At 45.1% G+C, this 67,905-nt stretch overlaps 2 protein-coding genes across 5 annotated transcripts; both read left to right on the top strand.

Annotated features, from left to right (window-relative positions):
- The first annotated feature begins 3,556 nt into the window (after positions 1-3,556).
- On the top strand, positions 3,557-20,641 carry DDX3X (DEAD-box helicase 3 X-linked). The gene is made up of 17 exons (XM_021546157.3): positions 3,557-3,723; positions 5,729-5,786; positions 6,755-6,805; positions 11,396-11,519; positions 12,689-12,829; positions 12,917-13,016; positions 13,562-13,697; positions 14,045-14,130; positions 14,750-14,848; positions 14,924-15,084; positions 15,264-15,408; positions 15,501-15,645; positions 15,959-16,140; positions 16,231-16,348; positions 16,699-16,855; positions 17,690-17,817; positions 18,120-20,641. The coding sequence occupies exons 1-17, from the start codon at positions 3,679-3,681 to the stop codon at positions 18,200-18,202; spliced, it is 1,959 nt and encodes a 652-aa protein (XP_021401832.1). The 5' UTR covers positions 3,557-3,678; the 3' UTR covers positions 18,203-20,641.
- A 23,729-nt stretch (positions 20,642-44,370) lies between these two features.
- On the top strand, positions 44,371-54,693 carry NYX (nyctalopin). 4 transcript variants are annotated; one of them, XM_085560298.1, is made up of 4 exons: positions 47,872-48,009; positions 48,153-48,304; positions 48,427-48,477; positions 51,996-54,621. In XM_085560298.1, the coding sequence occupies exons 2-4, from the start codon at positions 48,175-48,177 to the stop codon at positions 53,393-53,395; spliced, it is 1,581 nt and encodes a 526-aa protein (XP_085416424.1). In that variant the 5' UTR covers positions 47,872-48,009; positions 48,153-48,174; the 3' UTR covers positions 53,396-54,621. The 4 variants fall into 4 exon arrangements, with proteins under 4 accessions (XP_085416406.1, XP_085416424.1, XP_085416411.1 ...); XM_085560280.1 differs by lacking the exons at positions 47,872-48,009; positions 48,153-48,304 and adding an exon at positions 44,371-44,506 and having other exon boundaries at positions 48,427-48,502; positions 51,996-54,693; XM_085560285.1 differs by lacking the exon at positions 47,872-48,009 and having other exon boundaries at positions 48,108-48,245; positions 48,427-48,502; positions 51,996-54,693.
- Positions 54,694-67,905: the final 13,212 nt, after the last annotated feature.

Consider the following 67,905-nt stretch of genomic DNA (forward strand, 5'->3'; position numbering starts at 1 on the left):
AGTCCACATTTATGCCCTCACTTTCCCCTGTGTCTGATCTTCATGTAACAAGAAATATGAAAAAAACTGTGTTTGTACTTCCTCAGTTCCCACAGAAGCCTGTGACTTGTCACTAAACCATTACAGAAAATAAAAACTTCAGTAAAGGACTTTACATTCAGGACTTCAGTAAAGAAAAAAAGAAAAAAAAAAAGAGTAAAGAGAGAGAGAGAAGCCTTGAGTGCTGCCTCAGATAAGGACTAGTTTATGTTTGAAGTGACTAAACCTTTTGTGTGTACCCCTGTTCTAGAGTCATAAGTTATAAAACTTCCTGAGTCTGTCTCTCCTTTCAGCTAAGAGTCCTTGCTTTCTGTAAAGTCTTTTGTGGTTTTTCAGGACAAGATGAAAATTTCTTTGAAGCTTGAAAACAAACTCCAGGTATCTCTTTGGAGAATAATCATGAAGCTGCTGTTCATTAAGCTCTCTCCAATCAATTGTGTGCATTCCACCTACCAGTCTGGAACATGGAGAGACAAGGGAAGGGGAGCCAGCAAGGCTTGGGTGGCAGCACACTGGCCAAAGGACAGAGCAGCTCTTAATCAGATTGCCTTTAATTCTTCACGTCAGTTAAAGGCATTATGTGCTAGGATTGAGGATAGAGATGTACTCAGCAAAGGCAGTGACAGAACAAAGTGTTTCAGCATAGGGGAGTATTTTGTAAGAATTCTGTCAAATGCTGTCCAGGCACAGCTTAGTAATCCCTGGCAATGCCAGTGAGAGGAACCATTGGCCCCACACACTGAATAAGACTCTGCCTTTTGACGCCGAAAATGTCCACAGAAATTTGGGAATTAATCAGATGGAGCATGTGGAAGTTATGCTGCTAAAGACAGATCTCTGATATTAATGAGAGATATTCACTGTTGTCCAAATCCCTTTGTTAATTTGTGGCTGGACAATGTTAAATTTATATTTTGATTACCCTGCCATCTTACAGTATGAAAGACTCACAAAAATATCATATGGGGTAAGCCTCATAGACAGCTGTATAGAATAAGATACAAGTTTTCACTACTGCAGCTTGAGAATTGCATCCATAGTAGGATCATTTTTTATCACACTCTGGATGTCTGAGCTGCTTTACCATTAGTAAAATACCTCCTTTCCTTAGAAGTGAGTCCATAGTTGTGTACAATGAGAAATCTGCTTGTTAAGATGGTCAGTAATGTAGGATCTGTTGATAGTTTCAATACAGAAAAGGAAACTTGTGTACACAAGGTCAGTGTCTGTCAGCACTGGGTAAAAACACTCTAAAAGTCAGGTATAACTTCATAAACACTCTGACCACACAGCACACATACATGGCTTGGTGGCAGCGGGTGATATTGGCTTCCTTAAGGCAAGCTCCTCAAGGCTCCAAAAGTTGCATTTCTGGCAGTTTGGGGGCTTTCCCTGGTGTCTTTCAGAACACCTGCCAGATGGGGCTCTGCAGGTGAAGCAATACCAGATTGGGGAATTTGCTGGGATTTAAGAACTGAGTGTCCAAGTGCCCGGCAGTGTCAGCTTTTGAGGAGTTTTGGTTGAGCCCATTGGCAAAAACTTGCCGAGTTTAACATGAGCAGAGCTTGTGAGGACTTTGGTGTTGACTCAAGTGCTCATGAGCTGCTCAGCTTCCTCCAGGGAATTGTGGCTGAGTCAGCTGTGGGAGAATTAAAAGTGAAACTGAGAATAGTCCTGCCTAGTGCAGATGGCAATTTGGAGGGAAAACCGACTTTCCCAAGAACTGTCTTCCCTGACTGCAGGATCAGGGTTTAAATTGCTGTGATACTTCTAAAATAGCAAAGGATTGATTAATGCCATTTTCTAGTGCATATGAATGAAGGGAACTGCAGAATTGCTTAGATTTTAGAATTGTCTGCAAAGTTGTAAGAAGAAAAGGAATTCAAAGTATTACTTGAAACTTGCTTTCAAAAAAACACCAAATTTGGGCCAACATCCAGTAATAGCTTCTTAAAAATACAGAAACCTTTTTCTTTTAACTGTCAGGAAGAACTGTCATTCTTCCTCAATGAAGAAACCTGTGAGCTTTTAGATTGTATAAATAGAGGCAGCTGGGGAAGAAATACAGGAATAAATCTTTAACTCTGGAGCTGTAGCTGGCTATAGAAGTGTTATGGAGGGTGAAAGCAGAGGACTGGTAAATGTTTTGTTTAAGACCAGATCATCACAGAATTGAGTGGTTTGTCTGTGAGGAGCACGTGTTGCTCATTCAAGGACTTGTTTGTGGATGTTTAAATCTTCTAAGTCTTGTTTAAACCTTGTCCCATAGAGCTTAATTTCTGCATCAGGAAGACTATGGTTCTAGAGCTCAAATTTTATGGGCAGGAAAAACCTAGGCAGAGATGGGCTGTTTAATGTGTGAGTACTGTGGAAAAGTTGTCTTTGTTTTTACATCCCATGGTGAATCATCCTTCTGGAGAATGCATCTTCCCTGCGGTTCTTCTTGGAAGAGGCAGGAGCCTGAGGAGGAGGGAAATGGAGGGATAATTGCTGTGTGTGGATCAAGGACAATAAACCCCGTGTCCTCTTCCCTGTGACTCCAGAGCCCCGGCAGTGCTCCGATCCCCCGAGCATGTTCATCAGTATTTTTACTGACCCAAATTCAAGGGAGCAGCTTTACCAGTCCCTGTGTCAGCAGGCTGTGAGAAAAAGGAATGGGGTTATTTTTATTTCTTCTCCTAATGGTAGTTCAATGCTTATTATTTGACTGATGCTTTCAGTCTAAAAATCCTGATCCAAGGTGGGGCTATTTGTGGATGTAGAGATAGCTGGCAAAACTGATGCTACAGGGAAAATAAGAGCAGTCCTTTGGCACGTCAGTACGTTTGATGGCTAGGGGGCTTGGAGAAAGAGCTGATGAAGATGTGCAATGACTACTGGAACCCACCAGTAGACTGCTGGGGGGAGCATCTCACAGGGCAGCAAGCACAGGGGATGGTCTGAGCCCTACAAAGCAGCAGGCTGGCGTGTCCAGGCCTGCTCTGGGGGCAGACGGGGAGGGAGGCCGGTGTGCTCTGGGCGCCGCCGCCCCTCCTCCCGCCGCGCCGCCATTACGCGCTGCGCCACTGCCCCTGAGGGGGGAGCGACAAGATGGCGGCGCCGCCCGCCCACGTGACCCAGGGCCCCGCCTCCTCCTAGCGGCGTCTCGCGCGCGGGGGACGCTCTCGCGAGAGCGGCGAACAAAAGGACGGCGCGGCGCAGGCTGTGTGTTGGGGGGGGGGGGGTCGTGATCTCGCGAGAATTCGCCGCCGCTCTCCTCCTGAGCAGAGCCGGGCGGGAGTGGGGGGAGGGGAAACCTCGCGGTACCGCCGGAGACTCCACACGGGCCCGGCGCCCCGAAGTCTCGCGACATCTGCGGGAGCGCGTCCATCACCGGCCACTGGGCTGCGCGGAGTTCTCGCGAGAGTACCGGGAAGAGAGGGCGGGGGGGAGGCGGTCGCCGTGCGCGCTGAGGTCAGCGCGCGCGGCAGGGCGCGCGGGGGGCGGGGTATATATAAAGGCCGGGCCCGCGGCGGGGGGGGCTCAGTCAGGGCAGCGATTCGTGGCGGAGCCAGCGACACCCACGGCAGCGACCTCCCGGCCCAGCGGATCCCCATTTCTCGAGGCGGAGCGGGACGAGCCCGAGACCGATCTCTCGTTATGAGTCATGTGGCGGTGGAAAATGCCCTCAGTCTAGACCAGCAGGTGAGGGACGAGAAGCGGAAAGGCCGCTCCGTTACCCGGAGGAGGCGCGCGGCGGAGGCTCTCGGGGCAGGGAGGGCGGCAGGGACAGCCGGGAGTCTTCACGTGGGGCTCCGTTCCTCGCTTCCCGGCGGTCATGTCGCAAGGAGCCCCGCGGTAACCCCCACCTCCCCCCGCGCGGCCTGTTGTGGCGCACTCGGTCGTTGCGCAGTTAACGCCGTGCGGCGGCCCCGCGCCGCGCCGGGCCGCCCCGCGCGGCCGCGCTGTCCCCGCGGCCGGGGCGGCGTAGCGGGGCCGCCGGTGCCGCCCGGCCCGGCCCCGCTCCCGCTCGGGCCCCGCGGCCCCCGCGCCGCGCTCGGACCCGCTTTGTGTGGGAGCGCCGGGAGCGGCGGCGGCCCCCGGCGGCCGCGGCGGGAACTGCAGCGGGGAGGAGGAGGAGGAGGAGGAGGAAGGGGCGGTCAATGGCCGCCATTGTGCGGGGCGGGGGAAGGGGGAACACACACACGACACGGCGCTTTGTGCGACGCCCCTTCCCCGGGGAGGCGGCGCTGCCGGCCGCCTTTGTTCGAGCTCCGGTGCTGCCGGGCCCCGGTGACGCAGTTGGGCCTGGACTTGCGTTGGTCCCGCACCATTTTGTATTAATTTCTTCCATTTCATTCCTACACCCCCCCCCCGCGCTGGTTGGGATCGATGGTCATCTAACCCTCGGGCGAGGCGGCAGGGGCAGGAAGAGCCCCACGAGCTGCGGCCGCTCCCGCGAAGTAGGTCACGGAGAGGCCCTTCCCTCCCTCCGCCTCGGCCCCCGCGCTCCCCCCGCGCCGCACGTGACGGCGCCGGCAGCCGGATTAGCTCCGCTGCGCCGGGAGCCCGGCCGCAGTGCCGCACTGAGATGGCGCCCGGGCTGCGCCACCGCCGGCGGAGCGATGCCCCCACCGCGAAGATGCAGGGCGAGAAGATTGATCCCTCTCTTCTCGTTGATTGTGGAGAGCCGCCTTGACCTCGTAGCGAGCTTTAAAATGCTGTTGACAATAAGCCCTGCGTTGATGCTGCAATCGGCTAGAAAGATGGCGTTTTAAGTGGTAGCTTTAAAGAGGATGTTACGAGGTCAGCCGTGGGAGAATTCTTAAAGAATTGAACGTCTTTGGGCGGCAGCTTATGCAGCTGAACGCCAGAAAGGACAGTGCATTGGAGTCTGCTTTGGATTAATTCGGCTCGTATTGGAAAATCCTTCCGTGCAATATAAAATTTATTTGTATTTAAACGTGCCTTATTTTTCTGGTATGCAGGCAAACAACTGTAATAAGTTGGTTCGTAAGCTTTGCCAGTTTCCCACTGCTTTCTGCTGAAATTAGTCCATACTGTGTTTGACTCCAAGTGGCACACCAGCACTGCGTGAACTGAACATCTTATGGAAAACTTTCCTGCGAGATCGAAGGCTGTAAAGGCTGAGATTTTTTTGGAAAAAACAACCCAAAAATTGTGTTTGTTGAAGATGTCAGCAGACATCACCTAATGTTTTGGGAACAGTAGTTGCCTTAAGCTTGAAGACTGTAATGTCGCAGTAGTATTAATGCAGCTAAAAATACCTTGCGTCTGTACAAGTAAAGTGCCCGAATAAATTGGCATTACTTGTGCTGAAGTTTCTGTAGAAAAAACAAAACAAAAACTATCACTGACCCAAATCCAAATGCATTTGACTGAAATAGACTGAAATTCAGTCTATCTAAAATGGCTCTTCAGAGCCTGCATGTAGTGTGAAGCAGAAGTCTGTGGTAGTGATTTGGTGGGTGTGAGATACTCTGCTGACCTGCTGCCCGTGTGGGTGTCTGTTTATTGGTGGGTACAAAAACATTAAAGGTTGTACAACCTGAGTAATAATAGGAGGCCTAATTTGGCACGATATAAAAAAAGATTTTGCAGTAGCTTGTTTCTGATAAATGAAAAGGTTTTTTGTATCTTAGCCTAAATTCATGGTAAAACATGTTGATACTTGTCTTATTTCTTCTAGTTTTCTGGTCTAGACTTGAATTCCTCAGACTCTCAGACTGAAGGAAGCTCTACAAGCAGTAAGTATATGCAAATTCTCAAGCTTACAAACACTTTTAGAAATTGGGGGCTTGCAGCTGTGAAAAGCAGTTTCTAAAGCCAGAGTATACAGAGGCTGATGAGGAAATAGGAGGTTACCAGTTAAGATTCCTTTGAAAACATTGTGTGTTTTAGATAGAACCACTTAATTTTCTAGTGGTACAGTATGTGTGCACACTTCTGAAGCACTTAATTAGCTTGAGAGAACTCAGTGTTCCAGTTCTGTCCCAGATTTTCAGTTGTCTCTCATCTGAGGCAGACTGTAGTAATGTGGTGATTTGTCTTAAAATACCAGGTAGAGTAGGAATGTCAACTGTAAGTGATTTCAATTCACTGAATAGAAAGTGATATTGATATACAAGGCTATAGGATGTTAAGAGGGGAGAATCTTATGAGGAATTATCATTGAGCTTGTGGCTGGTATTTTCTCATGTTGCTTTAGCAGACAAATGATTCTGGATTGTAAATGAGGAATAATATTCAGAGGCCGTTGGTTGTGGCCTCTGGTTTGATCTGAGCTGAATGGAGGGGATGGTTGAATTTGAGGGGAAGGAAAAATACTGGTAGTAATACTGTGAGTGCCAGTATTTGAATGTCAGAGTAAATGTCTTGAGCTGCTCAAGTATCTGGCACCAGTGTAAGCCTGAGTGGGTTCTAGGAAGGCAGGCTTTTGTCATAGTGCAACACCCATAAATGGGTGTGTGATTCCGTCAGAGGAGCACAAGACATCTGTGCCTTAAAACAGCTGCCTAAATGGGTATGCAAGACCTTTAAACTTCAACTGAGAGCATGCTACCGAGTGCTGTATGAAAGGATTGTTGTTTAAACTGCTGTAAGAGGCCTTAAGGGCAGATGCTTTTACTAAGCAGAAGCTGTTGTTGACAAGATGAGCATTTCAAGATGTGCTGACGCCACGGGCCTGTAACACTGCCTTTCTTTTGTCCTTTAGAAGGCCGATACATTCCTCCTCACTTGCGGAACAGGGAAGCCTCAAAACAGGGTATGTATCAGAAACACTGTGGCAACACCTAACTGGCTCTTGCATCTCAAGGAGCAGACTGTAGAGGTTCTGACATACTGCTGAAGGCAATTACACAGACTGCTTGACTGTCTTGTGCAAAACATGGCACCTTTATCTTCCGCTTTTAGCGTGCTCTTCTAGATCCCTTCACCAGCTTAGATCCTAAGCTCAAGTTCAGTATCTGACTGATAAAATACCTTCTGTGTCTGTGTAACAATTAGCTGTGACTGAAGCAAGATGGAGTCTCCCATCTTAACTTGCTGTGTAATCTTGAGTGTTGGTGGGTACTAGTTTTTCTGCTAGTGACTGTGTTGTAGAACTCACACCTATCAATTGCTTATTATGAACATACAGCACAGTTTCACTTAGTAAGTGCATATCTTTACACAAAGAGATGTTGTTCCTGTTCAACTTCCTGCAGTTTTTATGGAAGCCCCTGGGAATACTTCAAGAAGGAAATGCAGGCTGTTGGTGAAGCAGACAAAAAGTACATAATTTGTCTTGGTTATATGTTTACATAGGGGTTTATGCTGAGAATTGGCACTTCCATCTTCCATTTGAATCTCTAAACGGAACATAATACAGAAGCACAGTTTCTTGGAACACCTCAGTGAAGTAAATCACGGTCTTTCTGTGGAAGATCCCAAGGGGGCACGTGCTGCAGCACACATTGTCATGTCTGGTGACTTGGGTGGATATGAGAGAAACATTTCCTCTAACACCTATTAAAATATACCTGAGTGCAGCAGCTAAAATGCTTCCTGCAGTGCTACAACGTAAAGAATTGAGGTTTTGTAGCATGGGAGGACTTGGATCTCATCTGTTTCTAAAGCTGTAAACTTCAACAGATTCTTTTAAATACTGCAGGAGGATGGCTTCCATTATGAGTGGGTGGGAGGGCAATAATTATATTATAATATATCTCAGTGCTTTTGGAGCTATGTCACTTTAACTCTGACCAGATGAAAATGCTCCATTCTACCTTCAAACCATTTGAAGAAAGACCGGTTTGTTTCTGTCTTGCCTTCTTATGTGTCCAAGCTACTAGTGGGTTTTCTGGGTGTTCAGGGGCTTGTTTGGGGTTTTCACTTTTTTTTTTTTTTTTTTTTTTCCATTTTGTTTTCTGTTTTTCTGGGGTTGTTTGGGATTTTCTTTTGTTTGGGTTTGTTTTTTTTTTGTTATGTGAGAGAAGTATGGCCTGAAGCAGCAAGTGATGAGCAGCATGTTACCAGAAAAAGAAAAGGAGAAGGACTGGTTGGCAGCCAGTTCAGTGCTCTTGTTCCCAGTCACAGTGACCTCAAATATGAGCAGTCTTGCAAGAAACTGACTTGCCAAATCTGAAGAATGTGCAGGTTTCTCAAAAGCAGGGAACAGCTTTAAGGTGGTTGTGAACATTTGCTGTTCGTAGATTTCTTCTTCTTGTATGATGTTGGCTACCTATGTTTTGTGGGTAAAAGATGCAGTAACCTTGAGTTCTTCCATGACCTATCATGTGTAGGACTGGCATTGTACTTTATTATTTGCAAGACCAGAGTTCAGACATGGCAGTGTGGGTTCTGATTGCATGAGGCTTTTCTGGGGACTTCAACTTCACCTTGCAAAAAGGTAAATAGGTCATGAGTTCCAAAGCTGACCTGTGGCTTGTCCAGTTAATAGAATTCTGGCTGCCAACTTGCCTTGGTAGACCCAGTGTTTGAAAATTGCCTTTAACCCTGTCTGGGTGCTGTGCCACTGGCATCTTCCTGGTTCCCCGTGACAAGGTTTGTAATTGCTGCATAGAAAAGTTACAATTCAGCACCTTGTTGGAAGCATCATGAGTTTGGGCTTGTAAAGCTGAGCTATCTTGTAGGATGATTTGAAGTCTGTTCTGCAGTTGTACTTCCATTAATGAGATGTTTGCTTCTGTTTACATAACTCAGTGATTTCTTCAGCTGCGTTGGAACTTCTGCATTTTGGCTGCTCCTTGGAATTTTTAATGACAGATTTTTCAAAGCTTAGACATGAGGCAGTAACCTTGCATCATAGTAGTGTTTAACCACACAACAAACTCTTGAAGCAGCCTTACAAGTGTGGTAACCTGATTGGAAAAAACTCTTCCATTTAGCTCCAGATCTGTCCCACTAATACTAATCTCTTAGCTTAGTAAGTGGGGAGTAGGGCAGTACAGAACTGCAGGAGTTAGCAGCCTGCATAAAAATAATGTCCTTACGTTACTTAATTAATGGCAGTTCTGTTTCTCAGCAGTGGGAGCTCAGTATGCAGGGCTGCCTGGCCTGAAGTGTCTTGCTCCATGAGTTCACTTAATAATACTAAAGCTTGTTGTCATGTAAGTTTCTTCTTAAACTTCCTAGAAGCAGCTTCTGGATATTTTAAACTGTAATCTGATCTATAGTAGATGAAAAAGTAAATGTTAAGAACTCATCTTAAAAGTCACCCTCCCTAAAGGAATCTATCATTCTATTTCTACCATATTAAAAAAAAAAAGTATTACTGCTGTATGTGGCAGGTTTTCAAGTGAACTGGCAGTGATTTGTGTTAGTGTTAGAAAATGTGAATTGAAATGCTGGTTGGGGGAGACACATGGACAATTGTAATGCTGTTCATAGGTGCAAGGAGTACAGAACTGCTCTGGAGGTTGATTAACTTAGTGAGTTCTTATCCCTGCAATGAGGAAGATGTGCTTGGAATCTCTACAGGTTTTTAATTTAAAAAACCAAAAACATTGACATTTTAAGGAATTTCCTGGTAGTCTTTGCACAGCATTGTGGTCATTCTCTAAAGTGAAATTGATCTCTGATATGTTACAGGTTTTCTCAGGGCATTTACTTCCAGTTTTAATTTACCATTTGGTGTCTGAAATTCTGACTATTATGCCTGTAATTTACTTAGAATTGACTTGTATGGCCTGGTCCTGTGTTGTGTGCTGATCCACAGGTAAAGTCAGAGTAGAAATGCCAGACTGAAAGAAAGTCCTGGAATTGGAGGATGTGCACACCTGTCTTCAGTGTAGAAATTACCTTAAAATTATGGCAAGGTACCAGCTTCAGAAATGAATGCTATAATAAGATAGGGGAATGAGGTTGCTTTGTGAGCTATTTGGAGTATAAAATTTTGACTCTTTGAGCTTCTCAGGCTTGATAGAAAAGCTACATCTGTCTGTGTCCCTGAGGATGGCTCTGTTAGTACCACTGCTCTTAGATGCCTTGGCAGGATGACATATCCAAATAGTTGAAGTGGCCTGAAAGTTACTCGTAATAAAAACTGTATTTAGCTGTCTTTTAAACAAACCAAAATAACTTGCTTGAAGTTAATATCTTGAAGGACTAATACTGCTTCTAAAGCATTTTGGAGGTCTTGGAAGTGTGTTCCATGATCTTGTGTGCTAAAACTTCATGGATGGATTATTTTTGCTGTCTGTTTCAGTTATCCAGACAAAAGAGTTAGTTATCACAGTAGTTTTAAAGTTCCCTTGTGACTAGTACATTCCTGAATCCTGGATACTAGAATTTCTTAATTCCAAAAAAGAGAGGCAAGGTGAATGGCACTTCAGAGAACATAAAAAAAGGCAGGGTAATTCTGGTAACAAAACCTTTTCAGAGAGACTGGGCCTAGAACAACCCCTTTCTTTGGAATGAATTTGTTGTGTGTTTGCTGTTATTGTCTCATGAATAGGTCTGGACCGGTTTTGTGCTGTGGAGCTGGCAAAGCATGCTTACAAGAGTGACATTATTTGTTTATCTGTTCTGTTATTTAACTTACTCTCTGCTGGAATCCCATAGCTGAGATAAAATATTCTACACAAAGTTGGGGAGGTAGGACGTCTGAAAGAGAATTTACAATTTCTTAGTCCAGTACCAGAGCAATGTTTAAAGCTTTGTCTTTCTGCTACCTCACAGGCCCTGGTAAGCAGAATAAAAGTGAGGGTTTTTTACTCTGATATTGGCAAGCTCTGAGGCACTTTGTATTCTTTTGAGTTAACATCCATAAGTAGGTACCTACTGTAGGCAAAGGTGAAAGTGCTGTAGAAAAATTCAGTGTGGTTAATTTGTTGTGAAGAGCTCCATATACCTTCTCTTCTCTGAGTATGGTGCTGTTAGTTATAGTCTGTGCAGATCACATTGCTTTGTGTACTTGCAGTATGTTGTCTGGGCTCTGTTTGCATTTGTGATACCATTTATTGATCGCTGAGAGGCCTTGTTAACCTCCAAAAATTAAATGTGTAGTCAAGGATTTGTGTTGGAGAGATGACATAGATGAGGCTTGGCAAGACTTGGCATCTTAAAGTTTCTTCTGATACTCGGCTTTCCAGGGTAGGCTTCTGAAATACTTGTATTAAGGCAAATGTGTGTTTTTTGAAAAAACCCAATGTGTTTGTACATGCAGGGAGAAATTTCAGTTCTGATGGGTGGTTAGAAATGCTCAGTTCCTTGTTGAGCTGGTTTTAACATATATGGATATTCTGTTTGTGAAGGAATTCAGTCCCACAGACCTTTCAGTGAAGGCTTCCTGGACAGATCTTGCAAAAGCCTGGACTGTGCCATGTTTGGCTGAAATGCGTTTCTCTGCCAGGTTTCGATAGCGGCGGCTGGAGCTCCAGACGAGACAAGGATGCCTACAGCAGCTTCGGTGCGCGCTCCGACCGCGACGCCAAATCCAGCTTCTTCGACCGCGGGACCGGATCCAGAGGAGGGAGGCAAGTGCTTGTTTGTCTGGGTGGTGCACACGAAGTCTGCCTCGGCTCTAGCACTGCACTTGTAATCTTGATGTCAAAATCAGAGTTCCAGGTGTGAGCAGCATGAGGTGGGAGGGAGGACAGAGGGAGAGAGAGCCTTGCTTTTAAAGCTACATGATTTCAAGGATGGGCAACTTGCATGTTGAAAAATGTGCCCTGTAGTCTGCCACCAGCCACTCACTGCAGCTGTAGTGTCTGGCTGACTTCAGTGTTCACCAAAGAAGTGCTAGGTGGGTGGCTGCTTCCAGGAGAACCATGAAGAGCTGTTGGGAGCACACACAATGCATCACTATGGATTTTTTTTTTTAAATTTCAATTTTTTTTTCTTGTCTGAAAAGTGTAGTTAATAAAACTGGGTGAGACTCTTGCAGGTTCTCTGCCTTACTTGAGCAGTCTTACACACATCATGCGTTGTATGCACAAGTGTGGTGAGAGTGACCTTTACCGACTACTTAGTAAAGCTGACCTAGTCCTGTATCCAGACTTTTCTCAAACATGATTTACCAGGCCAAAAACTAAACAGTTGAGGTAAGGACTTCTTCCACCTTCTTTCCAAGTCAGTAATACAGGTGAGCTCCCTCTTTATGAAATAATTGTATGACATAATGGAGGTATTTGGTCACATGATGTGCGGTGGGGAAGGAACAAATTGCAGCCCTGAAGGGTTTTGTCTGGACATGGGAAACCTGTGTAGAATGAGGCAGAGGAAAGGATGGGGGGATTACAAATTAATGGTGCTTAGGCAGTTTAAACAGAGCACCCTACAAAGAAATTGCAAAGACTGAGCAACTTGGATTGCAGCTCCACTGGCAGACAGCTGTTTACATTCATTATGCTTAATCAAATAAAACTGGTGATAAAGAGTTCACTGTGTTAGGCCAAACTGAGCTCTGAAATCATGACAAACTCTCTGTTCTGACACAGAAAAATGTGACCTGGTCTGATGGCCAGGGCTAATTTCTGTGCTTAGGTCAAGAAGCAAGTGTAGATAACCTGATGATTTTGAACTGTTCCACAGCTGTGTGTGTAATACACAGAGCATACAGTGCTGCATTGTTATGGCTTTGATTCTGCACGTCAGTACCCCCTGTTGCCTGGGAAGGGTGGTCTGATTCTCGTGCTGTGTTTAGATACGAGGAGCGTGGCAGAGGCGGGGACTATGACCGGAGCGGCTTCGGCAGATTTGACCGCGGCGGGAACAGCCGCTGGTGTGACAAATCAGATGAGGATGACTGGTCCAAGCCTCTCCCCCCAAGTGAACGCCTAGAACAGTAAGTCATGGAATACTGCTGATGAATGGGAGGGAGAGGGTCTCTTGATAATTCCAGCAAGTAAAAACTTTTCTCTTCTGTTTTTAGGGAACTCTTTTCAGGAAGCAATACTGGCATTAACTTTGAGAAATATGATGATATTCCTGTTGAAGCAACAGGCAGCAACTGTCCTCCACATATTGAAAGTGTAAGTTGTTTTTTTAAGTCTGTTTTGCTAATATATGCAATAGTGACTATTTTGCCATGGGTAGCTTTGATGTCTTGATGTCTGGAGTTTAGGGAGGAAAGGAAACACTGTTTTCCCTTCCTACAGCTAAGCTGTTTTGCTGAAGAGGGTTGCATATGATGAACTAAGGGAAGAAATTGTGTAAGCTCTTTCAGTTAACACTCAATAGCTTACTTTTTAACTGTAATTTGTCCTTAAACAGTGAACCTGTGAAAAAGTGGAAGTGATTGGAGGTGCTGATTGGGGAGCAGCTGCTAAGGCATGGACAGTGTTAGGCTAAGCACAGTGTGTGTGCTAGTTCAGTCTGCAATTCAGGCTTGGCTGGCTTTTTAAGAATTGCTTAGAAAACTGGACTAAGCATCTATGTGACTGTAACTTCATAGGCAATTTCTACATGAAGGGCTGAAACTAGAGCTACCTTATAAATGACTTGTTAAACTGAATGTTGTGTTATATGGTGGTTGAAGAGAAGTATTCTGATTATACTGCTTTTAAATATCTTGCAGTTCAGTGATGTTGACATGGGAGAAATTATCATGGGAAACATTGAACTCACACGCTACACCCGTCCTACTCCAGTCCAGAAACATGCAATACCTATTATTAAAGAAAAGAGAGACTTAATGGCCTGTGCTCAGACAGGTAAGTCAATAACTCTGCTTCTTTGTCACAGTAGAAGTGGGGTCCTGTATTACTGCAGGCAAAAGGCAGAACCTCCTGTGCAGTGTAGAAATAGTTGTGTGTTGGAAGCTAATTTTAGTTTTAGTCTTGAATCTGCTTTAGATGTGACTTGACTAGATTTACTGTGTTCATCCTGAGATGTGATCATGTCTTAAACCACATTTGCTTCAGGGTTTTGGGCTGCTGAGGGTGTTCCACCACAAGTAGCAGCCACAGTCCAGTGCAGGTGTAACTGGGAATGTGCTGCTGATACAGGGTTAGTGCTGTAGTTGATAGTAACTTAATAATACTGGCTTGTATTTTACTAGGGTCTGGGAAAACAGCTGCATTTCTTCTACCAATACTGAGCCAGATATATGCAGATGGCCCTGGTGATGCCTTGAGAGCAATGAAGGCAAGTATTCAAATACCCAGTCTGGGAAAGCAATGACCAATGTCATAGATTTGGGGGTTTTTTTCCTCCCCATGTGAGCTGATGTGTGCTGCGGTCTTGAATGTTGTCGTTATTTTGGGTATGATAGCCAAGCATCTCAACTTCTAGAAGACTTTAGGTGTTTCTGTTAAAAAATCCAGGCTGTGGATTACTTTTTATTCTACCTGAAGAGCTGGATGCATAACTATCCAATTTTTTTCTTTAATGAATGGTTTTGTTATTGCATAAGTTTAAAAGACACTTCCTTGCTACAAAAAGCTGCTTGGTCACACATCTATGTCAGTCATTTCAGAATAGGAAGTAACTGGTTCTGTGGCTATTACTTCTCTCTCTGCTTCTGAAGTTTGGGTTTGCAGTGCTCTTTGTAGAGACCAGGATTGTGCAGCTGTTGCCATAATAACCCACAGCTGAATCTTGGGCAGTGTAATAGGGCTGTCTTGAGGGCTAGTACTCAAATTTGCTCTCAGCCATGCTTTATCTTTCTTAAACTTGGTCATTTTTCTTAAATACTGCTTATAGTAGCTTTTTTTCTTTCTCTTTGTGTTCTGGATGCTCATGCCAAGGTTGTTTTTCTCTTCAGGAGAATGGGAGATATGGGCGCCGTAAGCAATATCCAATCTCACTGGTCTTGGCTCCCACTAGAGAATTGGCTGTGCAGATCTATGAGGAAGCCAGAAAGGTATATCTGACAGTTTATTATTATAACATAGCTCAAGCAGAATTTTTCTTGGTGCTAACTTACTCTGCTTTACAGTTTGCATACCGCTCCAGAGTTCGCCCCTGTGTTGTATATGGTGGTGCAGACATTGGCCAGCAGATCCGTGACTTAGAACGTGGATGTCACTTGCTTGTAGCAACTCCAGGACGACTGGTTGATATGATGGAGAGAGGAAAGATTGGGCTGGATTTCTGCAAGTAAGCAAACTGTTACTTGTCCATGTACAAATGACTTGAAGCAGGATACAGTTAAGGACCTCAGATTGTAGCTTTTGGACTGTCTAAATATCTAGTTTAGGATTTGTAACTCAGTGCAGACACCAGAGCACAACTTACAGAAAAATGTTCTGAAGATGTTTTTTTTTACTGCTGCTTAGGTACCTAGTGCTTGATGAAGCTGACAGAATGCTTGATATGGGGTTTGAACCTCAAATTCGTCGAATTGTTGAACAAGATACTATGCCACCAAAGGGGGTTCGTCACACCATGATGTTCAGTGCTACTTTCCCCAAGGAAATCCAGGTACTTGAAAAGCTTGTAAGGCCAAATAAATTTTGCCTTTGGAAGGAGGGAATAACTTGATACTGATATTTTTTTATCCTCCTGCTTTTTAGATGCTTGCTCGTGACTTCCTTGATGAATACATCTTTCTGGCTGTTGGCAGAGTAGGTTCTACATCTGAGAACATCACACAGAAAGTAGTATGGGTGGAAGAACCAGACAAACGATCGTTCCTGCTTGACCTGCTAAATGCCACAGGTAAAGAATAGCAGCAGATAAGCAAATGAGGCAAATTTTAGAATAGGCAAATGTAATGACTCGAACAGTAAGAATTTCTATTGATTGGGTAAATTAAAGGATAGTTTGTTGACATGCAGTGAATGTATTGCACTGGTTAAATGGCAGTATCGAGTTATGTAAGCATGTCTTTCAATGAAAAAAGGGAACAGCAGTCCCCAGTGATGTTACTTTAAAATAAATGGGCAGAGAATTGGAGCTGCCTCCAGGTTGTGGAGCCTGTGTTTGTCTGTGCAGCTTTTCTTCTGCTAACCTGGGCTTTAATTTTTGTTAGGTAAAGATTCCTTGACTCTGGTGTTTGTGGAAACTAAAAAGGGGGCAGATGCTCTTGAGGACTTCCTGTACCACGAGGGCTATGCCTGTACAAGTATCCATGGAGATCGCTCCCAGAGGGACAGAGAGGAAGCGTTGCACCAGTTCCGCTCTGGCAAGAGCCCCATTCTTGTTGCCACAGCAGTAAGTGAAATCTGTACAACTTGACCATGTGAACCTATTTCTTGGCCTGTGGAATCATACTAAGATTTGATTGAATCATTTAACCACTAGGTAGCAGCAAGAGGACTGGATATCTCAAATGTAAAGCATGTAATCAACTTCGACTTGCCAAGTGACATTGAGGAGTACGTACATCGTATTGGCCGTACGGGCCGTGTAGGAAACCTTGGTAAGTATCACCTGGGCTTTTCACAGACAGCACTTCATATCTAAGTTGACAAGTGCAGTCCTATGGGCTGAATAATAAATTTCAAATAAGTACTTGAGAAAAGTTTACCAGTTCTTTTGGGTAAGTGCCATCAAAAGGCTCTCTTGCTACATGTAAGCCTGGTGTCTTCTGTGTCTGTTAGTAAACATGATTTTGTGGCTAGCTGTGGTGCAGTAATGATCTCAAACAGCTTTCTCCTTAAGTAATTCTAGTGTTTTCAGGCTTGGCTATAAGGAACTGGAATGTGGAATGGGTGTAAGTGCTGTGGTGTACTTGAATTGCATGTTGCCAAAACTGAGCATCTCTTTCAGGTCTTGCCACTTCATTCTTCAATGAGAGGAACATAAACATTACAAAGGACTTGCTTGATCTCCTTGTGGAGGCTAAGCAAGAAGTACCATCTTGGCTGGAGAACATGGCCTATGAGCAGCATCACAAAGGGGGAGGCAGCCGTGGGCGATCTAAGAGGTAAGAGGCACTGCTTTGGCTAGAGATGTATGTTCAGTCTGTTAAGAGACAGTTCTGTTACTTGTTCTCAGTCTGAAAATACACTTAGAGGATGCTAAGTGCAGTATAAGCTGAACTTTGTGTGTGCAAAGGTGACAGTGTCTGTCTGATTTTGTTCTATCCATGAGGCAGTTTAACACATAAAATGTCTTTCCCCTTAAGTGAGCAGCTAGATACAGCTGATAGAGAATGATGTTATCAAAAACAGTTTTAGAACTGTAAAAGCAGCTATAAAATACAGAAATGCATACCCCCCTGTGCCAGGCATGTACCTTAAGCAGCTGTTCTGTTGTTTGGGAGAAGGCAATGCAGTGCCTCCTGACAAAACAAGGAGAAAGAATAAAGGTGTGAGGCCACTTGTAAAATAGTTTTGCTGTGGAGACCTGAAACTGTAATACAAACCTTTGTTTAATGGCTTACAGGGGTAGGATGAGAGAACAGTTTTCCTTAATGTTGTTAACATGACCCAAACACATTGGGTTTGGTGTGAGCTTTTTGTTTTCCATTTTGCAGTATGTTTGTAAAGTACTTAGCGTGTACGTAATGAGAGATAGTCATAAATGCATCTCTTAAACACTAAGATAGGGTTGAAAATCTTGTGGAAGCAGAGACTTCACCAAATCAAACCTTTCAAGGTAGCTCAAGGTAGCCTTGGGATGCTTGTGAAGTGTGCTCAGCTCAGCAGTGGCTGTTGGCCAGCTGTGGTTGGTACCCAGAGTCAGTGTGTCAGCCTCAGTGTGTGCAGTGCTCAGAATGCCCCGTTTGACTCCAGCCTTTGTCTCTTGCCCTCTGCAGCAGTCGGTTCAGCGGAGGCTTCGGAGCCAGGGACTACCGGACGAGCAGCGGCTTCGGCAGCAGCAGCTCCAGCAGCAGCCGGTCAACCAGCAGCCGCAGCGGCGGGAGCGGCAGCAGGGGCTTCGGAGGTGAGAGGGGCAGCTGCACCCGAAGTGCTGGCTGGGGTAAAGCTGGATGTAATGTTTGAGTAAGAGATCATCTGGTGCTCGTCATGCAGTCTCAGCATCCTGCTTGGATCTAGGCCAGTGCAGGTTACCTGACTGATGGTTTGACGCTGCCTGCCTTTTCCAGTGTCAGTTTAATGTTGTGCATTTGACAGTACTGCTGGGTGGGGTTCTTTAACAGACAGCAGATACCTGGGTTGTTTTCTTGTTGTAAAGGTGCAAATCTTTAGAGTTAATTAAGCATCACTTTCTCTTGCCTTTCATAGGTGGTGGTTATGGAGGCTTCTACAACAGTGATGGATATGGAGGAAACTATAACTCCCAGGGGGTGGACTGGTGGGGCAACTGATCTGCTTGCAGCAGATAGCCCACCAAACAAGCTAATATGGAAACCACATGTAACTTAGCCAGACTATACCTTGTGTAGCTTCAAGAACTCGCAGTACATTACCAGCTGTGATTCTCCACTGAAATTTTTTTTAAGGGAGCTCAAGGTCACAAGATGGAAATAAAGGAACAAGTAGCCCTATCTCGAAGGTGGTTTTGAAGACTCTTATTGCTGTAGTCAGGATTAACTCCCCTCCCACCCATCCCCACCCAGAAACTGCATTTATAATTTTGTGACTGAGGATCATTTGTTTGTTAATGTACTGTGCCTTTAACTTTAGACAACTTTTATTTTGATGTCCTGTTGGCTCAGTAATGCTCAAGATATCAATTGTTTTGACAAAATAAAAATTACTGAACTTGGGCTAAAATCAAACCTTGGCACACAGGTGTGATACAACTTAAACAGGAATCACTGATTCATCCATAATATTACAAAGAAAAACTTATGCGGTAGCCTGCATTAGGGCTTTTGGTATCTGCAGATTTGAAAAATAAAACATCTTGAAGCATATCAATGCAATTAGTTTCTAATGTGGCAAAACTGTACTAAGTTAAAGTTCTGATTTGCTCACTCTATCCTGGATAGGTACTTAGAACCTGATAGCCTTTAATAAGCCATTCCAGTCATGATGAGATGATGTATGGATACATGCATACATTAAAAGCACTGTTTTTGAAGTTAATGCAAGTAAATACAGCAATTCCTTTTTCAATATTTAGGCAGATCATTAATGTGAGCTAGCCAAATGTGGGCAGAACATTACAGGGAACGTTTAAAGGTCTGATAACTTGAAATAGTTTTTAGGAGAATTCATCTATTTAGACTTTTTAAAAATGCCTGCCATATGAAATTGAAATGGTAGAATGGCTGACCATGGCAGTGATTGGTCCTCCGTAAGGGCCTGACTGAATTTTTGGTCTAATAACGCATGCTAGTGTTGATGTTTTTTGGTCAAGAGGGTATGAACAGGAAGAATTATGCAGCAGGCTTTATTTTAATGCAGATTCACATTACTCTGTTCAAGCTGCGTGGAGATGTTAAACTGGCTTACTGTAGACTTTGTAAAATGGCTCCAGAAGAGTAACAAACAAACCTGAGATCACAGAGGTTGGAAATGTACATAAACTGCACAAGGTTTCAATTCTGCTATTAAAGTGCAGTTTTAGTCAGTTTTAGTTGCATAGGTTTCCATTGTATTTATAGTCTGTTATGCTAAATCTGGCCAAAGATAAGTATTGTCCACCAGAAAAATGCCTCTGCCACTTGGAATTTCTGTGCTAACTTTGCGGCCAGAGCATTTAACAACTAATCTACAGTGGCATAGGAAAATGGCAAAAATCTCCTAAAGTGCAATAGATTTTTTCAAGTGTATTGTGCCTTGTTCTAAAACTTTTATTAAGTAGGTGCACTTGACAGTATTGAGGTCATTTGTTATGGTGCTATTTCAAGTCTAGGTTTAGGCCCTTGTACATTTTGCCCATAACTTTTTACAAAATACTTCTTTTATTGCACATTCAGAGAATTTTATATATGTCTTGTGTGCGTGTCCTTAACTTCCAATCTTATTTTGTCTCTTGGAGATTGAACGCAGCTTGTTTAAGGAGAAGGAAATAGATTCTAAAACTTATTTGGGACCATGGGAATGATAGCTGGGAAGAAAACTATTTGCACACGACAGATTTCTAGATACTTTTTGCTGCTAGTTTTGTGTAATATTTATTGAACATTTTTGACAAATATTTATTTTTGTAAGCCTAAAAGTGATTCTTTGAAAGTTTAAAGAAACTTGACCAAAAGACAGTACAAAAACACTGGCACTTGAATGTTGAATGTCACCGTATGCGTGAAATTATATATTTCGGGGTAGTGTGAGCTTTTAATGTTTAAGTCATATTAAACTCTTAAGTCAAATTAAGCAGACCCGGCATTGGCAGTATAGCCATAACTTTCTGATAGTAAAACAAAAATTGGCAACTTAAAATTAAACATGCCAAGGTTTTGATACACTTGTCTTAAGATATTTATGAAACACTTCTAAACACTGATGTGAAGTGTCCAGATTCTCAGATGTTTGTTGCGTGAGTTTTGTTTAGTTGTGTGTTTTTTTTTTTCAGTGAATGTCTGGCACATTGCAATCCTCAAACATGTGGTTATCTTTGTTGTATTGGCATAATCAGTGACTTGTGCATTTTAGCAAGTTTTATCAGCCAGCAATATTTTCAGTTCAGATACAAGGATTCAAACCAATATGCAAGAATGGATTTAAACTTGCTGAATGTGAAAATTGAACTTCAAGTCACTGTAGGTTTAGAATTGCTTATTGTATTAGTTTAGATGCTAGCACTGCATGTGCTGTGCATATTCTTGATTTTATTAAAATAAAAAAGTTGAACTGCACAGTCTATTCATTTGTGAAGCGTCACTCCTGGTTTCTGAGCTCTGTAGCCCCAGCAGTCTCATTCACGTGCAGCTCTGGAAGCAGGTGACTCTAGTGTGGCACATGTCAGTGGTGATGGATGGCAGCCAGGCTCGGGGCTGTAGCTGAGACAACCTAAAATGGCCTGTGCCCCACAGTGCAGGGTTACTGTCAAGTGTCAGAGGTGGGACAGACAAAAACCACCTCAGTTTGTTCATTAGGGGAGCCAAGTTTGCCTGCAACAACCTAATTAAACCTTGAGGAGTTTGGTTTGGTTCCTCAGCCCCTTGCTGCTCAGGACTTCATCTCACAGTTGTCCCTCTGAATTTCACAGGAGTGCCTTGTAGAGAGCTTTAAGTTTTGATGTCATGCCTATTCATTGTTCCTAGGTATTGAGAACCCAAAATGAGGTGAAATATTGGCATATCCAAGGGAGTACAGTGGAAGGAATAGATTCAGGTGTTTCCAGTTTCTTTAAAGTGAAATAAATTTGCCTCATTTGAAAGTGATTTAGAAACAGCCTAGGTTTTGAGTTTGGTGCTGAAATGACAGTAGAAACTTGTGATTTTCTGGTGAATAAAGAAGAGGGTGGGAAGGGAAAAAGTAATGCCTGGGGCCTCTGATCCATAAAAGTGTGATGCAGGTGAATGGCATGGGGTAAGGACTGGTAAAGGTGTGAAATGCCCCTGCAATCCTGGATCCATGCAGGTAATGAAATCCACCCCACCAATCCTGTACTGTGTATGGGCCTTGGAGAATAATGGAGTATGGAGATGGCTGATTCCCAGGATAGCTTGCTGGAAGAGCTGCCTTGAGCACACTGACTGGACCACACTAAATTTACCTGCTTTAGACTTGCATTAGTTATTAACCTCATCATGCAGGGCTTTGTGTTGTCATGCGATGTCCCTGGATGTGCAACGTGCACTTAAATACCTTCCAAAGGCGGTTTTTCTTCCCCTGTGCATCTGCAGCAATACTAGAAACCACACTTAGGAGATGGATACGCCAAGGGAAAATGTGGAGGTGACCCATGGGATCTGGAACTCCAGCTTTGAGTGTAAAGATTTGCACTTGGTGCTTTAGCTTAGGTTTGTCCCTGGCAGAGGAGTCATTTGGCAGCCAAATCCCCAGGAGCACAGGGCTGTGAGCAATGCTTTGTACCGTGGCTTGCAGAGGTTGTGGAAGGCCTAATGTAAGGCAGTAGTGGGCACAGTGGGTGAAAACCAAAGGAGGAAATCTGGTCCTCAGGAAGTTGTTCCTACAGGCTAGAGGAAATCACCTCTGGAGATGGAAGTTTGGGAAAATGACAGAGATTAGGAGCCTTGAGACACCAAAGCTACTGGGGGTAAGAGAAGCACAGGGCATGTTCCCACAGAGGTGGAAGTTTGTATTTCAGTAGTTCTTGGCATACTGGGCAGCAACATTTTTCCCACAGTAAATGAGAAGATTTGGGAAGAGGTAGGCAAGGCATCCTAAATTGTAAAGTAAAAGGCTGTGAAATTAAATGGTAAGAATGCTTACTGATTTGTCTTTGTGAAGCTTTGTTCTGTGAGGCCTTCAAAATGTGCAGTAAAGCTGGTCTTTGGGCAATAAACGTGCCTGTGCCAACAGTGGCAGAGGTTATGGCAGAAAGGTTGTAGTAAATTCTGCTCTTTGTTTGCCAGTGAGTCACTGTGACCTGTGCAGATAAGGAGAGGTCTTGAAGCTATTTGACTTGTGGTGACAGGGGTGGGGCTTGGATTGATGTCCTGGTGTGGAGTTCACAGAAGTGGAGAGAGCAATGGTGTTGCCGGGGAGACTTGGTTACTCTGTGTTTGGTGTGAGGATTGAGCACAGGAAAGATAGCTTGTACAAACGGAATGCTGCTGGGGCTGTGGCAGCAAAAATTAACCTATAAACCTCGTTAAAGCTGTGTGTCTGTAGCCTGCCAAGTCTGTGAATCCTCATCCAGTGCAGTGTTTGCTGTTGCTCGTATTAATCAATGTGTTTATGGAAATAGCCTGCAGTCAGTTATGACAGGTCACACTGAGTTACAAATCCCAGGTGTTAGTGCTCATTCTTGGGTGGAGGGGAGCAAAGGATGGCTCTGGAGTTTCACTCCTGCTGTGCTGTGAGCTCTGTGAACTTCAGTGAACCTGGCTGGAGCTGTTCAGCACCCAAACAACCTCACATCTTGTAAGTGGATTGTTTCTGAGGGGTAGATTGCCAAGGCTGTTGAGGTGACAGTTTCATGCTGTGTTTTCTCTTGGTTACCACTTTGTGTCAGAAAACAGCAGTACAGATCTGTCTGGTTCTGTCAGCCCCTTGGCTGCTGCTTCATGACATCAGTGGCCTTGTGCATAACATGGGTAGCAGTTGTGTAAGTAGTCCCAGGAAGTGGGAAGTGGTTTGTGTAATTATCCTGTGCTCACAGAAGGATGACACTTAACAAGCTGAAGTCACCTGCTGGTGGTTAATGAGGCAGGCCTGGAGAGCCAAGACCAGGAAAGTGTAAGTGATTAAGTGATAGGAGGGCTTTTGCTGATGTACCATGATGAGCTCCTCTACTGCTGTCCTTAGCTCTTTCCTGGCATTATTTAGGGAAGGTCTGGAAAGGCTGTCAGTGCTATGGATCTGTAAGTCTGGCCTGTCCATTTAGGATAACCAAATTCTGCTGTATATTTAATCATTTAAGGGCACTGCATCTGCTCAGAGAGTTTTTATAAATAATTGAAATTCTGCTCTAAACTTGCATCCTAGCAAGAGTAGGGTTTGTTCTTTGTCCTGCCGCTTCAGGGGAAATTCACCTTCATCTAATTTGTTAGCAAAAAATTTTGCTGCTGAAGGAATTGCATGGTTCAAATAAACATTCAGTGTGTTCAGAGCACAGCTAACACTTTTCTGGGCCTGATTAATGTGCAAGTTTCAGTAAGTGATGCCATAAATTATGTATTTGGTGTGAAGAAAGCTTTGTTTCCACTGGACTTTAATGCAAACTAGAGTTTGAGGGTCATAGGGACTACAGGCTTTGCAGGGAAGGCTGAAGTACAGCCTGGAGTGAGTGTTGGCATTACGTGCTGAGATATTCAGTGCAGAAAATGAAACTGTTGCTTCAGTTCAGGTGGGACCTGATTACCAGGGTTTTTTTCAGAGGCTAAAGACTTGTCTAATCTCCTTCAGTTGATGATTCACTAGGAAAGAAGGAGTAGTGATAAATTTGAAAAGGAAGCAGAATAAAAGGTTTGGCAAAGGCACAAAATATCTGCTCCCAGCTGTTCTGCTGCTCTGGGTTACCTGGGGTCAATCACATCATCATGCTGCAGCTGTTCTTTTTGTCTCTTGTTCATCCTGTCAGTGTACAAACATCAACTTTTTCAATCAGCATTTGCAGCACCAATATCCAGTCTCATCTGTCATCTCACCTGAGACTTCTAGATTCTACTTGAAACCAGTAATTTGCAGGTACATTCAGTTTAAAAAAATGACAGCCCAGTAAGAGCATGGAACACCCTGGCATATTGATTATTCTACTCTAACAAGTGAGAAAAAGGAGATTTCTGATAGCATTTCTCGAATATTTACCCTTGTTCTTTCTAACCCAACTTCCGTTGTTTACTTTTATTTTTTTTTCTACATACTTGTTTCTTCTTGCAGTCAAAACAAACATTGCTTCTGATGGCACTTGAGATCTCAGAGGCTCATGTGATGGAAAGCATTTCTTGTGCAGCAAGGGAAGCAATTGCTGAGGGTTATTTACAAAGAAGGAACAGCCAGAAATTAAGTGGACTGGGACTCTTAATGGAAGCAGTTTGTTAAATACCACTTGTGTGCTGAGCTTAGTCAGAGATTAGATGCAGGTTAAGGGAAATGTTCTCTGAAGAAGTATAAAAACACTGGAGAGCTGAGAACTGGCTTATGGAAACAAGAGTACCACTTTGCTGATCTTTTCCAGCTCTCCATTTATGCATGAAGAAATATGCCTAAGACTCTCTGGGTGAAAAGACTGTACTTAATTATGTTGAATTGTGTGAGTCTACAAACATAGCAGGATCATGTACTTGAAAGCTTGCCTGAATTTTCTAACTGTATCAGCTGGTTGAGGAAGGATGCATCCTCTTCTCACGGCTCCTTAAACAGCTGAGGAATCTGGTAATTAGGCTACTGTCAAATCACAGCGTGCTTTAAGAAAGTTCCTCAAGTACTTGCCTGTTTCATGTGGATAAATTAAAATTATGGGCTCATTGCAACCACTGGTGCTTCTGCAGAACTTCTCAGGAGTAAATCTCAGCAAAATTTTAAGGAGGTCAGCCTTGCCAGGAAATGAGGAGGCAGAGCAGCCAAGCAAGAGGCCAGTGGCCGAGTTAGTGTGGAAACTCAGCTCTCCTCTGAGTGAGTGACCCCGTGTTGCTCTGACAGCACAAACATCAGCTTCCTCTCACGATGACCTGGGGATCTGGGAGCAGCCCAGGCTCCTGGTCATAGCATGGGAACTTCACTCAGCCTGCAGCCACTGCCCTTGCCTTGGGACTCGTTGTCCTTCAGGAATAATTCCCTTGGAATCAGAGTTCCCCATTCAGGATGAGCCTTGTGGTGGTCACCAGGGTTTTAGGAGGTTTTCTGCTACTGCTCTTTGGTCTTTGGTGTTGGTCACCAGGGTTTTAGGAGGTTTTCTGCTACTGCTCTTTGGTCTTTGGTGTAGCACCAGAGTGATTTACTTTTGCTTTACCTGCTATGAAACTCTGAGGACTTAACACGGAGGTTTTTAAAGGAGTTAATTGTGACTTTGAAATGCCCTTGACAGGAGCCTTGCACAGCCTGGTGGCAGCTTTCAGTGCTGCAGCCCATGACAGCATCCCCAAAACGTGCAGCAAATAGAGCTGAACCTTGCAGTGCCCTGCTGAATTTTCTGGCCTGGGCTGTGCTGTAGGATTATGAATGTCTTAACAAGCTGGAAACATCAGAACATCTCTGGTTGTTGATGTGTGCTCAAAGGATATCTGATAACAGCAATCACTTCTCTAGGGCCTTGTTAACTCAGTGCAGACTCTGGGATGCACCAGAGGTCAAACCATGCTTTTTGGTTTGGATACTGGAGTCTCCTTCCCATGTCAGGAAAGGACTTTTAATATTATTGACCAGAACTTTTAATATTATTGGCACAGCTTTTGGTTTAGAAGTCTGATCATCTTTCTTAACTGAAGTCCATGAGGACAGGCTGTAGACACCACATACAGGTTCATCCCTACCTCACTTTCAGTTCTTGTGCTGAAGGCATTGGATTGGAGATGGAACTTGCAGCAATGGAAACATCTAAAAGCAGTTTAAGTCAAGACTTCTCAAGAATTATGTGAATTAATTATAAAATAGGTTTAGGGATAAGGAATGTGTTTCCACATGGATGGTTCAGTTGGAAACCCAAATTCTTTTTCGTGGTGCACTCAACCTTCTCTGTTGGAGTGGTTTTCTATTTGCAGTCACCAGATTCTCTATGATTATGCTATGCCGTGCTTGGTTTTATATCCATCAGTGTGTAGGTAGGGTGTTAAATTGCCAGCCATGGACTTGGGGACCACCAGTCATTTACTGTTGATTTGTCCCACTGGCCTGAAACCATTTTGTTTTCCTTCTGTCTTCCCTGACTCTGTCTGCTAAGCCCAGGAACTTACACTTTCCTCTGAGTGCCAAATACCTGCCCTCATCCTTCTGAACCAGGTAACCCTTCCTTTTTTCCCAAACTCTGTCCACCATCTGCAACCTCTGCTTAGTTTGGGCAATTTCAGAGATTTGCCTGCCTTCTCAGGAGTCAGAAATTTTCCATGCTGTTGTTTCCCTCGATGTTCCTGCTCCCACAGGCCTGCTGCTAGAGGAATAGTTTGCAGGGCTGCTCAGGCAGCATCTGATACGTAATAGCTGCAGGAATATGACTGTGCAAGGCTTTTCTCTGCAGATTTGTTACTGTAGGTTATTTAAACATAGCTCTGCTGGGTCATTGAATTCTTTTAGCCCAGAGCAGTAGCTGGCAGAACTGTAACTGGATATGGCTGTCAAATTTTCATGTAGTCCTTAAAAACTGCTTTATTAACTACTTGGTATTTGTATTCTCATCAGTTCAGGAGAAGACACAGCTGCCTAGGGTTTTTTACTATTATTTCACCAATAGCATAAAAATAACAAGAATGCAATGACTGATAAACTTCCAAAATGAGGAAGAGGCTGTTTTTTATTTACATTTAATATTTAATTTTGTTTACTAGATCATGCTGTGTTATTAAAATTAGTCCTGGATGAAATTTTTTTTTTGAAAGATTTCCATGGAATCTTTCAACTTTAAAATTTTTTCTCCTTGCCAATACAGATCAAAATAGCATGTCTTTGATGTAACAGAAAGTCTGGGTTGTGTGATAGCTTCGGGCTTTGTTCTACTGCTTCCTTTATTAAAAACTGCAGTAAAATGGTTTTAGTTTCTAAGTCCAATTCTCAAAACACACCCTTTTAATGAAGGGTAACATTTTCACAATTCAAAACCTATTTTCAAAATGGCCCCACCTTACAAATGTTTTTCCAAGTATCAGCATTTTCTAACACCCACAGAACAGTTTTGTTGAACAGCTGCTCTCCAGCTCTGTGGTCACTTCATTTCAGTGTGTGACACCATTTTCTTTGTCACAGTGTGACTCAACATCTGTAGTGCCTTGGGTGCTGTAGGTTCAGGGCTCCTGTGTGGGTGACACCTGGCAAGAAAAACCTTATTTTAGCTCCAGTGAGCAGCAGGGTTCCTGTTTTGCTTTGCTACTCACTGTGCTGTTTTATATTTTCATTTTACAAAGTTAGCACCAATTTACAAACATACAGCCTCAGCAGCCTATGTGTTCAGTATGTGGATTGTAAAACATATCTGATTTGTAGCCTCATCCTGGTGTCAGAAATGTGGAGAAACTGTCTTGGATTTTTGAGAGCAAAAGTGGTCCTTTAAGCTCCAGGTTAATTTGTCTCCTTCTGTGCAAGGCTGATTCTGCTGAGGCCAGCACTAGTGTTACATCATCTCTATGAATGCTCTTGCAAAGCACTTTTCCAAGCTCAGAAGAGACAGTTGAGGCAGTATTTCCAAAGCATCCTGGCTCTTGCTGTGCCTTCAGCACCATTTTCTTGAAAGGATTTCCCTGCAGATGCTGAGTGGGAAGAAATCTCAGCAGCACAACTCTGCTGACACCCTGCCCCACAACCCAGCATGGACAGAAAGGGATGAGAAGAGCACCAAAATTGGGCAAAAAGGGAGACTTTCCTTAGGGACACTGGGCCAGGAGAGGTGTTCAGTGGCCTGCCAAAGACATCAGTGTCAAATTCAGAATTTTTGTTGGTTTTCATACAACATCACCCTTCCCTCAGTGTTACTGAGTGATGCTGTTTGCACACTAAGCAACAACTACAGAGTTATGTGAACAGCCCCTCACATCTTTTCACTCAGTAAAGAACCCTGCTAATGTCACCTGTGGGCACTGGGCTTTGGCTGCCAATGGGCCTGGCTTTCTCCCCCCAGAAAGAAAGATCACAGAATCTTTGTATCCAGGAGGCTGAGGTCTACTCATCTGGCTTGTGGCAGAATTAAAAATTCCAGTGAATAAAATTGCAGTTCTACCCCTCAGTACCCAACAACTGCATGAAGACACCCCTTAATGGGACCCATGGGGGTCTGGCATCAGCCTTCACATCCCTGTGGGAACAGCTACAGGGATCACGAGACCTTTTTGCCCTCCCCCTCTTCTATTAAAGGGTTGCCCCTTTTATTCCTGGTATCTCCTCTCCTGAGGATGTCAAAGTAACCAGAAGGAGGGAAAATGCCATTCTGTGTTTCATTGTCTGCAGCCTGCACCATCCATTCAAACCAAGTACTTTCTGAAAACCATGCTGGATGATTCTTGTTTTCAGGAGGAGGTTTGTGATCAAGGGAGGAAATTGTATTTGGATAGTAAATAAAAGTTTCAGAATCCTTGATGTTTGTCCCCTTCTTTTCAGTAAATTCCACTTTGGTTTTCAGAGTGGCATCATTGCAGCTTAGTGTTCTTTGTGTCCTCCTTTCTCTCCTGCCTTCTTTTGCCTGCTCTGTTTCTTTCCTGGTGTCCATCTGTACCTGTGGCACCTCAGCCAGAGTCTCACCACATCATTTTTCCCAGTCCATGTGCTAAACCAGCCCTGGATTAAGTTATCAAGGCTGCCAGTGAGATGTCATTGTAGGATCTTGCTGCATTTGGGTTTCAGCCCTTTCAGAGCTTTGCCTCAGAGAGCAGGAACATCTTTTCTTGCTGGAAACTGGAATTCCAGACCATTGCAGTGTGTGCCATGGATCACAGAGGGGAATTTCAGGGCAGTCCCCAAGACCTGGATTCATCCTTGCTCTTACTGTACCTTCACCACCATTTTCTTGAAAGTTTCCTGCTGATGCTGAGTGGGAAGAAATTTCAGCAGCTCTCACCACTCCTGATGGGGACTTCCTGGTGGGCAGCTGAGGATGACCCTTCCTCTGCTGTGCCAAGGGGTTTGTCTGAAGGAGGGATTTTCTCAAGCCTCAAAGGCAGCAGTCATGGGGTTGCTTCTGGCTGCTCCAAGTGAGGTCTGCAGTGGGTCTGACACCTGGGGGGAGGCAGCTCAGCCTTGCTGTGGAAATTGCAGCGTAGGGTGACGTCAAAAGCAGAGTGGGAATGAGATAAAAGCTTTGGATCTTCCTGCTTTTAGTCACGGGACAGATCCCAGTCTGTGTCCCCATCCGTGCACTGCGGGGGCTGGCTGGAAGCAGCGGGGACACTCAGGGGGAGGGAGAAGGATGGCAGCTGTGTGTGCTGGCACTGGTGCAGGCTGGCTGCTGACACTTGCAGGCTGGCAGGAGGATGTGCTTGATCAGCTCTGTGGGTAGAGAAAATGTCCTGGATCAGTTTGTGCTGGCAAGAGATGAAGTGAGAAAAATACTGAGACTGAAGTGGTGGAAGTGAGTCCTTCCCTGGCTTTCCATGCAGAGCCTTCCACAGTCCCTCTGCTCACAAGGTACATACCACATTTTTCTTTTGAACATGACTAAACTGATCCTTTCCATACAGAAATTTTCTGTTTCCTTCTTATAGTGGGGGTTATTCAGTCATTTAACTTGTGAGTGGCTGGTGTTACCTTTATTCCCCTTATCCCCCTTAAAGTTCAAATTTGTGTTTCCTCGGGTTGGGAGGTGAAGAAAACCTTGTGGCTCTGGGGTGACAGCTCCCACCCAGCCTGATTTAACCTGTGGTGCTGCCCTCAGAATTAGTCTGGGGTGGGTTGTACTTCTCCTTTTCTCCCAGCAGAAAGTTCCCACTATGGTTCTGCTGGAATCACTAAGGGTTCCTCGGAGTTCTGGCCTGGAATAGTGCTGGGCATGGGAGAGTAAGCAAAGCAGCAGCTAAAATGAATGTGTTGATGGGTTTGATTTCTGTTGTTCTTGTTCATTGTGTCACCAGTGACTTTCAGAGCACCTTTTCAAGTATGCTGAGCAGCTTACGTGCAGGCTAACATGACAGTGTTAATAAAGGAGCAGTCAGGAAAGAAACATGTTCAGGTTCTTGGAGATCAAACTGGAAAAGAAGCAGCTAGGGAGTGAGGGAACAGTGATTTCAGTGCAATAGAGAAGGATGTCAGGCTTGGCTGGGTGACTGCTGATGGGCAGGAATGGAGTGCATCAGTGTCAGAACATTCCTTCCCATGTCGCCTCAAGTTTCCACGGCCCAGCTGGTGCAGGATGCATATTTGCATTGTGAAGTGCCAGTAAAACCAGGCTAGAGAGGAGCCAGGCTTCTCCTAGCTGACTGAAATAATGTAAAACTACTGTCCTTTAGCTGGAGACACTAAAAATCCCAGGGATAGTGCTCAAGACCCTTTCATGTGATGAGAAATTAATTCCATTTCAAATTCAACACCGTGTAGCAAATAGTGAGCTTAATTTATGCTTCAAAATTTATGCTTCAATTTTTTACATTAATCTTTAGTTTAGCCCAGTGCCTCTTCATCTATCTGAGAGCTCAGCTTTTGATTAAAGGTGCTGCTTTTCAAGGGCTGTAGCCTCTCACACTCTACAGTCCCACACAGCAGATGGTTACCCAGGGGAGCAGAGACAGACCTGTCTGCTCAGATTGCTCAGTCTGTTCAAAATTGACAACTTGTGAATTGGAAACTGGATGTTCTATTAGTTTTGGAGCTGGGCTCTTAAACAGTGCAAGAGTCCTTCCTTTTTAACTGAGGATAATTCAATTTGAACAGAACAAGGATTTTGCACGTTCAACTTTTCATTCTTCCCTTCCAGCTTTCCTGTTTTGGTGTACACTCATGTGTCACGTGTGTTACAGCTGTTCATGTGTTCTGATGGACAGAAGCAATTTCAGGGGAAATCTGAGGCTCCAGACCACACAGGGGTGTAAGACAGAGAACTGCCCAGGTCCCAGGCTCCAAACTTCTTCCATGTGTTTCATTGTCTCTCACCTTGTTGCCAGGTGCTTTGGTTTTAACACCACAGAATTCTGGCATAAATTCTTTCTTGGACCATCTTTTTACACCTCATCTCACTTTGTCAGCTGTGGAATATGTCTCCTTTTCATTATTAACTTCCTTTGCCCAAATGGGATCATAGAAAGGTTAGGGTTAGGTAGGACCCTAAAGATCACTTAGTTCCAACCTCACTGCCATGGGCTGGGAACTTTCTCCTAGACCACTTTGCTCAGAGCCCCATCCATCCTGGCCTTGAACACTTCCAGGAACAGGAAGTGCACCTCTCTGAGCAAACCTCTCTGGGGTCATCTCTCTGGAGGGTGGCAGTGTACATGCCACAACTTGTGGGGTAACAGGAAACCTGGGGAAACTCGTAGGAAAGCAGGAGCACAGTCCCAGGACATCTGTGATGTCCTGCAGCCTTTTGCTCCATGTTTGTACAGCATCCAGGAAAAGTAGCATCTTATCTGAATTGCCATGCAAATCCATAGGATTAGTCATGGGAGCAGAGAGGTTTAACTCTGTAATTCAGAGTGATGCTAATGAGAGCTTCTTAGAGAGGTTGTTTCATAGCGGTCTCTTAGGTCTTCTTCTCTTCTGGTCTCACCTGTGAGCTGTGAGAGTGTGGCTGACAAACTGTAACCAGATGTTACAGACCTGAGCAGAAATTCCTGTCTGGGGAATAAACAAGCAGTGTTTTACACTTTGCTGTAGGAAATTCAGGGATTAGCTAAGGCTGTGTTTTAAACCTCCTCCATAAACAGACTCCAGCTGTGGCAGCCCTGGGATCTGAACCCTCTTGCTCCAAGCTGCTGTGCCAAATTAGAAACAGGCTTTTTCCCGGGCAGGCTTTGTCCTGACACGATCTCTTGGTTTGTGAATGTGTTCTGACTTGGCAAAACCCCAGTTGTTTGAAACATTCATCGAGCCAGCTGAACCTGCACACGCCCACGGCGCGATGAGTGACCGCAGGAGCCACCAGTGACTCTGCAGAGTCACAGCCAGTGCTGGTGTCAGGGCTCCCAGCTCCAGCCCAGGCCATTTATGAACCCCTCATCACCCCTCACCTGTCACAGCTGCCAGATGGAGGTTCAGCTTCTTCTAGGAGATGAAAGACAAAAGGAAGTAAAATCCATCAGCAGCCTGGAAATGCCTTGCGGTGTTTGCATTGCAGCCTTCTATGTGCAAGGCTGAAATAGGACATGTCTATGTCTGGCTTAAGGGCAGAGTCCTCCAGTGACCTTCCTGGACTGTAAACCTCAGACTGGATCATGGTGTCTATTCACAGGTATAGAATCAAATGTTTGGGCCAAAAGGCTTGCTGCCAATTGCTGTGCAGACCATTTGATTGCATCTCAATATATGACTTTCCCCTTGAGGGAAAAGAAAGTCCATCCTTACAACAAACCCCTGTGTAGTGTATTTATGACAGCACAAGTTAGGCAGATGAAGCACAGTATTTGGAGGAAATTTCTGTAAGCTGCTTACTGGTTACAATAGCCAGTGCTGAATCCCATTTGTCCAAGTGGAGTCACTGCTGTGTCGCCCTTTGCTCACACACAGCACCACAAACACCGTGCCTGGATGGCTGGGTACTAATGATGCCACTTCTCTTATTTAGGGATGATTATCTGCAACTTTCACTTGTCCTTTCATGTCAGTCCCAGGTGAGAGCTCTGAGTTTTCCAGGCTTATCAGTGGATTAAAGCTGGCAAGAAAGTAAAAAACCCCAATAAGTTCTTCTTAGCTAGCTTATGATAGATAAAGGAACTCTGAAGTATTTCTATTTCTCCCCAAATAGGGAACATCAGATAGACTGTTTCTTGCCTTTCCTCTCAGAAGAATATGGCGTGGGAGGTCTCAGAAGTATTAAATTATTTTTACTTAATCAGGAAGACAAGAGTCTTGGAGCCTTAATAGAGACATATTTTCCTCTCAATGCTTCTCAAACGTTTGAGCTACATTGGATTTAATGATACAGGAGTTTTGAAGGGGCTGAATAAATCACTACTTTTGCTTTTCCTCAAGTGACATGCTGGTGATAAAGCTTCTGCTAGAGACCTGGTAGACCTTTCAGGAAAAAAAACAGTATTAAAACCAGACTGAATTTACTGCATTTAAAACACAGCAGTGGAAAATCATGCCTCAGTTATATAAACGTTACTGTTCAGCACAAGTATGTCAAATGTGCATGAGGTTCTTGGAGACCTTGGTTATATTCAGTAAATATATTCAGTTACTAGTGGTAACTTGGAAGACACTTAGGAGCAGGGAAGAGAAGGAGAGATCACTGAGCAGAAAGCTGACAAGGGCTACAGCTGTGCAAGCATGGCTTGGCTGGCTGGAGCTGCAGCATGAAGGCTCTGGTAGGTCACAGCACAGTTTGTTCTTTCTGATTTGTGAGTCCCACACTTTGAGCACGTCCTGGCTTTGCTGTGTTAATGGCTTTGGGTGCCCAGGAGTGTGTGCATATCTTACCGGGGTCAGTGCACCACGAGTGTCAGTCATGGGGCAGAACTCTGTGCACACACTGCTGCATTCCCGCCTGCTCAAAAAGGCTTTTGCTCTGCAAAATGCAGAGCCTGGGCTGTGTCACTGCCTTCCAAATGGGCCCCTGAAGAGAGCAGTCAGCAGCTGGAAAGGACACAAGAGGTTCTCATTGCTGTGTGCAGTTAGATCAAGCTTGTGGTGCATTGCCATGTGCACATGGCACCCTCTATTTCCAGCACAGCTCAGCTCAGCTGCTGTTAAGCCAGGGAGAAGGAAAACAAATAAAGAAATATGCTTGCATATACTGCTAATACATCACATCCTGTTTATTGCATAGAACTCCTCCCACCCTATTAATAAAACATCCCTAAGGTTTCAAAGTGGAAAACTCAGCAGCTGCTGATGCAAAATGTCAAGAGCAGAGTGATGGTTTATACTGTGATGAGTGATGGCTTTATACCACACACAGAGCAAGTCTGAAAGCTTTATTTACATGCTGCAAAGCTGTTTGCACAAGGCCTTACCCACTTTGGTGTTGGTGCATGAGAATTCCAGTGGTGAAACAATTCAGTTGTGTTACAAAATTAAAAAGCCTTCTAAAGACTTAAGGCATTAAGTGTTTTTTGCGTGCTGCTGTATTACATTCATAAAATACCCAAGCCTGGCTCTAATGGGCTGTAAATGAAGTCTTGGTGAAAAATATATCAATATAAAACTACAGGCAACCTGGGAAAATGCCTTCCAGGTTCCTCATAAAGACTTCATACCAATTACCAAAGCCAGTCCCAGAGAGCACATAACAGGCTTTTTACACTAGGCCTTGCACATCCTGGGATGTCACTTTATTTTTTACAAACCTGTATTTACACCAACTTTGCCTTTAGTGGAAGAAATGCAAGATTTTCTGTGAGAACAAGGAAACGGTATCATTTACAATGGAAGAGAAACAAAATTGCTACTACCAGGAAAATGGGAAGTCAGAGCTGTGTGGGCTGAATTCTGTCCTTATTTGGCTTTGGGGAATTATGTGATTTTATTCTGTGACTCAGAGTTGTTTTTACAGCATTTGCGTCACCCAGAAAAGTTGAATCTGCATAAGACCCAGCATGTTCCAGGAGAGAATATTTTGTTCTGTAATGTGAACTGGCTAGCAGGCACTGACAGGTCTCATGTTTAGCTGCTTTATTATTATTATTGTTGCTGTCATTCAGGCATAAACTGCAAGACGTCTCAGAGCTATCAGTTTGTATTACTGCAGCAAGTATGTGTGCAGTATCAGGGAAAATCCTAATACTTGGAGAATCATTTTACAAATCAGCAGTAGTGAATTCCATTTGCTTTCAGTTTGCCTCCTTTGACCTCAGTTCACATGTGGAAAAACACAGCCTGTGTGTGACGTGGATAATGTAACTTCCCTGCTCTGTTCCACCCGGATCTCAACACATTATTTCACTTGCAGAGCCTCACCCATTATAGGTGCCACAAATCAGGCACTGCCCTGGAGTGTAAATGCTTGTGTTTTTCCATCCAGGGGGGTGGCTAGGGAATTTGGCACATAATGCTGCAATGAGTTGGCAGAACTGAAAGTAGGTGAGCTCAGACACTGGCCTGAAGAATGCAGCAAATCCAGATTTGGGGCTCTGGAGGCTGGATCACAAGTGCTGCTGTGATACAAAGTGCTGATCTGATACTGGCTCATTCCGCTCGCTCAGATGTGCTCGAGTGTTTCTGAGAAGTTATTTTTGTGCTGGCAGGCTTTGTGAGAGATCAGGTGGTGTCTGCCCATGCGGCTCTGTCTTTCTGCAAGGCTGGAGATGATTTCTCTTCCTGCAGCTGGCACGGAGCTGTCATTAGAGGTATGACACTGACACGAGCACTGCTCTGGCTAATTAGCAGCGAGGTTGTGTGCCCGCACCAGCCTGGGGCATCCTGGCAGCCGTGCAGGAGCCCACCCCCCTTCCATTGCTCAGGACACAGGAACAGCTTGGGCAAGGCTGAAATCCAAAGCAAAATGAGTTTTTTGTCTTGTTCCCAGGGATGGGACAGACCCCTCCTCTTTGCTGGAGGGTGCTGGCCCTGTGCTTTGACTCCAGTTCACTGTGTCGCTGCTTTGGCACCAAGTTCAGGCCTGAGGGTGCACTGTGGTGCTAAGGGCCATTCCTATAAAGCAAACTTCCTTCTCTCTCACCTACTAATTTTTTTTCTATTTTCTTTTAACAGTGTTTTGCTTGTGGTCTGCTTTTGGCTTCTGCTTTCTGGTTGCTCAGGTTTTGTCAGGACAAAAGGGTGAGGCTCAGCAAGGTGCAAGAATCTCTGCAGCCTGGGAGAGGGAGCACTGCAGTATTTTCTTGTTCTCTGGCTCTCCCCTTGCGTCCAGAGGAGAAAAAATGAAGCCTGACATGATTATCAGACAGCTCATTAACTGAATCCCATCAGAAGTGGTCACTCCACAAATTCTCGGTGATTTAATTCTCCCATTTAATTCATTCCTCCCCTAGAAATTATCAGCTCACATTAGAGAGAAATTACCTGTTAATTTTCCATTTAATAATTAGTGCTCTTCTAGGCCTTAGTTAAGCTTTCTTGCCTTATGTCAGATTTGATGAAAAGGAGACACCTGAGCCTTTTGTTTGGTGTTCCTGCTAATGTTGACATTTCCCCTTTTATGTGTGGAGCCCAGGCTGAGGCAGGGGTCTGACAATGCCCCCGGCACCTCCTGCAGAGATGGTTCCCTCCCCACTTCTGCTGGGCACTTTGCATGGGCCTGGGAGAGATGAAAGACAAAAAACCCACCCCAAAAATAATTCCAGTGCATGACTGTGACCTTTGCAGCTTCTGTTCTGCTGGTGCCCAAAGTCTCTGAGCGCTGATTTTTTACCTGCATTGGCTTCCAGAGGGGTGGCGGTGCCAGGGCTGCATGTGGGGGCTTTGATGGTGGATGGGGGAACTTTCTTGGGCTCTGTCTCTGCCCCTGAGGCTGCTGCTGCTGCATTTTACCTACGGATTTGTTCAGTGCAAAATGCAGAAGCTGCCCAGGAAACAGACGGCGACGCTTCCCCCGCCATCCCCCCCGGAAGGGTTTGCAAATCCCATCTCCTCTCTCGCTGTGTGTGTCTGCCAGAGGCTGCTGGCATTGTTTATTCATTTCTCTGCACACTGTCATGGTTTCAACAGGAGAGGGGGATAGTCCCCTTTCGATCCGTGTGGCTTCTGTTGGTGGGGCACTCCTGCAGGGGAGGTGGTGGGGTGGGTTTGGCTCTCCTGAAGCCTGGGGCTGCTGCTCATCAGGCAAGCGCTGCAAGAGCTGCTGGTTGTCCAGCCTGGCTGATGTCGCTGATGCTGTGCTGCACACTTCGTCCTTGCACGCTCCCAGGGCAGGGGTGTGTTAGAAATGAGAATTTATTCAGCCAGATTAAAAATAAAAATAATTTGATTAGCGGTCAAATTCTATCTAGCCAGCCACACGGAAAGGACAGAGCCGAGCCCGGGGTCAGCCCTGGGTGTGCAACAAGGAGTCAGCCTCAGCAGAGCTTTTCCTCTGTGCCCACACACCTCCATCCTGGCACAGGTGGTTTTTATAGGGAAAATTCCTCCTGAGGCCAAGATTTCAGCAATCAGTCCTTTCTTCTATTCAGAGTCCATAGGTTAATAAGAATTTCTTATTTTTGGTGATGAGGAGAAATAATTCAATGTCCAGAGTAGGTGAATTCTTGTTGGGAGTTTATGGGAAGGCTGCATTCACATGGATCTGTCTGAGGATTTCCATGAGATCCATCTCAGACAGCACCGATGATGGCCCATCTCTTGGACGAGCCACATCCTTTTACTTGTAAATCAGTTTCCAATATACACCCAATCTCTCCTGCAAAGGGGTGAGGGGAACTAATACAACGGGCATGATTTAACAAGTATCCAATATTACATATTTCATACAAGGAATGGTGCTAATTATATTTACTACACATAACAGGTGGAAAGGCTCAGCTCAGGTTGGAATGGGACAGAGCTCAGGGCAGAGCTGGGGAGGCTGCAGGGCTGGGTCCCCCAGGAAATCAGGGCTGGGAGCAGTGTCCCAGTGGCACCTGAGGAGCCTGTTTGGGCTGGGCTGCTTGGTCATGCACAGGCATGATGGACAAAAGGCAAACACCCTGCAGACTTTGTCATGGAAAAGTGATAGGCACGTTCCAGGCTTGAAAAATAAAATGTTTACATCTCCTTCAGGTGCTGCCTAGGTCAGGCATTCAGGCCCAGAAGCTCGAGGGTGTTTCAGCATCTGTGCTGCTGACATTCCCTGGCATACACTTAATTCTTTTTAGTTCTCTGAAGTGTGAGTAGAGCCACCCAAACACAGTGCCTGGCACAGCCCCAGAGCTGCAGGGGTCCAGGTGCTCAGACAAAGTGTGTCCAGATCTGGGCTTTGCTAGCACAAGCCAACCTCTCTGTACTGTGTCAGTGCCCTGGCTGCTCATCCTGTTCCCCAGGGGATGCTGCTGCTCACTGAGTTCAGAGGGCCCTGTGTGTGCTCTTCTCCCCACCCTGAGTTCAGGCCTGATGCTGTAGCCCTTAAGCTGGAGACTCTCAGGCACCACACAGCCAGCTTGAGGCACTGTAGGGTCCCCCAGAGTCGATGGGATGTTCTGTCAAGGCACCCACTGAGCATCTTCCCCAAATAATGGTCTGAGAGCACCCCAGCTTGGTGCTTTCATTCATTGCTTCCACAGTCTGCTCTTTAGTTTGCAAATTTTAAACTGCACCAATTGCAGCCCCAAGCAGTGGGGTTTCCCTATCCAAGGGAAGCACTTCTGTGGCACTGCTGGGTCCATTGCTCTGGTGAGAGAGAGAGTGTAGAAGCTGTCACCAAGTGCACCTCAGTGGCTGCTGTGAATGCTCAGAGTGCCAAGGAGAGAGAGAGGATGTTTTGGATGCCCCAGAGGTGCTGCCCTATGTGGCTCAGCAGCTCCTTCCCTCTCTCACATCCTCACAAACCAAATGTGTCTCCCCTGTACAACCCAGTAAGGCTCAGGTAAGTGTGAAAGTGCTGCTGAAATCAAAGGGAAATTATAATCATGGTGAGAAATTCTGGGTGGAACACAGGTTTTTGAGGACTGTTGTATCTTGCAGAGCCCTGGTGTGGTTTATTTTTAATGCTGAATGTCTGGACCTCCATTGCATTTTCCACACATATTTTTTGCCCCCTCATTTACTTGTTTCCCATTGTACAGGGAGGGCAGGTACTCTCTGTTATAACCCAAATTGGGCATGGTAGCTCCAACAGCCTATTGCAACACACTCATGGCTAAAGCTCAGCTGTTGTGGCACAGCTTCTCTGACAAGAGCACAGAGGGTTTTCCCCACCTGCCTGCAGGCTGCCATGAACCCAACACAGCCTGCATCCCTGGATGCAACCCAGGAATGGTGAAGGGATGAGCAGGCTGTGGTGCTGCTGCTGTCAAGCTTGCAGGAGGGGAGCTTTCTCTTCCCATTGCCAGTTGCTAGGTTTGGGACTCAGCACTGATCCTATCCAGGAGTGTACTTGCCCTGCTGCAGAGGAGCTGCATCCTCTGCCACCATCAATTTGATGTCTCACAAAAAGGTGCTGAGCTCCTTGTCCCTCAGGTAACGAGGCCTTCTGCAGCTGGCAGGAAACAGAGACCTTTGCATGAGCAGAAGTGCTGCACTTCTGTGATCCATAAATACACCCCAGTGTGGGGGATCTGCTGTCTTTGCCGTGTCATGGCTGTGGGGGCTTTTTTTTGGCAACGCCCAGGGTTGGTATGGAGGAGGAGATGTCAGCAGCCCATAAAAGCACAGGCAGGGAACGAGTGGGAAGCAGAATATGTGGGTGTAAATGTGAGCTTATCTCCTGCAGTGGCTGTTCCCCTCCCACCCCCAAGCTCTGCTAGCTTTAATCATCTTAGACCCATGCAAAACCTCTGCATACATCAGGTGCAGGATGTTTGAGCAGCTGCATTACTGAGCTGGAGGATCTAAACCCCTTGCACTTGCACTTTGTGGAGGTGGCTGACAGCTCCCAATGGTCACAGCTCCTGAGCCCAGCCACTGCTCCATCCCTCTCTGGTGTGTCCTGGAGCAATGATGTGTTCCACATCTGGGATTGATATATTCAGAGTCTCTGAGCGCTGGTTATTGTGGTATTGAAGTTTATTCCTGATCTGATGCTTTCCTCCTCTCCTGCCTGCCAGCATCTTTGACAGACAAGAGAATTCTGTTTTACATCTATACCAGGTAATTATGTTTGCTTGGCATGTTGCAGTGCTCCTTGTTACTTTGCATTCAGAAGTCTTAGTCAGACAGGGGAAAGTGCCATGACAGGTGGAGTAAAAATCACATTGCAGCCCAGCTGTAGCCCCCCAGGTCCCTTCCTCCAATAGTCCCAGGGCTTCTGGGTCATTTTCCCAAGTATTTGACCTGGCTACAGAGCAGGATCCAGACATAAATGCCTGAGTTAAGCAGAGACAGATAAAGTGATGAACCTGACCCAAACATTGACTCTATACAGTGGGGAGAAGGTGGCACTGATCCTGTCCTGGAGGTGGGAGAGATGAATTACCAGGAGGTAAATAAAGTGTCTGGTGAGTCCTAGGAGGGTTGTTGGCTTGGATAACATATGGCCTGCTGTGCCTTTACTGCAGAAAGGTTGTTTCAAAAGGTGTTTGCAGAGCTGTGTTCAAGTTCATTGTGCATTGCCTGTATGTGGCTGAGGAGCTTTATCAGGATGAATGGACCCATGAGCACTAAAGGGGAATTAAGCAGAACTTGCTGCCATGTCCTTGCCTTCCTGTGTGCACTGTGCAGGCTTCCCATGAGGTCACAAGGAGCTGCAGGAGCCACTGCCTTGGGCAGCAGCCTGTGGGAAGCATGGCATGAGGACTTCAGCTGGACATGAGCAGCTCCCTGTCATTGTCACTGATCCCTCCTGGGCTGGAGTGGGAGCTTCCAACAAAATTTACTAGAGAAATCCTGCCGCTGAGTCACAAGGTGCAGAGAGGACCCCCTTGCTTTTTAAACTTCTCAGAGAGGAGCCTGAAGGTGGCTGGGTCCAATCCTAGCCTCAGACTGTCAATAATTCAAGTAAACTTTGACCTGCAGGATTTCAAGATGGCAAATCAGATATGTTTATATAAAATAAATTATTTATTTTGACAAATGATTAGACAAAATTTCTTAATCAGAATTCCTAACTACACAGAATAAATGCTGAAACTACTAATAGTTATATAGTATATATAACTATTAGTATATATTATAGTGCACTAAATTAAAGCAATTGTATTAAAGGTAGCAAAAAGAAACAGTTACTAAGTAGATATTGATGTTATGCACCATACCAACACTCAGAGTGGACAGGTCTCTCTCTCTTAACATTGAGGAGCAACCTTGAGGGCCATCCCCATTCAAAGGAGAATCTCCACACACAGTCCAAGAAGTCAGAACCTACTGTATGGAAAGTGGAGTGGATTTTTAGGCTGCAAAGGGGCTGACTGTCAGTCATATGCCTGCAGGCCAGTTTAGCAGCTTATCTGTCAAAGCTTTGCCTCATTGTCAGGATGTTGATTTGGGCTTGGTGTGCCAGACTGAGTTTCAGCATAATTCAACACCAAAACAACACACAGGTCCCCTCTCAATCCACCCTGATAGATTTGCAAACGGGACATTGTCCACTGAGTTCTTGACCACATTCCAGGTGGGGTGAAGGCATCCTGCCACAATTACACAGGACAGAAATGACCCCAGAGATGGGCTGGAGCAGAGCAGAGCAGCTCCCCAGCTGCAGGAAAATGAGCACCATGAGCCCACACTCTCCCAGGGCTCCCTGGCTGTGCATGCCCACATCACTGGCACCCCCAGGTGCCACCTTCAGCAGGGAGGGCAGGCTGAAGGTCCAGGTGCTGCCAGTCTTGGATGTCCCCATTGCTGTGTGACAGGGGAGCAGCAGCTGCTCCTTGGCTGCACTCTGGACCCCGGTGATGCCCTGCTGCCCATGAGGGCTGCTCCAAGGCAGGAGGGAGGGCAGGGCTCCCCTCACCCTGCAGAGGAAGATGATGCAGCCCTGTTCAGGCTTCAACAAGAGCAGCTTTTCCCTGAACAGAGAACCTGAGCACAGCTGGCCAGTTTTAGTCGAGGCCAAGAGTCACAGAGTGGATGTGGGAAACATGGATCCAAGTCCCTCTTCAGATTTAATTCATACAGATCTGAGCCCAGCTTCCCTCCCCTTTCCCAAGACTGCTCTGGGTATTGTGGAGAGTTACCCAGCAGCACAAATGATGTTTTTCTGCACTGCATCCATACACATGTACTGCAGTGGGAAGCAGGAGCTTGCTCCATGGCAAACACCCAGCCCCTCGCTGCTCCTTTCTTGCTGGAAGTGTTACTGTTTGGGATGGGAGAGTTGTGAAACCACATCTGCAGCATGGGCTGGGAGAGACCTCGTGAGCTGATGTAAAATCCAGGGGCCTGGACAGACTTGGAGAGGATCTCTGTCCTGCTCTTACCACTCAGTGGGAGGATTTGGCCTCTGTTGGAACTCAAAATGTCTCTAAGACATTTTTAGAGGTTTCAGGCCTTGGTCAGAAGCATTTTAGACCCCAGCAGGCAGCTGGAAATAGCTGTGATTTTATTTTGAGTTTGAGCCATGGAATGAGTTACCAACTTTGGAGGTGGAACAAGCAGTCACAAAAGGTTAGATAGTATAGTAAAAGTAGTTACAAAACAGAGGTATTTAGTATTATACAGGAGGGTTTTAACACTTATACAGGGGGGTTTTACTTTATACATAGGGGTCAGAAGTTCTAAAATAGAAGAAAGTGGGCTGATCCTGTTCTTCCTCCTTCTTCTTCCTTACCTCCATGTTCTTAGTAATGTTGGCACTCACAGATTGGTTTAGAGTAGAAAAGCACTTTGTAATATAGGTAGTAGGTATTGGGGGAAAACTATAAACATGTAATATCATATAAAAGATAGCAACAGCCCTGGGCAGGGGAAGGAAGAAGAAGACAGCAGACAGTGAGGACATCAGGGTGTGTGTGTGCCTCTGTCCAGACCACTGACCAAACAGCTGCAGCCTGAGAAGAAAATCTTTTAGATAACTCACAATAAACTGCCTTGAGACAGAACAGCAAGAGCCTGCAGTTTTTCTTTAGAAGCACAGGTTAGAGGAGAAATTTCACCACCATATGGGACCCCAGAGCAAGGCTGGGGCTCCCACAGGCCTCGATGGAGCTACACGCCATGCCCAGGGCTCCTTGTCCTCTTTGTGTGGGGTCTGTGTGGTGTCTTACAGGGCTGCTGGCAGAGGTTTGGGCTGCCAGATGAGTGCACTGGCCCGTGGTTTGCTGTGCACTGCATCTGCTTCAGGCTGCCTACCCTAGAGTGTGCTGTTCCCTTTCAGAAATGCTCCTGCTGCAGCTGCAGCTCCTGCAGCACGGCTTGGCCATCAGGCAGCACCGGGGCTGGGGCTGAGATCTGGTGCCCAGCTTGACCCTCTCTTCTTCCTGCTGTTTTATTGCCTTCAATTCATTCCTTTCCACATGGGTAAGTGACTTTTTGGTGGCAATTTCTTGCCAAGTGCTGCTGCTGGCTGCCTTTTCTCATCCACAGACCAGGTGGTGAAGATTCCTCCTGCAGGATTGCTCCTGCAGGCAGGCTGCTGTGCCCTTGGGCTGGCTTTGGGCATGGTGAGATGCTCCCAGTCCACAGTGAGGAACCTGTCCCCACTCAGAGCACTCTGTGATGGCAGCCCGTGTGTGTGTGTGTGTGGTGTGTGTGTGTGTGTGTGTGTGTGTGTGTGTGTGCAGCAGGGACATGGCTCAGGTGAGATGGTGCTCTCAGCTTGAGGCCCTCCTTGCTGAGGATGCACAGTGAGGACCTCGTGGGGAGAACCACAGCAGCTCTTCTGTGCAAGGGGTGTCTTGAAGTGGTGTTGGTCTTCTGCAGGGGTGGGACCAGGGGAAGGCAGGCTGGCAAGGACATGGCACAGCACCCTGAGGGGGCTGAGCCTGCTGTGAGGGAGCTCTGGAACTTAATGCCTGAGCAAAGTTTGGTGTCCTCAGTCTACACAAAAATGAAATCCCTGCCTGCAGATGGAAATCTGTCCTCTCTTCTGAGCAAGGGAAAGCTCTTCAGCTCCTTGCTCCCAAAGCCCTGTTTGGGTGCTCAGCTGCTTCTGTGTCTCCTGTGAGCAGCCACACCACGTGTGTACCAAGTGCTATTTCTGCTGGTGGTGCAGGCTGTGCTGCAGCTGCAAACCCCAGCACGGCCACACTGGTCCATCCTGTGCGCTCAGAGCTCTGTGATCCCACCACAGGGCACGTCCCCCTGCCCCAGACTCGCCCCAGCCGGGCTGTGTGTGCCCACCCTGTGTGCAAGCCTGTCCCACGGGCAGTGCTGACAGCAGGAGCTCTGCCAAGAAACGCTGAGGCAGCTCCTTGAAGGTCACCCTGGTGATCACCAGCACAGGAAAGACTCGGATGTGTGACACAGCTGTGGCTGTGAGACGAGGGGAAGTGTGCACCGAGCTGTGCCTGCTCTTACAGGAGCTCAGGAAACCAAAGCCTGCGGAAGGCAGAGGGGCTCGGGGGCTCTGTGGCACGAGGACTCACCCAGCACTGGTCCCATCACTGCAAGCAGCTGGCAGAGATAAAAACCAGGGGAGTGAAGATGTTCAGCCACCAGAGTCGGGCAGCAGCTCTGCTCCGTCACTGCCCTGAGGAAGGCAGCACTTGGCTGGAAGTGTCTGCATGGGCTTGGGTTCCAGCTAATCCAGCACTGGTGTCATCAAAGCTGCACCTCCTTGGCTGCCTTGCCATCCTGTCAGAGAAAGTGAGCCCTGCTGAGGGCCACGGTGGTGCCCACAGGTAAGTGGCTGAAGTGGGTGAGATGAGACCTGGCACCTCCAGTTAGGTAAAATGAGTCCCACCAGCTGTTCTTGGACAAACTTGGAAAATAACAGGAATATTTTAATATGCAAGAAGCAGTCCCCAGTGATAATTTAAAATCATATCAATGTATATTAGAGATAGGAGCTACCTGCAGATCCTAAAGTCACCATCACATTAAATGCCCCTGGCCATGAAGAAATGGGCTTTTAGAAGAAATCGTTGCTCCGAGTCTACACAGAATTGTCCTGCAAAGCAGACTTGTCCTCACTGCCAGCTGGTGAAGCTGTGCCAAGGTTTATGTCCCCACAGCACATACGTCTGGAGGAGAGCAGGCTCCTTCAATCAGGGCTCAAGTCTCCAAATTATTTTGGTAGAAGATCAGATAAAACAAACCTTTATTGTTTGTTTGTTTGTTTTTGTTTGTTAGTTTGTTTTGTTTTTTTAGTGGCAGCATATCTCTGCAGCTTTCTGGTCTTGCTCCACTTCTCTGTTGACCACTGGCTTCTCCAACTTCCCAGAGATTAAAAAGAGCAGGATAGATAATGAGAAGGAACTCTTGGTGGCAAAAAAATTTAACAGCACAGAGCTGCAGTAGCACAGTCTGTAGCTTCTGACTCTACTTCCAGCCTGGCAGCCACAGCAGTTTCCCAACACTGAGCATTTCTAGTGTCCTCAACCCTCAGCATTAACCAGCCATGAGTCATGCTCTAAATAATGTTGAGATGTGGTTTAGAGCCCCAGTTTGTTTCTTTAGAGCATACATGCTAGTCTCCTTTATGTACACTCTGGTATTTAAGTTTTCCTACCTAAGATGACAAGGAACTTCTCCTTTTCAGGCCTCCTTCTGACACTGGCCCTTTTGGCGCCAAGGGTTATCAGGAAATGAGTCAGGAGTCACCAGAAGTTCAGGAGGGCACAAGGTGCCTGCTTGGTGCACCTGCAGTGCTCAGCTGAAGCCACTCGCAGGGCAATGCTCCCTGACTTTCCTAGGAACTGGGACCACAGCTGCCTCCCAGTCCCAGCTGCCCAGCCTCCCCCAAGCACATGCTGAGATGCTGATGTCCTCTCTGTGCCAGGGGCTGGAGGTGTGCAAGGCTCCTGCCGTGGATGGGGCACAGGAATACAGAGCTGTGAGCTGTGGAGCTGCTGCTGCCGGGCACGGGGTGGCTGCTGAGCCTGGGGGTGGGAGGGCTCCTGATGGGGCAGGACATGGACTCTCCCAGCTGTTTCACCTCCAGCCTGTAGGAAATGCAGAGTGGGGCTGGGCAGTCACTGCACTGTGTGTGGGGTGCATGCTGATGGCACAGCTGCTGCCAGAAGCTCCTGCAGGAGCAAATGCTGTCTGTGCAGGTCTCTGGCGAGGCTGCCTGCTGCAGCAGCTCTCTGAGAGATCTTCCCTGCCTGCCTTCCTCCAGCTGCTGCTGGAGCCAGCTCCAGCAGCATCGCCTCATCAGTGCCCTGGCTGCTGATTCAGTAGGCACCTACTGCCCCCCGCCCCCAAAGGGGCTGTTGAGGTGCTCAAACCCACCTATCCCCAACCCACCAGCCCCCACCCACCTGCTGGGCATAGCAGAGGTTCCCAGGCCCTTCATTGGGAAGCTGCTCCTCTGAGGGACATGGCTCTGCTGAGGACAAGAACACTTCCCAGGGCTCAGTGGTCCTTCATGTCCCATCCCTCCAGCCCTTATATGTGCATATGGAAAAAGCAGCGAGGCACAGGGGAGCCCCAAAATCTCACAGAAATGTGAGATTTTGTGCTGTAGACCAGCCCCTCCTCGTTCCCCGTGAGCAGGTTGAGTGCTGCTGTGTGAGCCAAGCTGCAGGTCTGATCCCAGGGGAGCTGCCACTGCTCAGACACCAGCTTGTCCCCACATCCCACACACCCTCCTCACCCTCTGCCTTCCCCCTTGCACCTGGGGAGAGAATGATTCCTGGTCCCTCTGATAAGGCTCTGGCAGATACTGGGGAAGAAAGGAGTGGGAATAGCACTTCCTCCTCCTCCCCTCTCAGTTTCTCCATGGCTGAAAAGTCAGTGGTCTTGCTGTGATCAGGGAGGTTGTGGCTTCCTGGTATTCCCATGGGAACCAGGCCTTCCAGAGCAAACATCAGCTGCCCCAGCACTGGTGAGGACCAAGCTGGTGCTGGTTCTGTCCCACAAGGTCTCCAGCAGCTTCATCTCTGTGGTGGGGGCTGCAATGTGCCCGTCTGTGGCTTTGCAAATCTCTTTCTTTCTCTACAGAACAGCATGGTGCAAAGCACTGAAGTGCAAAGCTGGAGGGTTTATTACAGCAGGTGGTGGGGAAAGGCTTCAAATCTAAAATTCAGCCAAAATCTGTGCTCTATGGGTCACCCCCTGCCCTCCAGCCTGCCCCCAGCACAGCCTGCTTACAGACTGTTGGGACAGACAAATTTCCTGAGTTGCCAGCCTTAAGACTGAGGGAAAGCCAAACCAAAATAAACCTGATGTAGCTGGGTGCTTTAATTTTCAGGAAGAGCTGTGCAGCAGCAGGCTGGTTCCCAGCTGAATCCTTCTTGCTGTATCAAGCATAAATTCATCAGGTATTCCATTTCCTGGGGAAAAAAAAATAAAGCAGAATAATTCACTTGGAAATAAAGAGTGGAGCTATTTTTCCCTCTGACATGGTGAATGCAATTACCTAAGGCATGGGAGGCTGAGATAACTCACTGATTCAGCCCCCACTCTCCAAAGAAACCATCATCATTCTGTCAGAAAAGGCTTTAAACTCCAATTCACATCCTGAATGCTAAAACATCACCACATACAGAGGCTGTCCTTATGATTTCCATGCACCAGCTGCTGCATCACAAGGAAAACACACTCATAGACAGGCCAGAATTTATTATTGTCAAGGCCATATACAGAGTGCAAGCTCCCTGTGTTTGCTGACCCATTTACTGATGCTCTTGGTGTCTCCTTGTCCATCAGGAGCAATTCCTAGTGAAGCAAAGCCCACTGGCACCCTGTTAGTAGTGTTTGAGCCACACTGGGGCTGGGAAAATGTGCATGGGGGTTGAGAATCTCAAGCCGTGTCTGTTTGGAGAGCTGAGTGCAGGCAAGCCATAAGCCTGTGATTGCCCCTGAATTTAATTCCATTTAGGCAGCACTCTCCCACCTCTTCTGCCATTACATAATGGAGCAGAGTAATGACTTTGAGCAATACTCTTTGAGTGGCAGCAATCCAATTCTCGACTGTATTTTTTTTAATGGTGGGGGGAGAGCAGGTTGGCAGAGGGGAGAAAGAATCTGTTTGGTTCATCTGCAATCCCTGTTTCACTCTGGGAGCTTTAGAGGACAGACACATTCCTCCATCTCTGCTAATCCTCCTCTGATACAGAGGATTTTCCTGCCATTAAATGATAGCTTGTGAGAAAAAAAATGCCAACTTTTCAGAGACTGACTCGTATGGCTAAGGGCAGCCTCATGAGCAGGAGGGAGGACACAGCCACTGCCTGGCCAGGTAAGCAAGGTATCCAGATGATTTCTGTTGGAAATTTTGGTTTCCACTATTTGATGCTTAGCTGGTTACACTCCTCTGTGCCAGCACCTATTTCCTAGGGATAGAGCCAGTCCCTTACTGTTGGTGATTCTTTCCCACCTCAGATGAGAGGAATCTGCCTTTGGCATGGCTTGTGGGAAGGATGCAGATGAACTCCTGAAAAGCAGTGGCACAAAGCTGCAGGATTCCCTGAGAAGGTCAGTGGAAAAGGAAAGATACTCACCAGGAAGGTGCTGGGGACTTCTTCAGTTTGAAAGTGTGTGAGAGAAGAGCCTTTTCCTTCATCTTCCTTTCTAAACATAGATATTTTTGTGGAAAAATAATGCAGGAAAATGACAGAGGATGAAACCCATCTCTATTCTTCCTGTGTGCTTTTAGATCCCTTAAGTTTGCTTGCCAGACCTGAAATGCCACTAGAGAATAATCAAGGTAATGTTGGCCATCGTTCTAAATGGTGAGTATACTCTTATTCTGTATTATCCAGAAGTGGATTAGACAGATCATTTGGAAAGGTTGCAGTTACATATTCCATTATTTGCAATTATTGTCTCTTTACCCTTCTTAGCACTCTACAACCTTTCTTTTTTGTTTCTTTTCCTTTGGTCTCTCACTCTTTCTTCCAAATATTGAGTTACTGTAGTATTTAAAAGAGAGAAAGATATCATCCATGGGAGGAATTTTTTTTATTTTTAATGTCACAAATGTTTTTATTTAACTGCCCTATTTCACCCTTTTGCTCAAACACAAATCTCCTTTGAGTGCTCAAATGTGTCACCAACTGGCTGAAAGCTTCCAGCTGCTGCCCTTTTTTAGGGAAGGGGAAGGAGTGAGGTGGGAAAGATGGGGATGTTTCAGGCTATGTTGATCAGATGAGATCTTGCCAATGGGGAACTGATCTCTTTTGCCCTGAGCAACAGCTCTCCTGAGGGTTTGGTACGGTTCATGTGGAGGATTTTTTCCAGCTTCCTTCAAAGAGGGGAAATTGCCCACCAAGGCTACATTACTGAGGGGTTTCCTCTGAGATCCTGTTGCTGGGGGGATATTTTCTCATTGGATGGTCATAACACTCTTGCTTTTCACATCCCACACATTGCAAATAGGCAATGTAAATAGAGATCTTAGAAGTCTGCTATGAAATGCTATTAGAAAACCCAGATTTGGCACTTGTGTATAAGGAAAACAGGCTGGATATGGCTTGGGGGCAGATATTTCCTCTATTGATTGATTCGAGGAGGAGCAGGGAGGGGAAGGAGGGGATCTGGTTATCAGCAGGCTCATTCCTACACTGCCCACCATGTGCACAGCCCTGGAGGGAGGTCTGCTCTGAAGGTTAGGGATGTGACTGAGCTTGGGCAGCTGGAGCTAAACATGGAGCTTGCCAGCCTCACCTGTAGGACAGCCTATGCACAAATGCCCCTCTGGATGTCACCCTGAACCCACACAGGGCTCCCTACCAGCGGCAACCCTTGCATCCATCATTTTCCAGACAACCACCTGCAGTCAGACATTTGGGAACAGGCAAATCCTTAATCTGTCTGGCCCTCAGTTTATGTAACTGCCTAACAAAAACAACATATGCCCCTGTTGGCACACAGAGGGTGGTCTGGTGCAGAGGGGACCAAAAGAGGCAGCCCCTGGGCAGGCTGCACAAAGAAAGAGCAATCTGAGACCAGCATATTGTTCTCCTTCTTGTCCTTATACTCCAGCTGTTTTCAGGGGGATTGAAGGGGACTTTCCTTTAGCTGTGGCTGTTAGATAAGGGCCTGGGAGAAAGGGGAAGAGCAGACAAACAAAATGACAACCTGTCTAAAATCCTTTCTACCTCCCAGAGTCCCTCACTATCATTTATCCTTGAAGTGATGTTGTTTTGCTAATTCTCCAGTCACAATAGTGTGCCCAGGCATGATGAGACCTGAATTTTGATGAAGAGGCCAAAGCTCATCCTTTTGTGATGCTCTCTGTATATTTGAATGCCTTTCCTACATGCAATAACCAGAATGGTTTGAACAGACCCAGGCTCCAGGGCAGCCCCTGGGCTGATGCCCTTCAGCAGGGACTTGCCCAACAACTGGTTTTGCAAATCTCTTTTACACAGGCAGTGTAAACTCCTAAATACAGCCCCATGCATGTTGTCTTTAGAGAGGATAGAGGGAAGGCAGAGCAATTGGAGCCCCAACTGTTGTTTCTCCTGTACATTAAAGCCTTAAGGACTGCAAAAATAAAACTTGATGCTTGCTGAAGGTGATACTCCTGGGCATATCACTTCACAAGTCTGCCTTATTAAAAATGCCCATGGGAATACAGCTGTAGTGGGCAATCCCTGTGCTGCAAACCACAGGGGGAGGCAGCCCAGCTGCTGGGAGCTTCCCCCTCTGGACACTCAGCAGGAGTATGGAGGAAACCCCCCTGATCCCAGCAGTGCAGGAATAGAGGTGGATGTTGGTAAAGCTGTTGGTATCTCATGTTTTGCTGAAAAAAAAGAAGAAAAGGATTATGTCTATATTGGAGCTAATAAATTGCAGCAGGAAACCAGTCAGCAGGAATAGCACCAGTTTGTGCTTGTGACTATGTGGATATTGCTGGTGTGGCTGCTCATTTTGTGGAGGAGAAGGTAGCCTGTGTCTGGGAGAGCAGTTAGGAAAACTGACTTCAGTTCTTCCTCTCTAACAAGTTTATTTTAATGGAATTAGAGAAAGAGTTGTGCTGAAAGGAACTTAAAGACCATCTCATTCCAAGCCCCCTGCCACAAGCAGGGACACCTTCCACTAGACCAGGTTTCTCAGAGCATCATCCATCCTGGCCTTGAACACTGGCAGGATTGGGGCATCCACAGCTTCTCTGGGTACCCTGTGCCAGTGCCTCACCACCCTCACAGTAAAGAATTTTTTCCATATATCTGACCTAAATTTCCTCTCTTTCAGAGGAGAAAAGCATTTTGCATTAAAAAGAAAACAAACTTACTTTTCTGATTTTTTTGACTGAATGGTTTTTCCCCACAAAAACCCTGTCTGTGGAGGCTGATGTCTCCCAGTTCTTTTGCTCCTTTTTGTTCTTCTCTCATTTCTCCCAAGAGCCTTCTTCTCTTCCTTGTTGTTCACCCACCTGTGTGGGACTAACCTGGGAGGAAACAACAGCCTTGCACCTCCCATATCAGGCTGATAAAAGATGGAGTGGCAGCTCCCATCATAACATAACAGAAACATAAGGCACGATGGTGACTGTCTTGAGAACTGCCAAAGTAGCAAAAACTGTGCTGGAGATGCAGAGTTTCTCATCTATTATGAGATCATGAACCCAGCAGTTGAACAATATCTATTAGTTTGTTTTTACTCATGCTGTCATAGCAGTTCACAGTGGGAATGTGTTGTCAAACACTGCATTTCATTGCCTTGAGAGCTGAGAGTTCCCCTTCCAGTGCTGCACCAGCTCATGGCCCTGGTGGAGAAACATCAGGTTGAAAGAGTAAAAGAAAGAAAGAAGCAAAAAGTGTGAATTTGACACACTTTGGGCAATTAATTGATCTCCCCTGCCCATTGCCAGACTCAGGATATACTGCCATCCCCTTTTCCACACCCAGGGATGCTGTAACCCACCCACAGCTGCTGGCCTTCAATGCATCTCTGCCTGCGTACTGGCCAAACCATGTCCCCATCGGGCAGCAGAGAGAGCCCAACAGAGACACCTGGGAAATACTGAATTCTAGGTGAACCTGCTCTTGGGGAGAGGAATTAATCAAAGATTGTGTTCTAGGCGACATATATTCTCAGTAGGTTTAGAAAGCCCAGAAGATTTTTTAAGAATTTTACACAAGAGGTCCTCAGCACTGAGGTGGCAAATAGCTTGGCTAGAGGGGAGGAAAAAGCGTAATTTATTTTTACTGCTCTGACGAATTAATTTGCTAATGATGCATTCTTTTCTCTCCTGCCTCACCTCTGTGGGGGCGGCAGTGATCCTTTGGGTGCCACAGGTCCGTGGGGTGTGGGCCTGCGTGCGCTCCTGCCCTCCCAGCTGCGTGTGCACCCCGGAGAGGAGCTGCTCCGTGCTCTGCGACCGCGCCGGGCTGGGGCACATCCCCAGCGAGTTCCCCTGCGAAGCCTCTTCCATCAACCTGGATAAAAACAGCATCAAGTTCCTGTCTGAGAGGGCCTTCGGGACGCTGCCGTCCCTCAAGTCCCTGTCGCTCAACCACAACAACATCTCCTTCATCACGCCGGGGGCGTTCAAGGGGCTGCCCAGCCTGACGGAGCTGAAGATGGCCCACAACGAGTACATTCGCTATCTGCACACGCGGACCTTCACCGCGCTCCGGCGCCTGGTGAGGCTGGACCTGGCCGACTGCAACCTCTTCAACATCCCAGACAGGATCTTCATCGAGCTGCCTGCTCTGCAGGAGCTCTTCTGCTTCCAGAACAACTTCCGAAGGATCCCAGGCGCCATCAGGGGCATGGAGAACTTGACCCATGTGTACCTGGAGAGAAACAGGATTGAAGCGGTGGCCTATAACTCCCTGCAGGGCCTGACCAAGCTGAAATACCTGAATCTGCAGGACAACAAGATAAATGTCATCCATGAGCGAGCTTTTCAGGGCTGCCAGAGGATGGAGTACCTCTACCTGAATGACAACTTGATCAGCGAGCTTCCAGAAAACTCCTTTGATGGCCTGAGGCGCCTGAAGATGCTCAACCTGGGGGGGAATTTTCTCAGGAACATTTCCAACACCTGGTTCCGGGATTTGGGGGAGTTGGAGTTCCTCTACCTGGACCGCAACAGGATCAGCTACATCGAGGAGGGGGCTTTTGAGAACCTCACCAGCCTGGTGGCTCTGCACTTGAACAGCAACAACCTGACGACGCTGCCCTTCTCCGTGTTCGAGCCCGTGTACTTCCTGGGCCGCCTGTACCTCTTCCGCAACCCCTGGGAGTGCGACTGCCGCATCGAGTGGCTCAAGGAGTGGATGGAGAACTACAGGCTGGTCAGGGATATTCCGTGTGCCTCCCCCTCCTCGGTGGCGGGGATTGATCTGATGGACGTGCTCTTCGAGAGGTCTCCCGAGGGTTACTGTCTCGACCCGGAGGAGCTGAACATCACGGCCGAGCGGCCGACCCCAAGCGAGGAGCCTTGGTCCACCACAGAGAGCAAGTTCAACAGCCTTATCTCCAAACTCCTGCTCCAGATGGGCCTTCCTGAAGAGGTGGCAAATGCCACTGAAGTGTACAGCAACAGCACACAACCAGATGGACAGACTGAAGGGGTTTCTTCTGGCATGGGGGGAGACAGGACCGAGGCTGACTCCTCTTCCTTGTACCTCCCAGCACTTCTGACAGTGATTGTTCTGCTGTGCAAATAGTCCAAGGGCTGGATGGAGCAGGGGTTCTGCTTAAGGGCTTAGACTCTGCATCTACTTAGTCATCAGAGAAAAGCTTTATTGTGGGCCTCTGATACTTAACAAGCTCCAAACTCTTCCAGGTTGGGTTTGTTGGATCTGGCTCCAGATTCCCCTGGGAGCTGTTGAGATCTGGGTCCCGCTCTGGGTGACAAACCTGCCCTGTGGGTGTCACAGAGCCTCCTGGATACTCACAAGGACATGGGCAGCACTAAGATTGAGTTTTGCCTAGAGATGTGTGATGCTCTGCTGGGAAAGGAGGGAAGAGGGGTCTGTCTGTGGGGTGTTTGTTCCATCAGGCCAGCTTGCTAGAGCAAGATGTTCCATGGTGACTCAGCTTCATGAGAGCAAGATGGGGCTGCAAAACTGGGCCCCTCTTTGTGTCCTGACAGACACCCACACCCACCCATGGCAGATGCTGCTGAACAATGGGAAACTGTTCCTCATTTCCTCAGTGGGTGCAGGAGGGAGCAGGGCAGTTCTGGGCAACATCCAGGGATGCAGCAGAAAACATGTATAGGCCTCAATGAAAACATCCAGGAAACATGCATAGACCTCAATGAAAACATCCAGGAAACATGTATAGGCCTCAATGTAAACATCCAGGAACATGTATGGACCTCAATGAAAACATCCAGAAACACATATAGAACTCAATGAAAACATCCAGAAACAAGTATAGACCTCAATGAAAACATCCAGAAACATGTATAGGCTTCATGGAAATGAGGAAAGTGCCTGGGGGGACACCTGCCCCAGGCAGGTCTGGGATGGGCACAGTATTTTGGCCGTGACCACAGGCAGGACTTTGATCCTCTCTCCCCCCACCATTATCCTGGTACTGTGAGGAGAACCAGATGGACCCGTGTTTGTCAAACATTCTTCTCAGAGGCAAAGCTACTTCAACTTAACTACTTATCCCTTAATTTCAATGTGTTTTTCAGTGAATATATTGTTTCAAGGAATACATTTTTTTATTTGTAGATTGTTTCATGGCATGGCAGCAGGGGCAGAACATGGTGATGACAAATACAGCCAGGCCCCATGAACTATCTTGTATTTCTACCACTAATATGTACCATGTAGTGTGTCATATTATGCCACATTGATAATTTTCTTTTATACAGCATCTTAAGTGTTCTATCTTTGAACTCATCAATAAAGGCTGCTAATATGACCAGAAAAAATGATGTTTTATGTATCAAAGCACATTAATAAAATAATTTGATACTTTATTCACAAAAATAAATTAACTACTCAAACCTAGGTTTTGTTTTTTTCTGGAGATCCTTGAACAACTCTGGTGATTTTTTTCTTGTAGGCTACTCAAATGGTGCACATGAGCCTCCTTTCATGGCCTAGAGCAAATGGCAAGCTATTTATTGCAGCATAAGTACTTTCACTTAGAACCTGACTATGCTTATGTTTGTGTTAAGCAGCAACACTTGAAAATATAAGTGACTATATAGATACAGTTCTGTCCAAAAAGATCTGCTTTCTAATCAGTGCCAGAGATTTCCAGAGGAAAGCTGAGTATGGGGAAAACCAAGCATTCCCTGCTGCAATGGCTTCTCAGTTATCTGTAGCTCGACCACAGTTTCCCCAGGGAATCAAAATGCCAGATGGTTTGATAAATGCCTATTTGACCTGTTCCGTGAACTAAATTCAATGAGTTTGGATTTCCAGGCTATTTATGAATCCATTAATCTTCTTAAGTGCTAAATTCATCTGAGTATTAAAAGAGGCTGTTTTTCAAACCTAGTCCAGCCCGGTGCAGTAGAGACACATTAGGTTAAGGATGCCTCTACAGGAGCACTGTTTCATCCTGTCAGGGGAGGTTTATCAGTCGGCCTGGCACAGATGGTAGGACACAAATGGTTGTATTTCACTTCATGCCTCATGAGTGAATTGTTTTTATAACCCACATATTCATTTTCCGTGCTGGGGCACATTAAAGCTGAAGATCTCCTTTACTGTGCAATTGCTGAGTGGCTTTCAAGTCAATCAGTGCTTCAAAGATGCTCCTGCTTTATCTGCAAGATGCAGATCTGAACATGAAGCATCCTGAAATGTTGGTTTTAGCAGAGATTGTGCTGTCAGGTGATGGGCAAGAGGGCTGTGCATTGTCCTCAGCTGTGTGACAGCAGGGACACTGACCTTGGGGTTTAAGTGTCTCTCGTGCTCAAACACTGCCTGGCCCAGAGATTTCCCTGTGCTGCTCTGACACAGCCGTGGCTGACGCTGCTGGGTGTGAAATCTTCATCTTCCCTGCAGGAACCAGGACAGACTCTGGGCTCTCCTGCTCTGCAATCCTGCTCTTCCCTCCCAGCTGAGAGATCAGCAAAGCTTTTCCAGTGGCACAGAGCAGCTGGCACACGGCACTCTGAGTGGATTGGGAAAGGTCTGTGAGCCTGTGCCTGCTTTTCTCCTCTATCTTGCTCATTCCTCGAGGAGACACCAGAACTGCTTCGTTCTTTCATGATTCTTGTTTCTAAACTCTTAGGAAATGGCTTGTTTCTCTGATTACATGGGCAGGAGACAACTCATAATTACATTGTTTAAAATAAATAATTTGGCTTTTTCTTTATTTTCTTAGACCACACTCTTGCTGCAAAATTGTGCTTCAGCTGGTAAACCTGAACCAGTTGTTGGCTGCAAGTCCATGGCTCAGAGTCCCTTCACAAATCTATGCTATTTTCAAAATCTGTCTCTGGACTGTGACACCTCCAAAGATGTTAAACCTTTGTCTGTTTGGAATAACTGCAAGTATTTTTCAGCAAAGTAGTGCTCCCAGCCCTGCCCTCAGCATGAGGTGCTGAGATTTTGTTTGAAGAAGTGGGAAGGGATGGTCATGAGCTGCCTGGAGTTAGGATACACCTTCTGACTGAAGTTTATTCAGGCACCTGAGGTCCTGGGAGAAGGCAATTTGTTTTAATGTGTGGTACCTGGTGACACTGCACTGCTCTTCTCTGGTGCAACTGGTTTTCATGCTGTACAAGTTACTGCTGGAGCAGAGGGGAGAAGTTGTCAATGTAAATAGAGGAAAAAAACTGAATTTTGGATATAACCTCTGAGTCACAGAATTCTGTTGCTACATTGCCCCCCTAGGATCATACTCAGTGTTTTAACATGAACACCTTTATGTCCCCTCTGTTTTCTTTAAATTTGCAGCTATTGCCAGTAACCCCCTGTGAAATGAAGATATTGGCTGTTTTGCTTCTCTTGTGGATTATCAAATTTTTCTGATTTGGAAAGAAACATGATGTGCAGGACTTGAGGAATTGTTGTTCTTTGCTAGAGAGGCAGCAGCTGCTGTCAGAGACTGACAGCTGCTGGCCAGCCAAGGCTCAGGAACTTCATGGTCACTTTTCAAGGGTGTTGTATTTTAGGTAATTCTTACCTTCACGTCACCTGTCTGATAGCTTTAAAAAAAATTGAATTTTAACTTGTTGGGCTTTCCTTTGATAAATTTGTGGTCATAAATTCAAGAGGAACCAAATCAACAGAGTTAAATTCCAGAAAACTGGTGTGCCTGCTCTGGAGGATATTAAGCCTTGCAAGAAAATAGCCTGTCATGATCACTCCTGCTCCAGTGTGAGCTTCAGAAGACAAGGTTAGTTTGGGTGAGAAAACAGTGCTTGTAAATGCCTGCTTTTGCAGAATTAAGGTATGGGATTGCTGCAGAATCACTAAAAATACCGATCCTTCCTCTTCCCTCACCCAAATATTATAGAGATCAGTGGAGTTTGAAGGATCTGCTGCAAGAACCTTCAAACTTTTAAAAGAACTTTAAAGAAAAAGCTAACCATGGAATAAAGACCAGAAATTATAATTTAAAAAAAAAAAAGATATTACTTCAAAGAAAAACATATAGCTCATATTTAAAACATAAACCTAAACATGTGCAAGATCATCACCAATGTTCCGTTTCTCATGGGGCAAGTCTGGTATTCTCAACTTTGACCTTCACCACATCCTTTGATTTTTGTTGCACTTCCTTCTTCATCTGTCTTTTAAAGGACTGTTTGAGAGTTAATTTTTAACTTGCACACCATACATTTTATATTCTCAATGAAAAATACTGAGGCATTTCAAAAAGACCTAAAACTACCTTTAGTTTTCCTGTACACACCTGATGGTTTACTCTTCATGCATATTCTATGTATTTACCATTTGGATTAACAGCTGATTTCACTTCGTGCTTGTTCAGTGGGTTTTGATCTGTGTCAGGAGCTTTTTGACATTGCTGGAGGTTTGCAATGAGGCTTAAGGCATCCTTGTTCTGCCTCCCCTTGTATTCCACACCCTCTTTCCACTCCTCCTCTCCTCACCCCCTTGTTTCTGCTCCAAGCCTGGACTTGCCTGTGCCCTCACTGTGCTGCTCCAGCTGTGATTGAAACTGGATCACTGCAATGACCCAGGTAAAACCAACATTCAACCCTTCCTTCTTTTTTTTGATGTTTAGGTTCCCTATTATTTCCCCTAATATTTTGTAAGTCAGATCGGGTCATAAGTGGCTTAAACTGGGGATAATTGGAATAAAATGATTTAATTGGATATTTGGAATAGCAAAATTATTCCAATTTTGCTATTGTTGTATCTGAAAGGGGGACAAGATAAATGGGAAAGATGGTGCTCAGTTTGCTTAGACTCAGGATATTGGGAAGAGGCCTAGGGAGTTCTTGGGCTTTGTGGGGGCAGATCAGGGGACAAGCAAGGAACCACTGAGCCCCTGGTGAGATGAGGATGTGCTGGACCCACAACAAACTGTGCCATGCAGCCAGATGTAAAAATATGTGTAAAAATAGAAGTGGTTTTACTTCTGGGCTTTTGATGATAAGAACAAGGCTGAGTGCACAGTGCCAGGGTGGGCAAATGTGATAAATCAGTAACAAAGGACAACCAGCTGTGCCCATGTCAATTGGGATGGAATTGGCAGCAGCAATTCCTCCAGTGCTGAATGATTGTGTCTCAATGTGCTGTGACAATAAGAAATACATCAGACTCTAAGTGGACAGGCACTTCCCTGATGTATGAGACTGGTAAAGAGCCAGAGGGCAAAGCACAGAAATAAATGATAAACTTGCAATAAGACAAAGCTGGTTCTACAAAGATCCTTTTGTCTCTGTTGAAAGCATTTGTCAGCAAGCCAGATATGCAATGCTGCATGGATCATGGGCAATGTGGGACAAAAATGACCACAAATTCTAGGGATGGGTGAGACATGTGTGCTCTGTGCCACAGGGCACCTTCACCAGAGGATTCCCTGAGGATGTGAAGTTGATTTGGATTCACAGAGCTTTTCTATTTTTCTAAGAGTAGAGTTGGGTTTCTGTGGTCTTGGCTCAGACCTTGTCTGTCTGTGGTGGCTCCTCCAGTGCTGCTGCCGACCTTTATGACCAAATCTCAGCTGTGGGTCTGTGACATCCAAGGGCCAGCTCAGGACACCCCTTGGCCTAAGGTTAACAGAGCACAGGAAGCATTTCTGCCAACACAAAGCAATAAAAATCACCATGTAGCTCTCAAGGATACAGAACTTACCTTTTTGAGAAGAATATTTTTCATTAAATCACTAAAATAGGATGAATCAATGAATCATAGAATGGTTTGGATTAGAAAGGATCTTAGAAATCACCTAATTCCTGCCATGGGCAGGGACACCTTCCACTAGGTCAGATTGCTCAAAGTCCCAACCAAAATGGCCCTGAACATTTCCAGGGATAGGACATTCACAATTTCCTCACCACCCTCACAGTAAAGAATTCCTTCCTTATACCTAACCTAAGTCTTCCCTCTTTCAATTTAAAGCCACCCCCCTTGTCCTATCACCATATTCTCTTGTAAAAAGTCCCTCCCCATCTTTCTTGTAGGTCCCATTTACATACTGGAAGGCTATGGTGAAGTCTCCCCTTAAAAAAAAAGTGTCTGTCAGAAAGAGCTTGGAAGAGACAAACCAGACAGGAGGCAGATGCAGGTCAGCAGGAGAAGGAGAGTTGCAACTGGTGTCACACTGCAGAACATGGTTTAGAAAAACAATGCCCCAAATCTGTGAACTGGAAATAAATAAAAAAAAAAAAAAGTAAAAAGGACCTGCATCCATCCCACAGACTGCAAGGACCTGTATTTTAAGGTCTGTGGGCAGCTTCCTTGGCTCAGTGAAGTGCTCCTGGTGAGCAGCTATGCTCCCATCTTCCAGCCCTGGGAATTTCTCATCTCTCAGTCTTTGGCCACTGGAGGCACAGAATCACAGAATATTCTGAATTGGAAGGGACCCCGGTGGAAGATCTTGCACAGGATGCTGCCTGTGCAGCTCAGCATTGACAGTGTTAGTCAGTGTTTCAGTAAACCTGCCTGTTTTGGGGCAGTGGATTCCACACCTGCATCTGCACCACCCACTGAAATGCAAATTTGAATACCAAAGTCAAAGTGATGGGGTAAAATCTCTGATGAAACCCAGGTTACCTCACATGGACCCTGCCTGCAGAGGCTACTCAGGGGCTGGGGACTGTTCAGTGTCACCACTGGAGTTGTTGCCACCCTGCAGCCTTACCTTGGCTTGACTCTAACATGTGCTGTCATGTCCCTAATACAGCCTGATCACAGGGAGAGTGCAGGAGGGAAGGGCAGGAGGAGGTGAAGGGAATTCCCCTGTCCTGCACAGCAGATGACTCCTGCACAGCTCTCAGGCTCCACATCTGCTGCTCTCTTTCTGAGCCTTTGCCTTTTTATTTTCTGAGTAGACAACTTACCTTCCTCTTCATTCAACCCTACTGTATCATTTCTACTGCTAGGTACCTTAAAAATCCAAATTGGCTTGGGTATGAACTCCTGGAGTGGATTACTCAAGTGAAGTTCAGGAATGTTCAAGTGACAAGAGATAAAAAACCTGACAGTGAACTATCAGCTTCGATTGAGCAGCAGTGTCACCCTTCCCTCAAGCCTCATTACTGCACACAGCCAGGACTGAGTTTGTGACACTCAGGCAGGGAGGATTTCATCACTCTGTGGCCCCTAAAAAGTCTTTTTTAGTGTGAGACTGGGGCATGTGAACCTCAGCCAGCCCCAGAGCCTACAGAACAGCCCAGCTGCAGCACAGCTGGGACAACAGGGAGGAATGGAGAAGTAGATAGTGACACCCCCTCACTCTTCAGCTGTTTTAATGAGCAAACCAGACAAATATATTAAAAACATATTAATAAAAGTACATGTCAAGACAGAAGGTCATTGACTCTAGAATTATTTTGAGTCTTTCCATTGCTCTCAGAGACTTAATATCACAAATTACAGCCAGAGGGGTAACATTGAGCACAGCAGCCCCAAGACAGTTGAAACATGTTATTTTCTACCTGCAATATTGCTAATTTAAAATCACAAATTGATGATGCTGGCAGAGTGGAACCCTAAAATGGCTGGCACTGCAATTCCTTGGAGGCTCCTCTGGGCAGGGGCAGCTGCTCAAATCAATAAGGCATTTTCCTGGAAGCAGGATCTCTCTCCTCTTCCTTTCCTAACACTTGGGAAATACCCTAAAGCCTTCACTGAAATGCTTATTTTGATGAGTGGAGAACCAGAATATTTTGCTTTAGGAGAGTTGTCATGACCAGGAACTTGTACACTTCAGAGACAAATCTTTTTTATCCATTATAAAGTTTACTTGTCTGCATTTTTTCCCCTAACAATAAATAAAAAAAAAGTTTTGAAAGTTTTCATAATAAGCAGAAAACAACCTTGTGGGATTTATCCTCTTTCACCTATGGGGTAACTTCATAAATCTTTACTGATTTATAATCCAATAATCTTTCCTGGGTTGTGGATTTTACACAGATTTGTTGCTTTTTTTACATCCATCCTAGTAAACAAAAATGGCTGTGAGGCAGACTAGGGAGATGTTTAGACATAGCAATTGTTGAATTTAGTGAAAAATGACTGAGCTTAAAAAACTTTATTTCTGCATAAGCCTGGGGTGGATTCTTCAGCATTCAGTAGTACGTGCTGTAACATTGCTGCAACCTTAATGTTTATTGCTTATTAATGAAATACTCTACACAACAATTCATCCATCTCTCACTCTGCAGTTATGTTAGTTAAGAGATGAGTGCTTCTGTAATTTCATCCCCTTGCTCTCAAACTGTTGGTTGTAGAGAGGCAAAGCAGACAATTGTGTTGAAGCCATCTGAAAATTCACATAGTGGATTAGCCCACTTCCACAAATCACTCTCATTCATCCTTGACAAAAAGGAGCAGATTTTACTCACTTTTAAATAAACTTTAATTCCAATTAACATACTTCCAATTGATAATTCCAGTTTTGAGTACTGAGTTATTTAGGTTGGAAATCAGCTCTAAATATCATCTAGTACAACCCCCTTGGTTCAAGCAATGGTAGCTGCAGCAGGGTTTTCAGAACTGTGTGCACTTGAATTGTCTTCAGAAATTTTCTCTGAAGTATTTTTTTAAAGGAATTTAGGAAAACCTTCTAAAGGTTTTATGTACATGCTGCAGACCCTCAGTTTTTCCAGATAAGAATTTCCCTAAATATGCTCATCATGGGTTGCCTCATCTCTGAGTGGAAACTGGAATGTTTAGCTTGGTAGCTCTGAATTGCTCTAATGTGTAGCTGAATTTATCAAGAAAACACCTGGAGCTATTGTCATGTCAGGTTCTAAAATCTGACCTACCTGCAGGCAGTGTTAGTTAAAATTGCTGGGTGCCTGTTCAGAATGCTCAGGTTTTACACAGTAAGATTAGGTATCTCTTGAAAACTACAAATATATTGAAAGTCTACTAAAATGTGAGGCAGTAAATGTGTGAGCCTGCAGAAAAAATGAGCATATGTAACATATTTTACCACTGCCTTGCTGCCTCACTTTTAACCACAGTTAATATGCCTTTTAATGCCAGGAACAAACTATTTTTCTTTATGGGAAAAGTAACTGCCTAATGCTGGGCATTCTACCTTCAAACAGTTTTATATCATTCAGTATCCTAGGTTTTTTAAAAAGAGGTTTTTCACAGCAAATAAAACAAATACAGTGATTTTGGGATATTAAAAATAAAAGAGCAGGCCATAACATACACGATTTTGAAAAAAAGCACAACATACAAGGTTTGGCCAGATCACAAGAGAGCAGCAGAGCTGTTTTCAATATTATTTTTAAAAGGAGACCAAGCTGCACCCAGGCTCAGGCAATACCAGAGCAATTTCTTCACTGAAGGATGGTCCAGCACTGGGACTGCCCGCCCAGGGAAGTGGCAGAGTCACCAACTCTGGAGGTGTTCAAAAAACAACTGGACATGGCACTTAGAGCAAAGGTTTATTTGATATAATGATGTCCAAGTTTGGACTCAATGTTCTTAGGGGGTCTCTTCTAACTTTAATGATTCTATGATTCTGTGTAATTTACAAAGCACCTGATTCTCTAATTATTTACTAGGATCAAAGATGCTTTGTTATATACTTGGAGAACTTCCCAGTTATTTTCTTTTTCTACCTGCAGATATTAAAAAAAGTGAATTTTATTTATGTTTTATTAGGTTGATTTCACGATATGTTCACTGAAAATAAATCTTTATTTTCTCTCCCATTTGCCCAAGCTTAATTTCTATTCCAAATTTAATACGAAAGCTTTAAATATTTTAAAATCTTTTTTGTAAAGGCAAACTTTTTGCCTTTTCCCCCCCTTCTTGTAGACCTTTCCTGCTGAGCTTTACTATGTGGATTGGTTTTGGATTTTTTATTTTTTACTGTAGTTAATTTTGGTACAAGAAGTACAGTGCTGTACACTTTTTAAAATTTTGGGATGAAATTTGAATACCTGCTGAACAAGCCTCTATTTGACTTGTGGTAGTATAATGACATAATTGAAAGATGAACAATTAAAGTTGCCTGTATATATGAAATATAAACAAATATGGAGACAAATTCCATTACCTGGAATCTACCATTCCAGTAACTGGATTTTCTCTGCTACAGTTGTTAGTAGAATAATACTGAAGTGCTTTTTGGCCACAACTGAAGATTTTTTTTTCGTATTTATGTGGTTTTGTTGGCACAAAGATTCACATGAACTAAAGATGGCTGAGCTGAGTAATAGTTTTGATTTTTTTCAGGTTTTTTTAATAGGCTAATTCAGTAGGAAGAGATCTTTGGAGAGCTCAGGTTTAAAGTTGGGTCAGCTCTGACATTAGGCTGTGTTGCTCAGGATTTTATCCACTTGAGTCTTTTAAAACATCCAGGGACAGAGCTTGCACAAATTCTCTGGGAAATCGACTCTGTTACATATGAACTCTTGCCTTCTGCTATGGGTCTCAAAATACTCTTCTATTATTCAGAATGACCTAATGCATGAATTAAAAACTAAGTCTGGTAAACCAAATATTTGAAGAAAATCCAAAAAAGGAAAAATAAGGCAAGATTAGCTAGTTGATGACAGGCTTGGTTATCTGCAGTCAAATAATTAAAAATAATTGATCTAAATAAAAATAGATTTTTTCCTTTAAAAAGCCTGAAAAAAGGCTTTATAATGAAATCAAAAGAGAGAATTTAATATTCAATTAGTTCAACTTTCTGCATAATTTATTTCCATATGCATGCTTTTTTTTAATCTAAGTTTTTTTCTTTTCCTTAAGGCAATTTCCTGCTACTGTTAAAGGCTAGTGGAGATTAAGTTCCTGATGTGAATAGAAAACTGACAGACCCATCCATTTTTCATTCTGTTTACATATAAAGTTATTTAAATCCATTGCAATAACTTCAAAATTTGTTATATGAAATTACTTAAAATAAATTGCAACCATGACTTCTCTAATGCATTAGTGGTTATAGAGTAAGACCTTTGAAAGAAACTGTGTGACTGTGAAGAATTCCATGAAGTGTAGCTAACACTGTCAGTGAAACTTCTACTATAAGAAAACTGTACAATTGATATGGAATTAAAATAATGAATGACACTCATTATTGAGAAAGAAGCTCAGGTTTCCATTAGCTGGCTTGTGGCTTTTTGAAAGAGGACAGTAATATTATCTTACTTTGCTTCTCAAAAAAACCCAAACAAATGAACAAAAAAAAAAACCACTATCCAAAAACAACCACAAAATCAAACCAACTTTTTGTATGGTTTAAATTCCTGTTGCTATTCAATTCCAAGTGATCACTGCAAGAAGGCATCCCTGGATGTGACCCTGGGGGTCTGGGACCAGCCCTCACATCACTGAGGGACCAGCTGCAGAGACCACCAGAGCTTTTTGCCTCTTCACGTCCTACAGAAGAGCAAACCCAAGCTGCCCTTTTCTCCTGGTGCCCCCTCATGTCCTCTGCTCAGAGGAGGAAAAACACCATTCCACGTTTCCTTGTGTCTGCGGCCTGCACCATCCATTCAAACCAAGCACTTTCTGAAAACCATGCTGGATGACTCGTTTTCAGGAGGAGGTTTGGCATACATGGAGGAAATTGTATTTGGATAGTAGATAAAAGTTTCAGAATCCTTGATGTTTATCCCCTTCCTTTTCAGTAAATTCCACTTTGGTTTTCAGTGGCATCATCTCAGCTTAGTGTTCTTTGTGTCCTCCTTTCTCTTCTGCCTTTCTTTGCCTGCTCTGTTTCTTTCCTGGTGTCCGTCTGTACCTGTGGCACCTCAGCCAGAGTCTCACCACATCATTTTTCCCAGTCCATGTGCTAAACCAGCCCTGGGTTAAGTTATCAAGGCTGGCAGTGAGGTGTCATTGTAAGACCTTGCTCCACTTGGGTTTCAGCCCTTTCAGAGCTTTGCCTCAGAGAGCAGGAACATCTTTTCTTGCTGGAAACTGGAATTCCAGACCATTGCAGTGTGTGCCATGGATCACAGAGGGCTTCCTTTGCTTGAGATGAACATAAACCTTCAGAGACCTTTTAAATGAAGGATACCAATTAATACTGAGGGATAAACCATGTTTTCTGACTGATAGGAAAATGCACCTTAAAATCAAGTTTTAATCAACATGAATTCTTTCAAGCATACAGCTACTACTTCAGTTATCTTCCACAACAGCAGTGTAGGTTCAAGCTACATTTTAATAGGAACACAGAGATGTGGCCAGATTTAATGCTCTTGATTGTCCCATGGGCAGGTGCTAAGAGATTCAGCAGGATGCATGGAAACACACAAACACTTCCCCTCCTACTATTTTTGCTTAGAAAGTTTAAGATTACATGAGAAACCATCAACTTTCTGCCCAACATCTTAACTGAGAAATGTATTTCTGAGGTAAGAATTATTTATTCATGTACAGGTCTGAGAAAGAGGCTTAACTCTGAGGCTAAACTGTAAGGAGTCAAGAAGTTTTTTGTGCTTGCTTCAGTCCAGCTTTCACAGGATTAGAGCAGGAGACTGTTAAAAATCACTTAAGGGGAAGAAAGTAAAAATTACTATTGGTGCACTTACTGTATCAGCAAGCAAAAAACTCCCAAAACGCTGCAAACATTTAAATGTGGGATGTGGCTTTTTGTTGTGTAGTATCAGTAAAAATAGTCTCCTCTATCCTAAGCTTGTGCACTCATCCCCATGGTGTACACATGAGGCACAATTATTCAGAATTTATTTCTGTTCTGTTGGTCAATGATGTGCTTCCTGTTGTGCAGATATTTTGATTTATATGTGACTATTTGACATAATGTGCAGTAGTTTCCTTCTCAGGAGTTATGACTATCTCTGAGCTCATTAAAGGTAGAGAATAAATTAGTCTGAGAGACAGGTTTATGAAGGAAATGAATATGCTTCACGTAAAAAAAGCAGATTTTTTTATGGTGCCTGCTTTAGCTCATCCTCAGTCAATTTAACTTATAAAAAGATAACTCTTTACTATAATAGTCAGGAAATATATATATATATATATATATTTCTGTAGATTTCAAAAATCCTTTTCTACCAAGTATTTTAAAGCCTGCTATTGAGTTCTAACAGCCTTCACTAAAATTGTTAAATACTATCTGCAGTGGAAGAGAATGGGGCCAGAACTGTTTGCATCTAGGATTTCAATGCAGATTTACAAAGCACCCCTGCAAGCTCTGGCAGCATTTCCAAGTACTTCTTTAAGTAACAGCACTCTGAAATAATTTCCTTATAGAAAATTGAACAAATACTGGTTAGTCTGTGCTTTAACTTCTCCTAGTGGCTCTAGTACCCAGTTTTTGGAGTATACACACCAGCCCAATGCTGCTCAGGTTGCAACACCTTTGTTGTGTTTTCAAAGTCAACTGAGTAACCTTCATCAAGTTTCTGAGGCAGGTAGTGGTGTTTTCTTTTAGATATGAGTGGTACAACATTGTTCTTAACCAAACCATATAAAAATAAATCCACTGCTAAAACACATGGAAGAATTTGGGTTTAGTGATTTTTAAGCATGTCTATCTGGCAGTGGCCAGGAATCTAAACTAGGCTACCTTTCCCATGCAATAATCTTACCACTCTGACACACTGAGTAACCTAGTGTACTTTTATTAGGTAAATGGAAGCAGAGGTTAATGAACATTTATTGGACCAACTTAACACCTTGAAATCACAGGCATCAGTCAGACTGAGAGGCAGCATACCGATAAGATCAAGTTTTCTTTACAAATCTATGAGCCCCTGTACAAAAATAAAGTATAAAAGGGGCAAAAGAAACATTTGTTTCTTCCCAATCCCAGGGCTGCTTCTGAGGTCACATTCAGCATAAATTTAGAGAAGTCCATGTGGCGCTCCAAATTATGCAGTGATATTTACAGTACCAGAAGGACCCTTCTCCACTTGGAGACAAAAAGCCAACAAACTGTAACACCAGCTTTACACCTGCACCAGCCTTCCTTATGCAGGTGAGGCTTCCAGCTCAATTTCTGCAGCCTTGTGCCCTCTATGTACCACACAAACAACAGAGATGCTTCAGAAGGGTCTGAGCAGGGTGGGAGGATTGGACAGACTGAGGAGTCCTGGGCTTGCTCTGCCTGGGACTGTGCTGAAATCTGCTCATGGAGCTCACTGTGTGCTGTGGATCTGCTGAACATAAAGCCTAGGCAGGGTTTCCAATTTAATCTTTTGCTACTGAAGGTTCCTACAAGGAAAACAGACTGTGGTAAAGAGGAGGCAAGACAGGATGGTAACTGTGTGCTTTACAATTTTTGTCTCTTGATAAAAGCTTATACAGTGAGAATAAAAGAAACAAAGCTCTCCAGGTCAATCTTTCTACTGTGTAGCATTAACGGAATGGTAGCTCCACTTAAGAGAAGAAAAGGTATTAGTTACACGAAATCACTACTTATTGTCATCTACATAAGGCAGAAGCACCCTCATGGGGCCTTGTGAGATTTCCTTCCTTATGAGCTGGGTACACAGAACTCCAAGAAATTCACATTAACAGAGTCAAAAGTGTAATTAAAACATTTATGGTAGACGATACTCAAATTATCAAAATTACTTTACCTGTTTAATGCCATAAACATTTGAGATGAAAAATGTGTCACT

Source organism: Lonchura striata, chromosome 1 (assembly GCF_050655825.1).
Source record: "Lonchura striata isolate lonStrDom1 chromosome 1, ASM5065582v1, whole genome shotgun sequence".
NCBI classification, from domain to species: domain Eukaryota; kingdom Metazoa; phylum Chordata; class Aves; order Passeriformes; family Estrildidae; genus Lonchura; species Lonchura striata.

Coding starts and splice junctions, on each gene's coding strand:
- DDX3X (XM_021546157.3), top strand. CDS start 3,679: ATGAGTCATGTGGCGGTGGAAAATGCCCTCAGTCTAGACCAGCAG. Junction 12,830..12,916: donor CCAAGTGAACGCCTAGAACA/GTAAGTCATGGA, acceptor TTCTGTTTTTAG/GGAACTCTTTTCAGGAAGCA. Junction 16,141..16,230: donor CCATTCTTGTTGCCACAGCA/GTAAGTGAAATC, acceptor TTTAACCACTAG/GTAGCAGCAAGAGGACTGGA.
- NYX (XM_085560298.1), top strand. CDS start 48,175: ATGGCTTGTGGGAAGGATGCAGATGAACTCCTGAAAAGCAGTGGCACA. Junction 48,305..48,426: donor GGGACTTCTTCAGTTTGAAA/GTGTGTGAGAGA, acceptor GTGTGCTTTTAG/ATCCCTTAAGTTTGCTTGCC. Junction 48,478..51,995: donor GCCACTAGAGAATAATCAAG/GTAATGTTGGCC, acceptor TGGGGGCGGCAG/TGATCCTTTGGGTGCCACAG.